General features: G+C 45.6%; 5 protein-coding genes across 5 annotated transcripts; 2 read left to right on the top strand and 3 right to left on the bottom strand.

Annotated features, from left to right (window-relative positions):
- The first annotated feature begins 7,918 nt into the window (after positions 1–7,918).
- LOC143363342 (uncharacterized) lies at positions 7,919–10,610 on the top strand. The gene is made up of 5 exons (XM_076803940.1): positions 7,919–8,049; positions 8,121–8,810; positions 8,877–8,982; positions 9,053–10,468; positions 10,569–10,610. The coding sequence occupies exons 1-5, from the start codon at positions 7,919–7,921 to the stop codon at positions 10,608–10,610; spliced, it is 2,385 nt and encodes a 794-aa protein (XP_076660055.1).
- A 71-nt stretch (positions 10,611–10,681) lies between these two features.
- LOC143363340 (uncharacterized) lies at positions 10,682–11,476 on the top strand. The gene has a single exon (XM_076803939.1). It carries the CDS (start codon positions 10,694–10,696, stop codon positions 11,474–11,476), a length of 783 nt encoding a protein of 260 aa, XP_076660054.1. The 5' UTR covers positions 10,682–10,693.
- Positions 11,477–13,146: 1,670 nt separating this feature from the next.
- On the bottom strand, positions 13,147–14,769 carry LOC143363339 (uncharacterized). The gene is made up of 2 exons (XM_076803938.1): positions 13,712–14,769; positions 13,147–13,153 (listed from the first exon to the last, which is right to left on the bottom strand). Exons 1-2 carry the CDS (start codon positions 14,767–14,769, stop codon positions 13,147–13,149), a joined length of 1,065 nt encoding a protein of 354 aa, XP_076660053.1.
- Positions 14,770–38,223: 23,454 nt separating this feature from the next.
- On the bottom strand, positions 38,224–41,751 carry LOC143363338 (uncharacterized). The gene is made up of 4 exons (XM_076803937.1): positions 40,285–41,751; positions 39,597–39,927; positions 39,054–39,492; positions 38,224–39,001 (listed from the first exon to the last, which is right to left on the bottom strand). The coding sequence occupies exons 1-4, from the start codon at positions 41,749–41,751 to the stop codon at positions 38,224–38,226; spliced, it is 3,015 nt and encodes a 1,004-aa protein (XP_076660052.1).
- An 11,573-nt stretch (positions 41,752–53,324) lies between these two features.
- LOC143363348 (uncharacterized) lies at positions 53,325–54,147 on the bottom strand. Its single transcript, XM_076803949.1, has one exon. It carries the CDS (start codon positions 54,145–54,147, stop codon positions 53,338–53,340), a length of 810 nt encoding a protein of 269 aa, XP_076660064.1. The 3' UTR covers positions 53,325–53,337.
- Between the last annotated feature and the right edge of the window lie 17,666 nt (positions 54,148–71,813).

Here is a 71,813-nt window from a genome sequence, read left to right as displayed (position 1 = left end):
AGGGATCCAACACATATTATCATCGGTTAGACATCCTCAAAGTAACCCTGTCGAGAGAGTGAATCGCGAAATTGGGCGAATATTCCGCACGCTAGCGGCAAAGGCACATACATCGTGGGCCATATGGGTGAAAGTGGTGGAAACCTGCTGTAACGAGGTGATACACGACAGTACGGGTTTCACGCCGATGGAGCTCCTTCTGGGAAAACCGCCCACACGACCATGGACCAAATGGTTTATTCAAGAAGAACTGAGCGACGGAACAGTGGAACAAAAATTGCAACTAGCATTCCGTAATGTGTCACGAAAGGCGCGTAAACGATGCGAACGAGCAAACAAGGGTAGGACGCACGTACAATTTGACATCGGTGACACTGTCCTGCTAAGAACGAATCCCATTTCAAACGCCGTTGAGCGAGAAGTCGCAAAGTTCTTCCACCTATACGAAGGACCGTACGAGGTGAAAGAGAGAAAAGGTCCCGCGACGTACGTTCTGCGACGCCCGCAGACAGGAGCTATCAGAGGCACATTCCACGCGACAAGTCTCCGGCAATATCATCGGCCAGACAAGGAAGCACATAACGTAAACACAACAGGTACGATGCGAACAAAGCCAACGTGCAAAACTAGAGCACCCAGCAGATAAACAGAATTATGTCGAGGCAAGGATTCCAAGAATCCCCAAACCTATGGCCTATAAACACGCGCGGAAACTAACATTGAGACACAGTTCGCAATGGAAAACCAAAACGTAACCGTTGAGAAACGCGAGGTGGGCACGCAGGCCTACGCCTCATGGGCTATGGTATCCAGGCCCACACAAACGGGGATGGATCTCCATTATCACGAAATCCCAGAATTAACGATACCGACAATAGTACCGCGGCCCTGGTCCATCGGTCGTGGATCCCGGTATCGTGGCGGCGTGGCCACGCAAGCCACGCTACGAAAAACTCACGCACGGGTACAAACACCGAAGAAGGGTCCGTTAACTGGGACCACTAGGGTCAGTCACCAGATTAAACCCTCCACAACGGCTGGTCCGTCAACGCCGGTGAAGGAATTAGACCTCTCGTGGGAGGTAATCCCACAGGATAACGACAACCATCGCCAGCCGCATGCAGCGGAACTCAGCCCGGGGCTTCCTCCGGAGTCTTCAAAGGAAAACCTGGATTTCTCCTGGGACCAGGTGGAAGACTACGAGGTGGAGGTAGCCGACCTGGATCCCAACGACCCACTCGGCCTCCTCCCGCTCACGGAAGAGCTCATCCACGAGCTGCTAGAATCACCACGAAACGATAAGCGATAAAAAAAGAAAAATAATTAGTTTTTTTTTTCTTTTCGTTTTACTCTTAGTTATATAAGTTAATATAAATTTTAAGGTACGTGCAAAAGAGCCCGTTTGCTCAAGGCAATATTATAAAGGCAAGCCAAGGTAATATTACTTTTTTTTGTTAAATTTCAAAGCAGTATATTTTCTTTTCTCTCCTTCTGTTGTTACATTAAGCGTAAAGGGATGCGCAAAAGAAATGTCTTTTTTTTGTTTGTTGGTGACACATAGAAATTTTTAGTTATTGTTTTGATTAAGGGTGCGCAAAAGAACGTCAGTATGCTCGTTTACTCAAGTCAATATTATTTTATTAATTCTCAAAACAATATATTTTTTTTTCTCCTTTTTTCCGTTATGTTACATCAAGTTTGAGTGGGAACGCAAAATAAAAATTTTCTTTTAAGAGTCCTCGTTTGGTCAAGTAAATATTATTTAGTTAAATGTCAGAGCAATATATTTTCCTTTCGTTTTCAAGAACTTTGTTTGTTTATACATCGCGACTGCAGTGCATCTAGACTGCGTTCCTGCGACTGCAGTCGCGAATTCAGTGGGGGGGGGGGGGCATATGTAACCGTATCGATTACATATCGATCAAGCAACGCGTTGCCTGAGTGACGCGGGCCCCCACCACAGCGTTCCGCGTCGTCCTGCTGTCCTTTTCGTAACAAAGGATCGCAGGATCTCCCACTAATAAGTATGCGCAAGCATCGATCCCCACTCGATAGCGATCGAAGGAGGTCGATGCGAGCGATAGATCCAGCACTCTACGTCTAGGCGCGATCGGGCGAACACGCGGATCCGGGAAGATCCCATAAACTCGGTACGCGGCGGTGAGAGTCAAACCGACTCGGGAACGATAGTCAAACCGACGACGTTGCCCTCGCCTCGCGCACACCTCAAACCGAGGAGCTGGTCGTGCAAACCGCACGACAGCAAATAAACATCATAGTAATCCAGGTGAGGTGACGAGACGAGGATAACGTGTCAATCCCGAGTGTCTTCCATCTTTGAGAATATCGTGTCGTAGTCCACGTACGGGTTAGTGCAGTAGAAGTTACCTCCCCGATACCGGAAGGCGTCTTAACCCACTGAAAGTGACGATTGATGCAATCCTCAGGGTCGGAAGAGTAACGGACGCTTGGTACTCGTCGCCATACTTGTACTCTTCCTGAGAAATCAGCCGAGTGAGAGTGTGCTGCGACGGCCCTCCGGGAATCGCGAATAACGCGTCGTGATACGCATACGGGTTAGTACAGTGGAAGTTACCTCCCCGATACCGGAAAGCATCATAACCCACTGAAAGTGACGATTGATGCAATCCTCAGGGTCAGAAGAGTAACGGACACTTTGTACTCGTCGCCATACTTGTACTCTTCCTGAGAAATCAGCCGAGTGCGAGTGTGCTGCGACGGCCCTCCGGGAATCACGAACATCGCGTCGTGATACGCGTACGGGTTAGTGCGGTTGAAGTCACCTCCCCGACACCGGAAGGCATCGTAACCCGCTACAAGCGACGATCGATGCAATCCTCAGGGTCGGAAGAGTGACGGACACTTTGTACGCGTCGCCACACTTGTACTCTTCCTGAGAAATCAGCCGAGTGCGGGGGTGCTGCGACGGCCCTCCGGGATCACGAGTATCGCGTTGTGATCCGCGTACGGGTTAGTGCGGTTGAAGTCACCTCCCCGACACCGGAAAGCATCGTAACCCACTACCAGTGACGATCGATGCGATCCTCAGGGTCGGAAGAGTGACGGACACTTTGTACGCGACGCCACACTTGCACTCTTCCTGAGAAATCAGCCGAGTGCAAGTGTGCTGCGGCGGCCCTCCGTCAATCGGGTAAATCGTGACGCGTTCACATCCGTCGAAAGACCGTCACGAAATCATAAAAGAATACCGAACGCGAATCGCGCTATCGAGCCGAAACATCTAGGCGTAGAGGCCATTGAAATCAAACGAGCGCACCACCACGGTGATGATTTATATAATAGAGCTTAATGAAATGGGCGAATATTAAACTAGAATTGTATACTCAATAGAATTTAAAGTCGTACTGCGTCACGCGAACGCATAAACAAATTGTAAAGCATTAAGGACAAAATATACTGTCATTCTACCTCCCACATCATCTCCGATTGATTTAAAAGTAGATAGAACCTCTCCGTCTCACAGACACGAACCGAGCTATCCAAGGGTGGTAACCGTCCCTTGATTCAAGAAGTGTGATCATTGCCGATCACGCACAGGAAGCGTTGAAAGATAAAATAAACGGTTACATATTACATCTTGAAGAGTCGTTTATCTTCCAGCTGATCACTAATTAACAAATTATGAATAATAGTGTTACATGTACGGAGACTTTTTTGACCTCGTTTTCGTTGAGTTTTACTTTTGCCTTTGTTTATTTGTTAACAAATAAATGTAATATAGCTTTTTTTGCACTGTTAATAAATGTTATGTTTGTGAACATAATAACGCAAGAATTATTTATTTATTACCATTTCCTTTAAAATTATGCAACTTTAAATAAATTCTTGTACGGTGTACGGAGACATTTTTGACTGACTGTTAGAGATTTATCGAGGAATCGAGAGGAGGCGGACGGGGTTCGCAAACTTCGAACTCAAATCTAACCTTTTTATATATATCTCTGTATTTTTAACCATGTTCGGTAACGAACAACACTGTACAAAACTGTAAATACACGACTCAGAGGAGTGGATCAACGGCGCGTGCGCGACGTCGTTCCTGCGTCCCCTCCCGCGCCCCGCGAGTCCCGGGTGGATCGAGCAGCTCGGTGGCCCTCGCGGGCCGCGCGGGGGACGGGCGTCAGGAGCGATCGATCTAACGGCCGATCAACGCAGTCTTTCTGTATTATCGACAATCGACAGGTCTCAAGCGTGTTTATCTCTGTATTCCTTGCGATCCTCGTTTCGTCGGACTTTTTCCTGACACTCTGTTTCTGCGAACTGACGGTAATCTTTCAACACCGTGAAAGATCCGAAGAGTTCGTAACACTGACTGTATATAAAAGTCTATAATTTTTAGTAAAGTAAAATTCAGCTGATAATTAAGAAACCAAACCTTCATCATCACTTATGTATTTAAAAAATAAATAGAAAGGTGACTATGTTAGCCATCCGGTCGCTGCTGGTAACGCACGCCGGCCGTCCGAGGCTGTACATATATCGCGGTGCAGCATTTACTTCAAATAATTTTAATTTTGTCAATGTTAAAGTGTTAAAGTGCTTTTTCGACAACTGGACCATGAAAGGGATATTTGGAGCTATCTCCTTATTTTTTCAAATTTCTCTCATTTTCATCAGTTTGTTAGTTGTAGTCTTATAATTTATTATAATGTGTTTATAGTAAATAATTCATTTAAATGTAAATTAGAACAGAACACGACTTCGAAAATAGTTTGTCGCTAAATGATGATTGTTTGGTTTCTTATTTATTTGAAAAGTTCACACGGTATATGGATTGTTTGTCACTTACCTATTCAGCTGTAATCTTCTTCTGTTGTATCTTTTCGTTGAGATGCGAAGCTTTTTGGACGATGCAGTCGCCTTGAATGCTAGCTTGGCCGCCGTTTTTCCCGCGTGCTTAGCAGAAGACGAAATACCAGACTCCATTTTTCCACAGTTTTCACACTTTTTCACAAAAACTCCAAACTATACACACTCCCGCTGACAGGCCAGTTCTGGCATAAAGCGTAATAAATAAAAAAAAAAAACTACACACACTCGCGTCACCACAAGTCCGTACACTTATCTTTCCGCGCTGTGTATAAATTGTTTAACAAATGAAACAGGAGTGATTCGCACGCGATACGAATGCGTTCCTGTCCATCAGTAAACTGAACGAAACAAACAACGCCTCAATTAGCTGTTGCCAGTTGCGTCATCGCCCCCCCCCCCCCCCGCTACCATCAAATGTGACTTGGCGACGCTTGAACCTACCCCACTGATTCCGTTGGTGCACCAACGTTCCGTTGGTCTTTCGCTGTTGATTTGTTTATCTGTGTATACTGAAATATGTGTTGTATTTTTTAAACAATTTTTTTAATTTTTTCGGTATAGCCACCTACGATGTTCAAAAGTAACCCCCGAATCAAATTGATTTGTAGTCACACCGTGCCGAACAAAAAATTACGATAAAATTCATGGATATTCTACTTACTAGCATACATGAGTGAGATTTTTTTCCGAATTTTAGGTGGAAAAATCGATTTTTACACAAATCCGAAAGCATAAAATGCCCGATTTTATATCAAACTTCTCGGTTGACCCCCTTATAAGTTTCAGAGATACCGGTTTTATAAAAATTTAGTAGTTGGATATTATTGAAACAGTTGTTTTTAATTCTTATCAGAATTTTTGTAAATTGCATGAAAATGAATTTTTTCGTTGCCTTCTTTCCTGTTTACAAGCGTATTATGAGATAATAAACGTTTTTATATTCGGAAAAATAATGCACAAACTTAAAAATGCAATATAAAATATTTTATTTGCCCTATGTTTCAATATATCAACATGACTCCCAACAGTTTCGTCATTTTGAAAATAATATCTAACTACTGAATTTTTATAAAACTTGTATTTCTAAAACTTTGTAACAGACCTGGCCGCGCCAGGCCTGTTCCTAGCCGTACGCGCCCCGAACTCGAACCGCCCCGAATACGACCGACGGATACCGAGATCCGTCGGTACCCGCGAGCGCCCCCCCCCCCCCCCCGCGATCCCCGCACCACCGAACCGATCTTGGTGGGAACCGGAACCCGCCATGATGCGATACCGTCGCGCCGGATGCGTGACGACACCGGAAAACCCGGCCGCGAACCGTACCGCACCGCACCCCCTCGCCTAGCAAGACGAGAGATACGAGCCGGAAAACGCTCTCTTTGGCTTTCCGCCACGTTCGCGTACAGACGTGCTTTTCCGATAAGATCGCTAGCCGCCGATACTGATCGCCCGATCACGACCGGAACCGTTCTCCGCGACGCCGAGAAGCCGAACGTTAACCCGAGCCGCTAGCGTATATTCTGTCCGCGGAATTATAACCGCGAGTGATGCCGAAGTATCCGCGCGAGTAGGTAGTCTATGCCGGTTCTAACTCAATAAGCGAGGGTGGTCATTTTCTAGCGGGGTTAGGGGGGGGGTAATCGCGCGGGGCGTGGCGTCATCGCTGCCTTATCGGGCGGGGCGTGACGTTATCGCTGCCTTATCATTTCCGCCGGCGGCCATTATGCCGTCGGCCATTTTTATTATATTTGGCGTTATCGCTGCCTTATCATTTCCGCCGGCGGCCATTATGTCGTCGGCCATTTTTATTATATTTGGCGGGAGATTGTTTAACTCTTGCCGTCGGCCATTTTTATTATATTTGGCGGGAAATTGTTTAGCTCTTGCCGTCGGCCATTTTTATTATATTTGGCGTTATCGCTGCCTTATCATTTCCGCCGGCGGCCATTATGTCGTCGGCCATTTTTATTATATTTGGCGGGAGATTGTTTAGCTCTTGCGGACGGCCATTTTTCCCGACCGCCATTTTTATTATAGTATTTGGACGGGAGATAGAGAGACTGTTTCTCTCGCTCTTACGTCTTCTTACCGCACAGCCATTTATTCGCTCTTGCCGGCGGCCATTTTTGCCGTCGGCCATTTTTATTATATTTGGGCCACCATTTTATTATGTTTGGCGGGAGATGGAGGGACTGTTTTTCCCGCTCTTACGTCTTCTTACCGCACAGCCATTTATTCGCTCTTGCTGCCGGCCACTTTTATTATATTTGGCCGACCATTTTTATTATGCCGGCGACCATTTTTATTATATTTGACCGGTCATTTTTATTATGCCGGCGACCATTTTTATTATATTTGACCGGTCATTTTTATTATATTTGACCGGTCATTTTTATTATATTTGGCGGGAGATAGAGAGACTGTTTCTCTCTCGCTCTTGCATCTTCTTACTAATTTTCGCGAGATGACGTCTCTCGTAGAACCACATCCTTTTGCAATCGCGTCAACGGTTTTTCATTATCACGTGTCAACGGTTTTTTCATTATCACAATGTTTTTAGACCACTTCCTTACGCTATTTATGTTTTGTATGTGTGTATGTGTGTGAATGTATTTTTTCATAATATTACGTATGTGTAAGTGGCAATGAATACGAGACGTAGACGCGAAATTGGAATTGTCTCGGGCGATTCACCATGAAGTTTGCAGAGGTGCCCTCCTTACAAGCTTTAGCCGTGACAAAGTTATTCGAGCGCGATATTCGAAATTACTCCAAGGTGTATCAACGGATTTTCGATCGATATTTTCGCCTTCTATCGTGCAATATTTATTGTGTTTTTCGCGTAAAATTTCCATTCACCGGTGTTCCATACGTAACAGCTTTCGCGTATAAACCGTTGGATTTGTTGCATGAAGTGAGAAACGAGTATATAGATCTTTTACAAGTGTTTGTTTTCTTAAAACCTAAATGGAGATTGAGGGCATACTTGGACAAGGCAGTGCGTCGATATCGTAGAACCGATTACGTTTACGAGGGAACGCTATCATTGAATGAACGATCCATGCCTCTTATCATCTTAACTCCTCCTTTCTTACCGATCAGAAAACGTAAATTATTTTTAACGGATGACGAGGACGAGGACATCGACTACTACCACTATGATAACAACAACAACAACAACAACGACGACGAGTAAAAATGGCAGTTTTATCATTGAAAAACTTGGCTTGGGTTCACGTTTTAAATTTGTATTTGAACGGTAGTTTCTCCGACGAGGAGCCTCGGAAAACGTTGATAGAACGGTTAATGCGAATCGACGCGACGAGTCGCATATGTTTTTTCTACACGAAAAGATTTAGCCAAGTCGTGGCACCATGGCCCGCGATCGATTCACCGTCAAAGATATTGAATATCCTCGAAACGGGCGAACGACGCATCGTGGTGCCGGTTGGATACTGGTCGCTATCGAAGATACTGCATCTAATAGTGAATTGCAACAAGTACCAGCCGTTGCAAGCCGGTTGCAACGTCTCTGTACCTCGAGAGATACAACTGAAGAGAGCGATCGTCAACGTGAAGAGTAACGACGAGGCCTGTTTCTTTTGGGCAGTCGTGGCGGGTCTCTATCCGGTCGAGAAAAACTCGGAGCGTTTCTCTTCTTATCCACATTACCGCACGGTGCTTCGAACCGAAGGATTTCAACTGCCTATGTCGTTTAAGGATATTCGAAAATTTGAACGGGTAAACGACGTTTCCGTGAACGTGTTCGAATGGGTTCGCAAGAAGTGTGGGGCGCTTCATCTGACTGAGAAGAAGCGGAGCAAGCACGCCAATTTGTTGCTTCTACGGGGGAGGAATGATTCGCGCCATCATTACACGTGCATAAGAAATTTGTCGCGATTGGTTTCGTCGCAGCTTAGCAAGGATAGCCATCGCATGTATATTTGCGACCGGTAAGTTGAGAGCATTTTTTTTTCCTTTTCCAGTTAAAGACCATGGTATATTTTTTTCCTTCTCAGATGCTTACAATATTTCCCGTCGCAAGAGAGATTAGACGCTCATACGGTCGATTGCGAACGAATGAACGAATGCGCTCTGACGCTTCCGACCTCGGACCAACTACGCGTACAAAGAACGGGCGCCGTTCGTTATTTACGCCGATTTGGAATGTTTGCTGGAGAAACATGAAGGACAGAGCCGCGGGGCGCGCACGCAGTATCAACATCACCACGCGTTCAGTATTGGTTATTACATGCATTGTGGATACAATGCTTCCCTGTGCGAGTATCGGGCTTGTTCCAGAGAAGAGGGATGCTCGACATGGTTCGCGACAAAGTTGCACGAGTTAAGTTGTAAATTACAGAAGATACTTGATAAAAACGTGTCGATGAGGACATTGACCGAAGCAGAAAAATTAGATTTTCTTACAGCCACGTGTTGCCACGTATGTGAAAAACCGTTCAACGACTGCGACGAAAAAGTGCATGATCATTGTCATATCACGGGCGCGTATCGCGGTCCGGCGCATAACGCTTGTAATTTGAATTATCAATCTTCGTACGTGATACCAGTGGTTTTCCACAATTTGTCCGGTTACGACGCGCATTTTATCATTAAGGAATTGGCAAACGCGTTCAAGGGGAAGATAGACGTGTTACCGCTGACGAAAGAGCGGTACATCTCGTTCACGAAACACGTTGAGAACGACGGGGGGATGGGAAGAGATTACAGGAAGTTGATAAAGTTTCGATTCATCGATTCATTCAAATTCCTGAATTCTAGTCTGGACAAGTTATCCTCGTATTTGGACAAGAGTAAATTGCGCGTCGTACGAGGCGAATTTGCACATCTTTCCGACAGCGATTTCAATCTTTTAACGAGAAAAGGCGTTTTTCCGTACGACTATCTAACGTCGTACGATAAACTAAAAGAGGAGCGATTGCCGCCGCGCGAAGCATTTTACAATCGGTTATGTACCAGCGAGATATCGGACACCGATTATCTTCACGCGATTACGGTTTGGTCTCGTTTCGCTATAAAGACGTTGGGACAGTACAGCGATTTGTATTTAAAATTGGACGTACTGTTGCTGGCAGATGTTTTTGAAAATTTCCGCGAAGACTGTCTCGAGAACTATAAACTCGATCCGGCGCATTATTACACGCTCCCCGGTTTCGCGTGGGACGTGATGTTAAAAATGACAAAGATCGAACTGGATCTGTTCACCGACGTGGACATGCTATTGTTCGTGGAGCGTGGAATACGCGGTGGACTGAGTCAATGTTCTCACAGGTATGCGCGTGCCAATAACAAGTATTTACCGACGTACGATTCGAGCGAGCCGTCCACCTATCTAATGTATTTCGACGTTAATAATTTATACGGTTGGGCCATGTCGCAACCTCTGCCACACAGCGGTTTTCGCTGGGTGGACGAACGGGCGCATATAGATAATTTTAACGTTGAATCTATTCCAATCGACAGTCCCGTAGGATACATTTTGGAGGTGGATTTAGAGTATCCGCGCGAAATTCATGACGCTCACGCGGATCTTCCGTTTTGCCCGAGTCACGACAAGGCGACGGCCGGCTCGAGTCAAAGGAAGTTGCTGGCAACGCTTCGCGATAAGGAGCGATACGTTCTGCATTATCGATATCTGCAGCAAAGTTTGCGACACGGTTTGAAATTAGGGAAAATTTATCGAATTTTAGAGTTTCGACAGTCTCGATGGCTGTACAGCTACATCGATTTGAACACTAAATTACGCACCAACGCGAACAACGATTTTTCAAAAAATTTGTTCAAGCTAATGAATAACGCGGTGTTCGGAAAGACTATGGAGAACGTTCGGAATCACGCGAGCGTGAAATTACTCTCTCGGTGGGACGGTCGACACGGTGTCGAAAGATTGATAGCTAGACCGAATTTTCACAGTTGCACGGTGTTCTCGGAGGATTTCGTTGCGATTCAACTGAAAAAAACGAATATTAAATTTTATAAACCCGTATACATAGGCATGTCCGTATTGGATATATCTAAATGCTGTTTGTACGACTTTCATTATGGCTATATGTATCCAAATTTAAAAGAAAACTGTAAGATTTTATACACGGACACGGACAGCTTGATATACGAGATCGTTTGCGACGACGCGTATGAGCTGTTGAAACGCGATATCAATCGATACGACACGAGCAATTATGCTGAGAACAACGTGTACGGCGTTCCGATCGCGAACAAAAAGATACTGGGTTTGATGAAGGACGAGAACGGTGGCAAAATTATGACGGAATTCGTAGGACTTCGCTCGAAAATGTACGCGACTCGCGTGCGCGACAGCGAGGACGCGTGCTGTGAAACCAAAAAGATAAAAGGCATTAGAACGAATGCCACGGCTAGGGATATAAGTTTCAAAGACTATATCGAGTGCCTTCATAATTATACGGAGAAAAGTGTTAGCAATAATCGTATAATGTCCGTACAGCATCAGGTGTATTCGGTATCCGAAATGAAATTGGCGCTGAGTCCGTACGACGATAAACGATACATTTGCAATAATTTGATCAATACTCTTCCTTGGGGTCATTATAGTATCAACGATGACGTTGATTTCCTATGAAAATAGGAAGTGGTGAAACTATTAGCACGAAGGTCGTTGCAACTGCGTTCTGATTGGAGGAGGGGGACAACTTCCTTTTGAAAAAGGAAGCGGTGAAGCCGTTAGCGAGAAGACCGTTGCAACTGTAGAAATATCAATTATTTTTATCGGTTAAGGAAGTGATAAGGCGATTAAGGTATTGTACAAAACGAGGTGTTTCGAGCGTTACGCTTCAGAAAGTATCACACCCGCGGAGCAGTACATAGTCACGATGCGTCGCAACCAACCGAGCATGGACGAGACGAGAGCCGCCATAGTGGCGAAAAGGCGAAGAAACGTAGTGTAAGTATAGTGAAGATAAAACAGAAAAAAAGTGAATACGTTCAACTTTTTAAAAATATAAAATTGATTGCAGGATTTTTCCACGATCGTCGCGGACACTGCTACCACCACCACCACCACAATCATCACAGTCCTCGTTGGTGACGAGTAGTTCACCAGGTACGAGGATTCTCACCCGAAGATATTCGCTTGCCGGAAATTACTTTAAATGGCTGGAAATTGGCGTGTGCGTCAACGTGGATATTGCTACCGAACTGGTTATTGGAGATAACCGAGGAAACGAAATTGTGATCCCTCAGAACGCATGGATGGAGCTGATGCGTACAAAGGGGTGTTTGAACAACATGCTGTCATCGGCGAAAAACGTGGCACAGCAACAACAACAACAACAAGGAGAACAATATGTAAAGATCGGCGAAAATTTATCATTACGTATAGGGGACCTCGACGGGACGTATCTCATAAAATTATCGAGTCCAACAGTAGCATTGTACGTGACTGAGAACACCATGCAGAATTTGTATAATCTGGAGTTTTGCGTGCAAAATATGTATACGCGGTTATTAGACCAAGTTCCCATGGTCATAGAAAAATTCGTAAATTTTGCTGTTGCGGCGCAAACCGTCCCCGTCCGGAACCTATCTTTCGATCGGAGTTCGCTGATCGAGTGCGAACTGGTGGCTTTTTGCGTGGACGCGATCGAAGCGCATAGGCGGAATTAAATAATTTTAGAAAATATTGTGTGTGTGTGTGCGCGCGCGATGTTTTTTTCCATGCAACGTTTCATCGTGATACGACGAAAAATGGTGGGATGTTTGATTTTCTGGCATAACGCGATGAAATCTATAAACGCATAGCGGTTTACCCGTGTATTCTGGAATAAACTAGAATCAATTCTAGTTTATTCCAGAACACACGGGTAAACCTCTGTGTTAATAGATTCAACGCGTCGTGTTGAGAAAATCGAACATCCTGTCATATTTCGAAAAAGCGAGAGATGTTTTTCCATGCAACGTTTCGGCAACGGACGTTGAAAAGAGGTTATACGTTTAAAAGTGAGTCGGGTCGGCTACGTTAAAAATCACAGTCAGATAAACTTTCGAGGATTTGATTTAAATCGTTGAACACTCCAAATCTCGACTTGAAAGAAATTGCGGATGTCGGTAAATTCCAACATTTTGAAGACGGTATGAACAATATGCAAGTATCAGTCAAAAAATATATTGATATTAGAAACAATAGAAAGCTTGCATATAAAACCATGAGTCTGGTTGGTTATACGGAATGAGTAATGGGGCCCATCAGTAATTTCGCGTAGCCAATCCGACTCACGGCTTTATGCAAGCTTTCTATTGGCTGTAACGTCAATATATTCTTTAACGAATACTCGTATATTGTCCATACTCCTCTTCTAGATGCAGGAATTTGCCGGCATTCGTAAATTCTTACAAGTTGGCTTTGGAGCGTTCAACGATCTAATCCAATCCTCGAAAGTTTCATCCATCTGTGTTTTAACATAACCGATCCAACTCACTTTTTAATATGACCTCTTTTCAACGTCCGTTGTGGAAAAACATCTATGATTTCGCGCGCAACGTGTATTCCTTCAAATTTAAATAATGTATGTGTGAGATGATGTTTTTTCTCATAAATAAAACTATTGTCTTTTTCATATGTCTCAATAATTATTTTTATTCGATAAGATAATTTTTATACAAGCAGTTTCAGACAATTTTTCGAACGATATTCGTCAATGGGTTGTATTCCACGATGCAGTCGTGTATTATCAAACAGTAGGCGGTCGTTGATGGAGGGACATCGGCTCGACATTCGAATTCGATTCGTACATCGATCGTGGCGTTTTTAAGCGCTTCGTTTTGACGGGAACAATGGAGAACGACGAGTGGGGCATACTTTAGAAAATTCGCGACGTCGAGTAGCGCTTCGTCGTTTCCATAGTACGATTCTTGGGATTTCGCATACATATCGTAGAGCAACGCGTATTTACCTTTCTCGAAATCGATGTTTAAATCATCGTACGGATAGGTTTTCGAGTTCAAGTAAAGTCGAATATTGGCTAACTGACAATGATCGAATCGCGTAACCGTTTTCATTAAGCTGTTCCGTCGATCGGTTTGCAAAGCGAATATCACGTATCGCGGTTTTTCCATTTGCGGAGCTGTTTTTATCGCCCATGTATGCTTCGTGGTTGCTTGCAGTAGAGGATACTCGTACAGATCCCACGATCGGAAGCTCATGCCGATCGACCTGTCACTGTCTAGGATACGTAACATTGATAGTTTATGTATTTCGTCCAGCGTGACGTGTGGCATTCGCCATTGAATTTTGTACAGATCTAGAACGGGCTTCGCGTTGTCGGAAGAGCCGCGCAACGCGTTCGCGTCGGTACGCGAGCGTATCAGAATCAACTCGTGTCGAGCATTTATTACGACGCGTTTGTAGTCTTCGCAGAAGCCCAATAACATGCTCATAGGTACGCAAAAATTGAAATTGATCGCCGCCGTGGCCGTGGCCGTTGGCTTCGAATCGTCGTTGCCGTACAACCACCCTGCATTGGACAACGCGTTGCTTCTCGTCTTGGACAGACTCGCATAATTCTTCAGGGTCGTGGTTGTACCAGGATTTCTGGACCGATCGATTTCCACTCCGTTCAATTCGTAGCGTATTTCCTCGAACATGAACGGGACGGCATTGTTGTCGAGACTCGCCGTGTCGATGCGAGATTCTCCGGTCGGTAATTCGAGTTTTCCTGGTAAACTAAGTTTTCCCTCGACGTATAAGAAGCTTCTGCAGGGAAGCGTGTACAGATCTTGCTGTTGAATAGGTATCCTTATCTCATCGTTGTTTCCGAACGTTGTGTTGGCATAGGGATTGTACGTGTGCAGCTCGATCTTCGTTATACGATTGTCAAAGATCGGTGCTTTGGAGATGCCCAAAATGTCCTCGAACATGGTTCTCTCTGCCTCACTCACTGTTTAACGGCGAATCCCAAAGATCGTAGATACCGTGCGTTCTCCGCGGTTAATTTCTTGCGAATCGACGCGTTTTCCTTCACGATTAGTTTCCTACGAATCGATGCGCTCTCGTCCTCGTTCAACGTGTGAAATGCCGTATTGTTATGAATTAGCATTGCTTCGTCGAACGTGTAGTCGCACCGTGATTTCTTCGCCTCGAAAATCAATCAAACGTCCGGATTGGTCAACTATACGAATCGTTAAATCGTCGATTACTCGCGCGACGATCGGAAGGTAAATGACTCGCGCGGGCGTTTCCGATAATTTATACCCCGGCGGTACCTGAGGCGCGAACTCGTGTATCGTGTGAACGAGTTTGCCATTGTCGTACGATCCGGTGGTTACGTTGCATTCCACTCGAATGATATTCACGTTGACAATGTTCACGGGAGCGTCCGACGTGTGCCACGCGTTCGGCGATAGAACGCGGTTCGTGGAAAATCCTAGGATGGATCCTACGTTGCGAGGCTTCTCGAAATTTATCCGATACCTACTAACGATTTCGCTTTTTATGGTATTGTTGTTCGCCCGTAGTATCAGCGGATATTCGTTATCGGGGGACGATTCGCTGACATTTTTGGGAGGACGAGGATATCGCGCGCGTATCTCGCGTCTCAGGTACTCGTTGATCGCCTCTAATTCGTACGAACCGTCCGGAATAACGATCTCCTCGTCCTTCTCGCCAAAGTAGAATCGATTGTTCCCGATGTTGGCGCTGATGTTCGGTATCGTGTAATAAGTTTGCAAGTTGAGCAATCCCAGCTCGTACTCGCCGTTGCTCAGATCTATGGGGGGAAAGTACTTGGACGACAATGTGCTGCTTCTTCCCGACAACGTGAACGTAAGCGACTTTTTCCCATCCATCGGATGTGGCGGCGGCGGCGGCGGAGAGGAGTTCGAGGAAATTTAAGTTTCTCGAAGAAATTTCACGCACAATTGTCCACACCGGCTTTCGACGTAGTTCTGAAAACGTTCGTGATTATACGAGATCGTCGCGTTCGATCCGAAGTAACTAATCAACTCGATCGGCGGACGAAGATTGCCAAAACTATCGAAATAGTCGACGCGCGAGCCGCGTTTCACGTACGCGACCCAATGCGTTCCCGGCCCGCGACTATCGTCAAGATTAACGATACCTCGCTCGTTTATCCAAGGTCGCGTCGGTAAATTGTCGCGCATGAAAACTCCACGAAAATGTGGCAATGCTTTACAGATGGCGGTTAATTCGATATCTGTCGTTGTCGCGTCGTCTTTCTTAGAGTTTTTTTTTTTCTTAGCTCTCCTCAAGCCTTTCCCATGCCTGTACGGTGCGAGACGCACCCCGCGACCCTCCATGGCGCGATTGTGTCGCCGGGCTTCCTCCAATTGTTTCTTCGCGGTTTTCGCGGCGTTTAGCGCTTTGACTACCCCCGCAGCGCCACCTGTTAATGCTCCTATAGCCGACAAAGCGGGCAACAGCAGCGGTAGAAAACCACCGCGTTTGGCGGTCGGGAGAATTCGCATTTTCTTCTTCTGCTTCTGCTTCTTCTCCTGCCGTCGTCTCCGCTGTCCCCTCAGACCCATACCTAATTTCGTTTTAGCTTTCATGGCGGTCAACACGGCGGCCGCGGCGACTTTTTCTCCGAACCTCGCGTCTTTGGTCGCTATACGCTGGAGCGCTCGATCCGCTAAAACGTTATCTGCCGCGTGACGATCGTCGAGATCTTTGCGCCGCGAATACGCTACGTCGTGTTCGCGACAGGCCGCATCCAAAGGATTGACTCCCCTATCGCCGCGGGCTAATCGCTTACGCAGTTTCGTACCAGGACCGCAGAACTGATAACCGGGGATGTGCAATTCGATCGGCAACGCGTCTACAGCTCTGTTGAAGAGTCCCTTGCCCGCAGTAGTAGTACACGGACGACGTTTCGCACGCATAGACTATTTTCCAGTCCCACCTTTAAAAATAGATTTTTTCGCAGGGAGGGAGGGGAACAACGAATGATACCGAAGGCGTTCGTGCTCTGGTATAAATACTACACGCCCCTCCCCTCCATCAAATTGATCGGAGTATGCGTTTCGTGAGACAATCTTTAAATATTCGTGTTGTTCCAACGTGTCACGGCGAGCTTGCCGACGACGACGACGACGACGACGACGACGACGAGACGATGAGAAAACATGGCTCGTTGCTACCTCGCGACGTACGATGCGTGATAAGCGGACCATCGGGATGCGGTAAAACGAACGTTATGATCAGCCTGCTCGAGAGCGCGAACGGACTACGATTCGCGAATGTTTACGTGTACTCGAAATCGTTGAATCAGTCAAAGTATCGATACTTGGACAAACTGTTGTCGTCCATGGGGGAGGACATCGGCTACTTCGCTTTCGCCGACAACGCCGATGTAATCCCTCCCGCGGAAGCGCTGCCCAATTCGATATTCATCTTCGACGACGTGGCGTGCGACGAACAGGATATAATGAGAGAGTATTTCGCGATGGGTAGACATTCTCGCGTCGATTGCTTCTACCTGGGTCAGCCGTACGCGAGAATACCTAAACATTTGATTCGCGACAACGCCAATTTGTTGATTCTGTTCAAACAAGATGTTACGAACCTGCAACACGTTCATCGGGATCACGTAAACACCGATATGTCGTTCGAAACGTTCTGCGCGTTGTGCGCGAATTGCTGGCGAAAAAAGTATGGATTTCTCGTAATAGATAAAGACAGTCCTGTGAACGGTGGTCGTTATAGACGCGGATTTAACGAGTTTGTCGTACTGTAACGCTCACAGTTGCTCGGTAAGAGTCGAGAAAGTTGCATCGTGTGTGCTGATTGTAAATCTCTCTCTGGAGAACGATATGTCCTCGAAGGACGGTGCGAACAAGAAGCAACGAGCTTCGATCGCGAAAGAAATAGCAAAGACCGGTGATATTATACGTAAAAAGTATCGCGCGTTAAAACTTGGAAAAATGGCCACCGAGACGAATTTGCAAACGACTTTACGGCCAATCGTTGAACCGTTGAAACAGCTGGTACAAAATGCTGCTCCTACTACTACAGAATCAACCGATGATGCGCTCTCGAGTATCATGGAAACACCTGCAACCGCGAAAAAACGAGGACATGAATTAAATAAGAAGAAGGGGAAGAAGGGGACGAAGAAGAAGAGAACGAGCGACGAAGCTGATTTAACGCCACTACCACCGAGACATCTGAAGAAAAAAATTAGTTTTTTCGAGGAGGATGATGATGATGATGATGAAGATGTTAACGAAGATGAAGATGAACCGATGGTACAGCAGCAGCAGCAGCATATCTTCGAGTCGCCCGCAACGAGCGCGGTATCTTTGGAATCGTCGATGCGTAATATTTTTGAGGATCCGGAAACTCATCGGGAGGAAAGCGAACATCTGTCCGAGAATCTCGGACCTTTGGCGCGTGAATACTTGCATAAATTTTTTACCGGGCCGACGAAAAATTCCGACAGCGTGTACGGAGTGTATCTCCGAGATGACAAACTGATGCTCGGAAATAGCACGTTCGATGTGAACAGTAATGACGATATCATCGTTAACGGGGTAAAGTATCGAGGAACTCGCGGTCTTTACGAATTGATATTCAATAGAATACCCGACGAGAGGCTGTACACCGAGGACGATAAGAAAGCTTACAAAAGAATTCTCATTATCACGCATGCGCACCGGCGGGGGAATCAGATAATGGGGAACAAAGGCTACAAGTATAAAAAGATTATAGGACCAATGTTTTCGAGGTCGCAAAGCGGAAGGGGAATGAAAGTTCCAACTCGTATGCGTGTGACCAACAATCCGATCGATTACGTGCATTGGGACGATCCGAACGAGCTCGTCGATCGTCTGAAATTGTTAACGTCTTCGACGAGTGCCGGCCATTCCGGTCACAACAACGAAGTAATGTCGATAATCGAAGAACTTCGCGAAGCCGGTATAATTATAAATTAACGCGTAGGCGCGCTCGTCGAATCAGTGGCGAGTGAAATGTCCGCTGCATGGTTACGGCTCGTACGGGAAAAATGTCTATCGACAAATTTGGCATGACGTTTCGCGAAGCGAACAAACGCGACGCGACGAACGTTCATTCGATTTTCTATCCGACGTTTAAAAGTTTCGTGCGCGACAACGCTATATGTTTGAACAACGATGTTGGCGGGGATGGCGTTAAATCGTACGATGCGAAAGGTGGGCGGATCGGACGCGTTGCGGAGCCCCGTGCGAACGACCACGCGACTACCAAATCGTACGTCGACCTCGTTTCGAAACGGGACAACGAAGAAATCGCGTCCTCGCTTAAGAAATATGTAATGAGTCATACGATCTATGACAATGGACATGCAGGAGCATTTAATGCTGAAAAGAAAAGCATTCAGAATGTTGGCCCGCCGGTAAATCTGAACGACGCCGCCAACAAATCGTACGTCAACTCACGCATCCTAAAAACCATGCTGACGGTTCAGAAGGACGCCATATACATAGTGAAAAGATGGAACAAACGTATTGGGAATTATGATAACTACTTCGATGCCAAGCGTTGTCGCATATGCTACTTGAGTGAACCCCTAAACAATGAGGATGCGACTAGCAAAGTATACGTGGATACGCTCAACGCGAGCCTAAAGTCCGAGATCCTTGGAAAAATGGTGGAAGAGCTGAAAACCGTTGAAGAGACAACAAAGTCTGAAATACAGACTGAGATACACGATAGCGTTCAACGCGATATCGAAAAACTGTCGGAAGAGCTGAAAACCGCTGAAGAAACGTTAAAGTCTGAAATACAGACTAAGATACATGGCGTTCGACACGATGTTAACTCGAATATGAGATTATACGATTCCAGCATCGATGAGATCAACGCGAAAATCGATAATTTGGATGCGTTGCAAACGCAAATGAGGGAAACCTTGAAGCAGAAAATAAAAGACGAGGTGAACGACATGGTCGAGGATCGACTGACAAATTTCGGAATAAGCTTACAGGAGAGAATTAAAAAATTAATCCGCGAACACACCGATCAGCTTTGAGAGAGTACCGTACCTGTACCTGTACCTGTACCTGTACCTGTACCTGTACCTGTACCTGTGCTATCCGTATTATCGATACGATAGCATTCGTTGCTAAAATGACATCAATCGTACCAACCTTGAAAATCTGTTTCTAAAAAACGGTGGAATGGTACCGCTGTACCAACCTTGAAAATCTATCTATTTTTAAAAATGATGTCATCTTCTCCCCACCACAACTTTTAAAAATTATGATTTCCGAATATAAAAATCCCGCTTCGCGAGAATCGTGTCATTGCGTGCGCGTTCACGGTCTTTGAAAAGGATCTACTCTCAATCGTTCGAACAGTAACAGTCATCATGGTGAATCCGAAAGCGGCGGGGACAACGGATCGAATTTTTGATCGCGAGAAAGACGATCCTATCGCGGCGACACCGACGCACGAGGATAACAGTGGCAGTGGCGGCGAGCGTAAAGCCATTCAGTTCGACCGAAACTTTGGGGACATCATAAATTCGCTCAGTCGACGCATCCTGAACAGAGAAGACTCGTACTTCGACGCCGAGTCTCGACCCATAGAAAATCTGAAAGCTCCTGCCAAGAGAAACGATGCTGCGACGAAGGGCTATGCGGACGATCTCGTCGACAAGAAAGCGATAACACGTACCGGCGGTATCGATGAATTTTTCGATGCGAAGCATCTGCGTATCGGAAATACCGGAACACCAATCGCCGTCAACGACTCGGCGACGAAACTGTACGTCGACGCGTGCATCGATTTGGTGAAAACCGCGCTCGCGAACGAATTCCGCCAGAACGTCAAGGACGAGATCGATCGTATTCGTAAAAATCTGGCTCTCGATATCGGGAAACGCATCCTCAATGAGTTGAAGGATATCGAGAAACGTGTGAAACAGCATGAAGAGAAGCTGAACAAGCTCGAGGAGGAAGAAGAAGACAAAATGGAGATATCTTTTAATTATCACACGTACTGTCGCGATAAATTCATCGAAATCGAGGACAATTTGGTAGAAATGATGTGTTTGAGATTGGCGCGCGAACGCCATAACGCCTCACCGTGCTCAACCGCGCGGCTGCCAATCACAGAATGTCCCGCAACACGCGCGAGAACACCGACAAACAGCGTCTGTAATCGAGGCTCGCGCGGGCAAAACCCTCAAGCGTGATTCGCGGAAAACAGGCTCGATTCTTCTGGAAGGTTCTCGACGAAAAACCGGAAACATCTGCGCGTGACGAACTTCCCGAAGGATCGAAGTAATAAAACCGAGAGAGAACCGTTACTCGCTCTCTTTCTGAAATCCGAGTCAGCTGTGCGATTACGTAACAAGAACAGAATTCGAAATCAGTGCTTATCAGTCGTTTATTATATAATTTCAATCTTTGTGACAAACTGAAACCCTACAGTGTGAAAATACAGATAATTTATTGCAAATCCGCCTTCCATTCAATTCATTCATACAGTCCGCTTTCTCCACTTTCACTCAGCATACTTTCATACCATTCCACATACACTTTCATACACAATCCGTCAAATTTCCTCGCAAGTTCAGTTGCATTCCTTTTAGTTTCCCGCGAATCTTTCCAAGCAAGGAAAGATACGAAACATGATGAAACGCGATCGGAGATCGGATCGCGACAAAATAAGTGCCATAGGGACTCTTGCCGATAAACTCAGCGAAAGACTTTCGATCGTGGAACACGAAATCCATGAAAACTGGGAAAGAAAATTCCTAAACGCGAAGAATCTGCTGCTCGGTAAAATCGATGACGTGAGGGAAACGGTGAATGCCAACAAGTTGGATCGAGGAAGGTTGTCGCTTCTCGAAGAAACCGTGCGGGATATACGCGAAAAACAATCCGATTTAGTCGACGACTATGAGCAAAGAAGACGTGGTGAAGGAGCTGCACGCTCCGGCGAGACGATTCTTCCCCCGTAGACGGGTGATCGTGCGAGGATTCGACGATCTTTGGCAAGCCGATATCGTCGAAGTTCAACAATATGCGCGAGACAACCGGGGACATCGATACATTCTCACGATAATCGATGTATTCAGCAAATATGCGTGGGCGGTTCCTTTGAAGAGCAAAAACGCGAGCGACGTGTGCAAAGCTTTTGCGGCGGCGTTAAAGAGGGATGGCAGGGTGCCGAACAACTTGCAGACCGATATGGGAAAAGAGTTCTACAACGCAACGTTTCAAGAATATCTGAAGAAACGTAACATCAAGCATTATTCGACGTACAGCACCATGAAGGCTTCCGTCGTGGAACGTTTCAATCGCACGCTGAAGAACCGCATGTGGAAATTCTTCTCGTTGAGCGGAAAATATCGTTGGATCGATACGCTTCCCACGCTGATCGATGACTACAACAATCGAAAACATCGCACCATCCGTATGCGACCCGCGGACGTAAACCGCAAAAATGCCAAGCATCTTTTATCCACCGTGTACAGCAACGTGAAGATCGCTGGTCCTGCCAAGTTCAAGGTTGGCGATCGCGTACGCGTCAGCAAGTTCAAAACGGTATTCGACAAGGGATACACACCGAACTGGTCAACGGAAATATTTAAGATTACCGCGGTGAAACGAACGAATCTCGTAGCGTACCTCTTGGCCGACTCGAAGGACAACCCGATCGCCGGCGGATTTTACGAGCACGAGATACGCGCTGTCAAATATCCTGACATATACTTGGTGGAAAAAATATTACGTAGAAAAGGAAATAAAATATACGTTAAATGGTTAGGGCTGGACGCGTCGCATAACTCATGGATATCGAAAACCGCTATACTTTAATCGTATTTCCACTCTTATTTTATGTAAGGATACAGCTTTCAAAATAAATTTTAAAATACGCATAATCGTTACGTCAAAGGGCCTAGCCGAATAAGATGGTCAAAACTGCCCTTAGACGTTTTTCAATAATTAATGGACCATTCGAAAGCTGACCAAGAAAAACCCCTCTGAGCCAAATTTCAACCCCCTATCTTGCTCGTGAGGGTAGTTACAGGGTAAATTAGATTTTGAGCTTTTCCGTGCATTTTCCGCACTCTGATGCTTCCCAAAATTCTGAAAAAACATGTGACATATTTTGGACTCTAAGGCGGATTTTTGAGAATTTTTTCCGATTTTTTGGATGCAAACTGTGGTCGTAAAAAATGAAAAACCTCAAAAAAATCGGAAAAATGCAGGTTTCTCAAAAATATGAAAACATGCTATTGAGCTGTTTAGTGCCCCCATAAAGTACCATAACAGGCAGTGTCCTCAATTTTTTTTAGATTTTTCTTGTGGGCACTTTTTGTCCAGACAAGAAAAACCGAATTTTTTCGACGTTTCTGCTATTAGGAGGAAAGTTACACTTGTTGATTTTATCGCAAGTATATATTAAGTCATTTTTAACGTTATTACATTGAAACAAGTAAGTGTTTGACCTCAGAAATATGTTTTAAGAGAAAAATGAATTCTATTTCGTGCGATATATACCGGAATGTTCGCAACGTTTACAACATCGCCGGTTGGCCGAGCAGTCAAGGTGTCGGACTACGGAGCGGAAACGCTGGGTTCGTATCCCGTCGAGGGTAAAGTTTTTTTTTTCCATACATCATCTTTATATTTTCAATTTTCTATTACATGGTTTATTCATGTGATTTTAACAATATTTTTTTAATATTTTAAAAATATTTAAGAAACATTTTTGAATAAAATATATGTAAATATAGTTTTAGAGTATCTATCACTTCCTCGATTCTCTAATTGTATATGATCTTCATTACGGTCCTCTCTAACATTCTTAATATTAAAATTCATTAATCTGGTTTCTAAGCCTTGCGTCTTCATAAATTAGGGAGGAAATGAGAAGAATTCTGAATAAATAACACGCAGCAAAGTATTGGTTTTTGTCCAATTGAAAGAAAAGGGCTACATACTACCACTATTTTTAAAGTGGGGTATCAGGTACAAATAAGCCTTAGCCATTCCTCTTTATTGTAACGTACATGAGGATGTATTTCCGTTTATAGTTACTTGATTGAAAACCATCATGAAGAGGGGAGACTTTTGTATTGTCGACAGAGGTTTTCGAGATGTTACATCTCATTTAACAGGTCTTGGATTCAGAGTTCTCATGCCTGCTTTAAAAGGTAATCGTTCTCAACTTTCGACGAAAGTGTCGAATTATTCCCGAAAAGTCACGAAAATTCATTGGGTTGTAGAGGCAATGTATAGTATACAAGGTCAAAAGTACCAGCTTCTACACAAACAAGTAGACAACGAAACCTTTCCAAAAATTGGACATAATTGGAACTGCAAAACGACTCCATTTCAAACAGTATCCTCGGTAGATACTCTGGATTTTCCGGAAATGACAGAAGTAGATTTAAAAATTCTTTTCACGGAATCTTACCAATTTTCGCAAGCAATTTCTATATCTGGCGGAAATCGTGGACGAACACAATAATATAAATATTAATTTATTGCCTAATCCAAGAAAATAATATCATTAAATTCGAAGTCAAATCGGAGTAATATAAATAAAAGTTAGTTAAAAATGTTACCTCAATATTTTTTAAAAACATTTAAAAAATATTGTTAAAATCACATGAATAAACCATGTAATAAAAAATTGAAAAAATAAAGATGATGTATGGAAAAAAAAAACTTTACCCTCGACGGGATTCGAACCCAGCGTTTCCGCTCCGTAGTCCGACACCTTTTTTTTTTTTTTTTTTATTCATTGTTTATTTAGAGAGCTACAACAATATTTATTTCTAAAGGTAGTAATGTATATAGGCACATTACAGTCATACGATTACGGTTTTTGGCCAGAGGGGTGGCGTGAGCCTTCCCCCTCGTAATTTTTGGTTGTATTGCACTGAATACATTTGTGCAGTTCACAGCCGCAAGTATTTGGTTGTTGATTCTTGTTCCCGAAAACGCTCTTAACAAAACAGGAACTCGCATTGTTATTTTAATCCTTAAATTCTAAGACCTACGTGCTAAATATACATATATATGTTAAAGATATCCGAAATCTCGTGAGGAGTCAGGAGATTCTCTTACTACCGAGGTTCTGGGGTAAGTGCTGCGTGGTTCCTCACAGTCCTCATACCAGAAGGCACCCTCGCCTTCCCCACTCCGTGGCCAGATCCTTGGGACACAGGGCCCCACTTTCTAAGTGAAAATTAAGGGGAGTTTAGACTCTCAGCCTCTCTCGACTTTCCCTCATCTGGTTGCAGTTAAACAACCCCTCGACGGTTGACGGCGGAAAGACCCAACGTGGTCGCCTGCCATCGTCCATCGATGGTTCTGTTTTATTTCATTCGTCTTCTTTAAGGGCCTCACGTAGCTCGGGACCCCATCATAAATCCATCCGAGCTTAAGGGTCGGGTCAGCGCGGACCCCTAACTTGGCTCGCACGTGTTGATGCTAACACGGCCAGACTGACCTGCTTCACGCTCTCGGGAAGCAATGTTTCGTAATTTTAGCAGAGTTTCTCCAGTTACCAATAACAGGCAATAACAGGCAATTATAGAAATACTTTTGGACAGCGCCGCACGCCACAATATTCAAAGTGTGTTACAGACGTTGCACGTCTTCACGACTAGCAGTCACCAATAACAGATAGTATTATAAAAATACTTCTCGACAGCGCCACACGCCACAATATTCAAAATGTTTTACAGACGTTGCACGTCTTCATGACTAGCAGTCACCAATAACAGATAGTATTATAAAAATACTTCTCGACAGCGCCACACGCCACAATATTCAAAATGTTTTACAGACGTTGCACGTCTTCATGACTAGCAGTCACCAATAACAGATAGTATTATAAAAATACTTCTCGACAGCGCCACACGCCACAATATTCAAAATGTTTTACAGACGTTGCACGTCTTCATGACTAGCAGTCACCAATAACAGATAGTATTATAAAAATACTTCTCGACAGCGCCACACGCCACAATATTCAAAATGTTTTACAGACGTTGCACGTCTTCATGACTAGCAGTCACCAATAACGGATAGTATTATAAAAATACTTCTCGACAGCGCCACACGCAACAATATTCAAAATGTTTTGTTTTTAGGATGTATTATCAATATCAATCAACTTCCATACCACAACAATTCTTTTATTATATTTTGCAAAAGAGGCTATCTTCCTCTTTCCTTCTCATTGCAATCACAAAATTATAATTTTTATGAACGGAGTAAAACAAACATTATTTCATATTTAACATGTCACATTGCTAACACGGTTCATTCTTGTCTTCGTCGTCGCTTGACATCTCGTCACCAGCCCATTCACCCTTCCATAATCGTAGTCTATCTTTTGGCGCTACTTGGGGTCTGCCGGTTTTTCCTACAATTTCATAACGATCGTTAGGTAAGACTTTTGAAACCGTATAAGGTCCAAGGTATTTTCGATCTAATTTAGCACGGCGCGTTACTGCGGGTTTCAAAAATACCATGTCCTGTTCGTTAAAGTTAATGTTCGTTCTTCTTGTCCTATTAAATCGTTTATTTTGTTTTTGTGCATTATCTAATATTCTATTATGGGCAATCTCTCTATCACTGAAAACGTCGATTTTCTCGTTTAAATTTGGTAAATCGGACTCTATTTGAGTTGCATCACCTGCACTTCGTTCTACGCCGAACAACAAACGACTCGGCGAAAATCCCGTCGTAGCTTGTACTGTGGTATTTAATGTCTCTTGGATTTTAATAAGTTTGCTCGGCCATTCTGTAGTTTTTAATGTTTCTACTGTTAGTAGATTGGTTACAGTCGCAACGTATCGTTCAGCTTGTCCATTTGCTCGAGGGGCGCCCGTGGCAATATAATGTATTTCCACATTTTGTTTTTTAAAAAACTGCTGCAACGGTTTGTATGTGAAATTTGTACCGCGATCTAACACTACTGTTCGTGGTCTTCCAAATAATAATAGGCGTTCCCTAAAAACTTGTAAAGTTTCTTCGCCTGTTAAAGACGTCAACGGCACAAGTTGAACGTATTTAGTAAAGGCGTCTAAAATAATCAAAACGTGCTGATAGCCTGTTTTTGTTCTAACAAACGGACCGACACAGTCGCAATGAATGGTATCGAATGGAATTGGTTTCTTTTCTATTGAATGGAGTAGACCTTGTTTGGGTCCTGTTTGGCGTTTCGCGACGATGCAGGTAAGGCAATGATCGATATACTTTTTGATGAACGCCCTCATTCTAGGGAACCAATATTTACGATTAATGCGATCAAGAACTTTATCTAACCCTATATGACAATTTTCTTCATGATACAGTCGCAACAACCCGATACGACTTCCTTTCGGTACATAGAAACGAGTGATTTCGTTATCGTTATCGTTACGCAATTTTCGACACAGTAGATTATCTTTTATCGTATAGTCACTACTTACGGAATCATTACAACGAATCCTTTCGATTATCGACTTGGTTTCCTCGTCATTCTTTTGTGCAATTTCCAACCATGATCCTTGACAAATGACATTTACGTAGCAGGCTTTATTTTTACTGGGATTTCGACTTAAATAATCTGCATATTCTATATGTTTCCCTTTACGATACTCTATAGTATAGTTGAAATCCTGCAGGTATATCCACCATCGAGCTATGCGCGGTAATAAATCTCGTTTGGTGTTAGTCGCCTTTATCGCATTACAATCGGTTACTAGCTTAAATTCTATACCTAAAAGGTAGACGCGAAAGTATTTCAACGCATTAACCACGGCCAAGGTTTCCAATTCGTAAGAGTGATAACGCGATTCTTCTACTGTCGTTCGGCGACTAAAGTAAGCCACCACTCGCAAATCTCTTTCGAATTTCTGAAACAGAACTGCTCCATAGCCTATCGCGCTCGCGTCTGTATGTAGTTCCGTTTCTTTATTAGGATCGAATGTTACCAGGCATGGTTCCGACGTAAGCTTGTCGATTACATATTTTCGTGCTGTTTCATGTTCGCTTCCCCAATTCCAGGGCTCGTTATTTTTTGTGAGTTTCGTGATACACGCTGTCCGAACAGCAAATTCGGGTATAAATTTACGGAAATACCCAGCTAAACCCATGAATTGTCGCACCTGTTTAACATTTTCGGGTACTGGTGATTCTACAAGAGCTTTAACTTTTCCCCTACCAGGTTTAATTCCTTCTGCCGACACTACTCTTCCTAAATACTCTATTTCCGTTTCAAGGAATTTACATTTTTTAATATTTAAAGAAAACCCAGCTGTGTCCAATGCGTGCAAAACCCTGTCTAATTTTTCTAATCCTTCTTCCTTTGTTATAGATGGTATTAAAATATCGTCGAGATACACTAGAGCAGTATCATATTTAAGGTTTCCTAAGGCGACATTAATTGCCCGTTGAAAGACGGCGGGAGCGTTTGCTAGACCAAACGGCATTCGAAGATATTCGAAATGACCATCAGGTGTAACAAAGGCGGTCTTGGATACGGAGTCTTCCGCGATGGCAATCTGGTGGAAGCCGGATGCCATGTCGAGAACCGTGAAATATTTGTTTTTTCCTAACCGATCTAACTGGTCATCGATTAAAGGAAGAGGGTACCGGTCTTTTACGGTTATCCGATTTAAAGCGCGATAATCTACGCACAAACGATCCTCACCGTTCTTTTTCTTCACTAGTATAATGGGGCTCGCAAAAGACGAAGTGCTTTCGCGTATTATGCCCTTTTCTAATAAGTCGTTAATTATAACGCGTACCTTTTCTCGCTCGCTAAATGACAGCCTATATGGATGGTAATTAACAATTTTACCTTCTTTCAGAGTGATGTCGAGTCGGGCGGTCTTCACCTTGTTATGAATTATATTATCGTTGTTAGACATGTGTCTATACCGGTTGAGTAGACTATTAAGTTGACTCTTTATGGGTTCATCAAGGTCCACAGCTACGCAGGCGAGGGGTTGCATCTCGCTCGTCGGTTCCTGTGGTAGCTTCGACGGGCAGCGTACGAGTCTTGAAGTCCCGTCCTCGTTGATCAGCATCTGCAAGCCTCCTTGGGATAGAATATTTTTGCCGATGATCACATCGTATGGGATGTACGAGTCCGCCACAACTAGAAGGTCCATTTCCAATGAAACATCTTCGGTCTGCACTAACGTGGTGGTCGCTCCCTTGGCCACGAACACAGCGTCTCGCAATCCTCGTACAGTTACCGTGGTTGGTTCGATTTTGCAATTCGCTCGTTTTGCAATAGACTCTTTTATGAGCGAACATGTTGCACCCGAATCGATTAAACAATTTCGAACAACACAGTCTCGGATGATGACAGGTGTCGGCTGATGCGGCATCGAATAACACGCGTTCACTTCGGGTTTTCCCTTTTGGGTCCTGTAGGTCGTTTTCGATATATTTTCGGTCGGGGATTGACCTGCATTGAATCGTTGGGCCCGTTGCTTGAGCCAGCAGGTATCTTCCTCATGTCCGCGTTTTGTGCAATAGGTGCAGGTAGCAGTATGCTTCGATGGTGGTCGAGAACTGCCGGCCGCAATTTTTTGTCTTTTAGGACAATCGCTTTGCACATGGTCCATCGAATCGCAAACAAAACATCGCTTTCCTGGACGAGAGGTGCTGTAAGGACGTTTCGAAGGATTTTTACGATGATCCTGATCCTTCGGGTCCCGGCGTCGCTTAATGTAAAGGGCTATTCCTGTTAACAGATCAGCGGTGGTTGTGTATCGTGCGTTCGTCAGTGATTGCCGAGTAGTGGAGTCCATAACACTCGCGATTACAAGCCGCACTAGTTCCATCGGTGTAAACGAAATTTTCGTCTGTGTGAAATATTTAAGTTTTGTACGGGCGTATTCCGAATAACTAGCGGCATCGTCGCTGGTATAGAGCACCGCGCGACGTAATAACTGACCAAGACGGTCTTCCGTAGTGTAGATCGAGCACAAATCTTGGCGAAAAATCGTCCATGTTCGTGGGTTTCCCCGCCACGTACGGTACCATTCTTTGGCCGAACCCGTTAACGCGTGCGTTGCACTACACAATCGTTGCGTCGATGTAAGGTCCTTCGTGATTTCTTCCACCATATCACACCACGTGTCCGCACTTTCACCAAGTTCTTCACCACTGAATGTCGGTATGGCTTCTATCGGATGTTGCAGAGGTCGACTTAGCACACTTACTTCACTCGCGACGCGTTCTTCCTCTAATTTTTGAATGCGCTTTAGCAAGTATTCGATAGTCGTATCTTCATTCGGATGGTCAGCCATAGCGAATACTATTTAAGAATTCTTCGCATACCGGTTAAAATCAGTGTGCGCGCGTAGTGTTAAGTGAACAACTCGTTCACACGTATCCCGCTTCTGATGTTAAAGATATCCGAAATCTCGTGAGGAGTCAGGAGATTCTCTTACTACCGAGGTTCTGGGGTAAGTGCTGCGTGGTTCCTCACAGTCCTCATACCAGAAGGCACCCTCGCCTTCCCCACTCCGTGGCCAGATCCTTGGGACACAGGGCCCCACTTTCTAAGTGAAAATTAAGGGGAGTTTAGACTCTCAGCCTCTCTCGACTTTCCCTCATCTGGTTGCAGTTAAACAACCCCTCGACGGTTGACGGCGGAAAGACCCAACGTGGTCGCCTGCCATCGTCCATCGATGGTTCTGTTTTATTTCATTCGTCTTCTTTAAGGGCCTCACGTAGCTCGGGACCCCATCATAAATCCATCCGAGCTTAAGGGTCGGGTCAGCGCGGACCCCTAACTTGGCTCGCACGTGTTGATGCTAACATATACATATGAGCGATGGGGGGGGGGGATGAATTGTGATGAGTGATCAGTATTGATGCCGTAAAATGAGGTGGTGATGATGTTATTTACAAATATGGAGTGATGAGAATGAGGTGAGCGGGGAATGTGGGACAGGGGAGGTAATGCTAATTATTTATTGCACGTTGATGCGTAATTGCACGTTTGTCAACTGTTTGAGTTATAGTCTCGGGTCTCTTATTGTTTTAATACTATGCTATACCTAATTTCGCTACTTTCCGTGCGTTATGGCGGCTTAAATCTATCGGCTAACCACCAGTATTTCTTATAGTCTATATCACGAATTTCGAGGAAATCCCTTCGTGGTATCGCTGTGCTGTAACGGTACACTTGCACTGAAGCGGGTTGATCAGGCTCCTGGGGGGGGTGAAGAGTATGCGTTTTCTAGCTCTGTGGCGTGGGATATGGTACAATATTGGGATGGCCTCTTTGTTCTGTATGTATCCGTGTTTATCCAAAAATATGAATGCCTCGGGTGGGATAAAATCGGTTGTTAAAGTTTTCCTGATGTGATTATCGTCTGGGTATGCTATTGGGAAAATTAAGCTATTGTCTGTTACGGTTATTAAGTTGGCAAAGTAGTTACGTATTATTTTAATTATAAAATTATCAATTCTGTTGATGTTGGCTTTGTTGTATATGGTGTCGTTGTTTATGTGTCGTTTGTAATTTGAGTGGGCTGATCTGTACGAGCCCAGGCAAGCCCTGAGGCATCGCCTTTCGAAGACTCGGATTGTTTCCATTATAGACGCACTGATATTGTACCATATCTCGCAACCGTAAGTTAGAATGGGTCTGATTAGTAGCTGGTAACATATTAATTTTGCCTTTCGGCTGAGAGCTCGAGAGTGGAAAAGTCTACCGCATGCCCCGAAAGCTTTTCTCGCTTTTTGTAGCTATACTAGGGGGTGGGTATTTAATAGGAATCTGTTGTCTAATGTTAATCCTAAATATTTAACTGAATCTTTATGTGGGATCTTTGAACCGGATTTCAGGTCGCCAATTAGGTGGAACGATTTAAAATTCTTGAGTTGGTAGCTTTCTCCTGCTTTGAGGGTGGGTCTAAATAAGACGGTTTCGCATTTCTCTGTGTTTACTTTTAATTTCCATGATCTGTAGTATGTGAATATACTATTTATGGCATTTTGAAGGACTTTTTGTACTTGAGCTGGGTTTGCACCTGTATGATTTACTATTAAGTCATCCGCGTAGGCTAATAGGGAGCATTCTGTTCGATCCGGGCCAAATAGGTTTAGTATGTCGCTTGTAAATATATTAAAAAGGATTGGGGAGTTTATTGTGCCTTGTTGGAGACCATTCGATAGTTTGAATGGGTGGGACGTGGCGTCGTTGGTCAGGTAGACTCTAAATGTTCTGTCCTTTATCATGGCGTGGATTAGTTTTATTAAGACTAAAGGGAATTCCTTCCGCTTTAGTTTGCATAGTAGTCCGTCTATCCAAACTGTATCAAAGGCTTTCTCAAGGTCGACCAGACAGGCGCCCACACAGTAGCCACCATTTAGTGCAAAATTGACATCGGAGGCAAGTTTATTAATAGCGTGTATTGTGGAGTGTTGTTTCCTGAATCCATATTGGTTTTCGGGGATGATGTTCTTGCTATTGCAGATGTCAAGGATCCTATCATTGATTACTCGTTCGTAGACTTTTCCGATGTTCGGGAGTAAGCTAATCGGGCGGTAGCTGTCCGGCAAGGAGGGGTCTTTGCCTTTTTTTATAATCGGGATGACCTTGGCTGCTTTCCAGTCTTCCGGAAATATGCAGTAATTTAATAGATTGTTAAATAAAATGGTGTATGCCCGTATGATGTTACCCGGTAGTTTTTTCAATACGAAATTTGGGATTTGGTCATTTCCGGCTGATTTTTTGTTGTTCAGGTATTTAAATTTGTTTTTAATTTCGTAACAGTTTGTGAAATATGTTGACATGGTGTCTGGTTGTTTGGGAGATAAGGAAGAGTTTGTTTCGTCGAAGGTGCAGACGGTGTTTGGCACTGAAGTGGCTATTTCATCGAATAATGTTTCTGTTTCTGATTTGATTAGGTTTCTGAAACTAGGGTGGTTTATATTTTGATTTTTATTGGAAGTTATGGCGTAATGTGCAGCTAGAACGTTTGATTTTTGCTCGTCTTCTTGTATGAGGAAGCGATCATTGTCATCTCTTTCTACAGAATTTGGGTTTATGTTTGCGAGATTTACGAGTTCTATTTTGTCCCGCTGTATTTTGAGTTGTGGTATGGTGTGCTTGTCTCTAATTCTGAAGATTCTGTTTACCTCTGGAAACATTTTGTCTGACTTTTTTGGGTCTATGGCTCTAACGCGGTCAAACCAGTATGAGTTGACTTGCTTTTCGATTTCTAGTTTAAGTTTCCTTCTGGTGGCTGCTATCATCTGTTGCAGATTATGTATAGTGTGCTGTGTGTATGGATTTGTAGTGATTTGTTTGCGCAGTTTTCTTAGTAGTGTAATGTATTTCCGTTCTGTATGTTGTAGACTTTTGATTTTACGGTTTACGTATTTGTCTGTTGAATTTAGAGGTTTGTGTTTTGGGGTTGCGGTTTCGGTTGCTTTGATTATTTCGTTACTGATGTAGTTTAGTTGTGTGTTAATTTGTTCTGTGGTGAGGTTACAGTTTGGATTTATGTCTATTTGGATTTTGCTGAGAAGTTTCTGGAATTTTTCTGTATTAAATTTCGCGTAATTCTTTCTGGAGAGTGTGTCTGTGTCTGTAAGAAACAATTGTGTATTTGTGATTTCGAAGGTCGCCAAGCAGGCTTCGTGATCGCTGGGAAAATTAATAATTTGTAATTGGTCTGTGTAAGAGTCTGTTAGTGTTATTCTAGAGTCAGTCAGCATTAGGTCAATAAATTATTCATATCTTGGGAATGACGGTGTTGTAGTATGGAGTAGTTTTAATCTGTATTCAATGTCGTGGTCGTGAATCCATGTGTTAAGTGCGATCCCTCTCTCGTCATTGAATTTATTGTTCCAAGTTGTGTGTTTGGCATTCCAGTCGCCCGCTATTATGTAATACGTCTCAGGTGAGTCTAATTTCAGATGTGTACAAAGATTGTTAAGTTCATTTATGAATGTTGATGTGTTGCCTTTTCTTCCGTAAATAGCAGCCAGCAGGAGGGTGTTGCCGTTATTTAGGTTTAGTTGGATAGCGGTCCTCTCTATTAATTCAGACTGTCTTTTAAACTCTATTGTTTTGAAACGTATGTTTTTTCTTATTATTATTGCGGTTCCTCCGCACTTGTCAGTCTGTCTATCATTTCTAATTATATGGTAGTCTTTAAGGTAGAATGTGTGTTTTTGTTTCAGGTGAGTTTCGTTTAGAAGTAGAATATCGGGATTATTTTCTTCTATTAGTTTTAGGAGTGCTATTCTTTTAAAATTGCTTATGAGTGAGTTTGTGTTTAAGGAGATAACCTTTATATGGCAGTTGATTGGATTTCTGGCATATGGGTTAAGGGCCATTACTGAGTGCCACAATTATATGGTTCAGTTGTGTGCTGAGAAGCTCAAACTTATTTGTAAGATCCGAGAGTGTGTGTTCAAGGCTCTTTGTTCGGGATTCTAACAGGGAGATTTTCGTGTTGTCTTCGGTGTGGTTGGTGATTTGGGGGTTTGGTGGCGATACTGGAGGGCGTCCATCGCTTAATCGACCTGAGGCCATAGAAGCGTAGGAAATCCCTGGTTGTGTCAAGGACTGCTTAAATTGTCTGACCGGTGTTTTGTTCTGTGGCTCTGCGATCACGTGTTTTCTTTGTCTTATTAATTCTTTAACCTTTGGACAGCCTCTGTACGAGGCTGGGTGTCCGAAGGTCTCACAGTTAACACAGTAAGGGAGGGTACTAGCGGGGTCGGAGGGGTCAGCGGTAGCTTTTTTGACTGCGCATTCCCCAGGAGCGTGATTCACGTAGCATTTGACGCATCTATATTTTAAGTTACAATTTGTTGCGCTGTGATCGAAACGTTGGCAGCGCCTACATTGTTTAATTGAATGGCCTTTTAGCTTGTCCCAAGTGATTTTGTGATGTAATATATATTTTATGTCTTTTAATATTGAAAGATCGCTATTTGCTTCAATTTGTGTTAGGAATAACGGTAATACCCGTTGTTCCCTTACAGATTTGTTTGTAGTAAACCTACTTACTTTAGTGAATTTAATTTTATCACCGGCGGTTCTTTTCAGCTCCTCCATTACTTCCTCTTCCGAGAAAGATGGGGGCAATCCTTTTATTAAGAAATTATGATTTTTTAACCATTTTGGCGTGTACGTATAATATTGCGTACTCGCTTTGTTTAAAATATCTTTAATTCTATCTAGGTGTCCGGAGTTGTCAAGTTGTACTCTGTGTTTGTTATGGTTTATTCGCTTGATATGAAAACGATTTTCGGTACCTGCGATGCCTTTTAATAAATTGATGGTGTCCTTGGGGTCCTGTAGTAGGATGTTTATTGGTGGTGGCCTTTTGTTTGAAGCGTTGTGTTCATTGCCGCGTGGTGTGGGCCTTGGGGGTTGCTGGGTCTTCTGTTCCTGGGTGATGATGGGCGACGGATTCTGTTTATTACCCTGTGTTGTTGGGATGTTTGGGTCTCCTTCTATTGGGCCCGTTGGCCGATTTTCCTGGATTTTCCTTCCGGGCTGCATATTGCTCGCCTTGCTGCGTGACTCGTCGTGGTGGGGGGTCCCTTGCGCTGAGTGACCATTGTTCCTTGTAGGTACGGGCATACCTGGTGTTAGCGTTTTTTCACCGCTGTTGCTTATTTTTGATGCCGAAGCATACGATGAATTTGCTTCTAACGTATCTAGTCTGTTTTGTAGGACCTGTATTTGTAATTTTTGCTGTTCGTTTTGTTGTCGGAGTAGGGCATTTTGTTTTGTAAGCTCAGCTAGTATATCTACATTCCTAGATGTTGTGGCTTGCGTCTCTTTTGCGTGTGGGACGATTAAGTTGATTTTATCCTTCGTTCCGTTGTCATTTCTTGGAATTTTTGATGATACTTTTTGTGGCGTTAGCATCTTTCTTTTGGCGTTTATTAGCCCGGGCTTCTGCAGAAGTGTTTCTACGTCCGTATTACTGAGTTTTCCGTTTTTTTCTTTTTTAATCAGTTTCTGTATGGTATCGGCGAGGTCCATCGCGACTTGGCTGTCTGCGGCGGAGCCGCATGGCTTAGGAGAGGTAGTCTCCTGAATTTTATTTTCGTTGTTAGCAACAATTAATACTTGCAGTTTAATTTTTCCGCACTGAACTGAACTGTAGGTTGTGGAAAAGCACGCACAATGTTCGAATTTGCCTGGGCTGCCGAGCCGATTCGGCTACTTTGACTCTCCGATGTTACCTGCTCGACGGTCACTGTGCGAATGTAGTCCGACACCTTGACTGCTCGGCCAACCGGCGATGTTGTAAACGTTGCGAACATTCCGGTATATATCGCACGAAATAGAATTTATTTTTCTCTTAAAACATATTTCTGAGGTCAAACACTTACTTGTTTCAATGTAATAACGTTAAAAATGCCTTAATATATACTTGCGATAAAATCAACAAGTGTAACTTTCCTCCTAATAGCAGAAACGTCGAAAAAATTCGGTTTTTCTTGTTTTTGACAGAGACTTCCCACAACAAAAAATCTAAAAAAAATTGAGGACACTGCCTGTTATGGTACTTTATTGGGGCACTAAACAGCTCAATAGCATGTTTTCATATTTTTGAGAAACCTGCATTTTTCCGATTTTTTTGAGGTTTTTCATTTTTTACGACCACAGTTTGCATCCAAAAAATCTGAAAAAATTCTCAAAAATCTGTCTTAGGATCCAAAATATGCCACATTTTTTTCAGAATTTTGGGAAGCATCAGAGTGCGGAAAATGCACGGAAAAGCTCAAAATCTAATTTACCCTGTAACTACCCTCATGAGCAAGATAGGGGGTTGAAATTTGGCTCAGAGGGGTTTTTCTTGGTCAGCTTTCGAATGGTTCATTAATTATTGAAAAACGTCTAAGGGCAATTTTGACCATCTTAATCGGCTAGGCCCTTTAGTTTAACATCCATAATGTGCCGTATGAAAAGTTTGAATGTATCGTTGGACCACCGTTTTTCTCGCGTCGGCAGAGGTTTATACGAGAGGAGTCGCGCCGGCGGGAGAGCAACGTCTCTTCGTTGGGAGGACGTCGAGTCGGCGTTTCGAGATCGCATATCGACCGGCCTTGTTATCAACGTCGAGCACATCGATCCTCGCCAATTTTTACAACATGCGAAACGGATGATTACGGCGCTCGTTATGGAATCTCTGAACGAACATTCATCGCTGAAAGTAAACATTACGTTGGAGGCGGAATTTATGTTGCGCGACATGGTTTCGGTGAAAAGTTTCGGTACGCGAAATTTCGAACTGTTTCGAACGAGTGATTTACGTCGCTCGTACCTCAAAGACATTATGCCAACAATTTTGGCATCGATGCAAGAGTTTCAGGAACGGGACAGCGGGTGGGCGCTATCGAAGATATTGCATCTAATAGTGAATTGCAACAAGTACCAGCCGTTGCAAGCCGGTTGCAACGTCTCTGTACCTCGAGAGATACAACTCAAGAGAGCGGTCATCAACGTGAAAAGTAACGACGAGGCATGTTTCTTTTGGGCAGTCGTGGCGGGTCTCTATCCGATTGAGAAAAACTCGGAGCGTTTCTCTTCCTATCCTCATTATCGCACGGTGCTTCAAACCGATTTGAATGGTAAGTTTTTGGTGAAATAAATTTATTTGAATATAAAGTTTTACATGCACATAAGATTTAAAACTAGAAATGTTTTTTTCAGATTGCCGGTATCAACATTTTCTACCGCAGACTGGTGAGCGATAGTGAAGTGTTCGACGTGCTCGCTTTTATGTATTGCTAACAAATAAATAAATATTTTTTGTATTGCTAACAAATAAATATTTTATGAATTGCTAACAAATATATATTTTATGTATTGATAACTGTTTTGGATCTTCGTTGGGTTCTGTAACGTTGGAACCTTTAACTTACGATCGCGAAATGTTCAAGAAATAAAGTCGGAATTTGTGGGAGAGCTAACTGGTTTATTATCACCGTCACTGCGATTCTCGGAAAAGAGACCGAGGGCTCGACGGATTGCCGTGTATATTGACGGGGCTCTCTCCCCTCGCCGCGCACCCCGAACTACTCGGTCCGCCCGAAGTGTGCGGGGAGAGAGAGAGAGACGAACCGCGACGACGGCCGAGTCCTCGATACAAACAAAGTTCGGCAGTCGCTAATTTTCTGTGTGTGCGTGCGGACGCACAGCGGCACCGAACAGCTGTTTGCTCGAACATACCGCCCGCCTCGTTGTCGGGTCGGCAACGAAATAATACAATGGTTTTCGGATATTTTACAAAGAAGTGAACAGAGTGAACGGCGTGAACGAAGTGAGGAAAGTGAACAAAGTGAAGTACAGATATTTACAGTTATTTACAATATATACAATGTGCGTCTAAGCACCGCCCGCCGTGAAAGGAGTCACGTTTCCTCGCTGGTGGAATGCTCTGAGGAAATGAGCGGTACAAGGCGCTGGATGGCTCTGGTGGTGGTACGGGTAGCGGTCTTCACGGCAGCCACACGCACTCGTCCGTCGGATCCCTGATGCACTTCGACGACTCGTCCGAGAGGCCATTTCGTAGGCGGCGCGAGATCGTCCTTCAGGAGCACGACCGCTCCGACAGCAAGATTCTCCCGTGCCCTTTGCCATTTCGGAAGAGTCTGCAACTGGCTCAGGTATTCGGTACGCCACCGCTGCCAGAAACCTTCCAGAAGTCTGGATATAAGGTTCCATCTCCGTCGGCCTGCATCGTACGTGATTTCGTCACCCGGTTCTGGAACTACGCACAATGAAGAAGCGTTAACCAAATGATTCGGCGTGAGGAAGGGAGGATCATTTGGATCGTCGGACAAGGCGGAGAGGGGTCGAGAGTTCATGCAAGCTTCCACTTGACACAGCAAGGTGGAAAGCTCTTCGAAGATGAGCTGTTGTTCCCCTATTGTGCGTCGTAGATGCCTCTTCGCGGATTTCACGGCCGCTTCCCACAGACCGCCGAAATGAGGAGAATACGAATACCCAGACAACCAGAGGTCCTGCAGCAAGATCTTCGCAGCAATGCTGATCGGAGACAACCACCCCAATGGATCGTTTGGTCCATCGTTGACCTGGTGTGGCAGTCCTGAGCTTCGGAGCCGCAAGAGACAGAGTGTCGTTCGCTGTGCTCCATTTGAGTCCCAGTGCTCCTGCCTCTTGGTGACCCTGCAACAATTAAATGAGACCGGAGCTCGACGACAAGTAATTGGTCGCCCACTTATCCAGCGGGAATCCGCCCGCCGTCAGGATGTCCGTGAGTTGACGTCGAGCCTCCTCGGTGTCGTCGATGTCATCTCCTCCGGTCAGAATGTCATCGACATACGAATTCGCTCGGAGAATCGCTGCACCCCTCGGAAATCGAGCCTTCTCGTCGTCGGCAAGTTGAAGCAGTACTCTCGAGGCGAGGTACGGAGCCGACGTCGTGCCGTAGGTCACCGTCGTCAAACGGAAGTCCCGTACTTCCTCGCTTGTATCGTTCCTCCAGACGATCCTCTGCCAGTCTCTGTCCTCTGGGTGCACCTTGATCTGGCGAAACATTTTTACAATGTCCGTCGAAAAGGCATGCCGATGGAATCGCCACCTCGTTATTACGGCCCAGAGGTCAGTTTGGAGCTTCGGTCCGGCAGCCAGGTAATCGTTAATGGTACTGCCTCTGCCTGAAACGTAAGAGCCATTAAAACCTACTCTTATTTTCTTCCCGGGTGGTTTTTCCCGCCACACGGCGTGATGCGGAAGGTAATTCTCCCCCCCCCCCCCTCGCCAGTCGAGTGCCGCGAGACGAACTCCATGTGCCCGAGCCGTTCGTACTCCTCCAGAAATTCGGAGTATTTCTGTCGGAGCGTCTCGTCCTTTTCTCGTCTCCTTTCGGACGATAAGAGCAAGCGAACGGCAGCCGATCGCGGAACTCCGACATCGGTGCCTGGGGTGGCAACGAACGGTAAGCGCACAACGTAGCGTCCTTCCTGATCTCTGCGGTGCGTATCCTGGAAGTGCTTTTCGCATGCTTCGTCCTGAGGCGTGCTTATTGCACTCGTTGGTACTTCCTCCAGTTCCCAGAACCTCTGCCAATCGTCTCGGAGGTCTCGTGCAGGCTGAACTAACAAGGATCGCACCCGAGGTCCAGCGCTGTCGTTCTTCGTGGATGAGGTTGTGCCCATCGGCGCCCAGCCGAAGGGCGTTCGAACAATTGGAGGAGTACCCATTGGTCCGATTCGATTCTCGAGGAGGTGGTGACCACACGCATCTGCCCCGAGAAGTAATTCCACCCTATTCGGAGAGCGGAAGTCCTCGTCGGCCAACGGAAGTCCGTGGAGGTGAGTCCACTTCTCGTCATTAATTTCTACCGCTGGAGTCGGAGCGGTAATTTTTCGCGTCACCAGCGCGTTTAACGCGAGTCGGAACTTGGAGTCGCGACTAGACGCGAGTAACACGGACACTTCGTGACGTACCGTGCCCACGTTTATCTCCTGGTATCTGGTTAAATGAACCTCCACGTTCCGGCGCGGAAGTCGTAACGCTTGCACGACATCGTCCGTCAGGAATGAAATTTCGGACCCGGGATCGAGTAACGCGCGAGCGAAGACACTGCGACCGTTCGGGGACTTCAACTGGACGCGCGCGGTGGCCAGTAAAACAATGCGATTCGACCTGAACGTGTTCACCGAACTTGTGCTTGGCTGCGCGGGAGCTTCACTCTTCCGGAACGCCTCGTGAAGCGAAGTGTGGTGATGACCGCCGCACACCATACACCGATAGGAAGACGTGCACGCCGCGAGCAAGTGGGTTCCCGAGAAACACGAAACGCACAGTTTATTCCGATACACAAATTCCTTGCGTTCCGGCGCGCTAAGGGTTTTAAACTGGCTGCAGTGCCCTAGCTGGTGATTGTCCGAGCACAGCGGGCACTTCCGAATGTTGCTGGCCTTCGCGGATGGCCCTTTGGTCATTTGCACAGTCATGGCCGTCCTCTGCTCGGATTTTCGCGTCTCCTCTCGCTTGGTCGTGGTTGACGAACACGTTGGCTCTTGGGTCGAGGCCAAGGCATGGATTCGTGATTCGAGGAAGTCTCGAATCTCCAAGAAAGACGGCATGATCGTCGGATCCGGGAACATTTTCTCCCAGTCCAGGCGCGTCGTCGAGTCCAGCTTCCTGACGAGGAGTGTTACAAACCAGTCGTCCCATGTGTCGACTGATTTTTTCAGCGCGGCCAGAGCATCTCGAGCTTGACAGAACTCGTCGAGGACTCTGGTCAATTCCTCCTTCGACGCTCGTTTTACTGCCGGGCAGTCCAAAAGTCTTCCGAGGTGAGCGGTGGTCAGTACACGGATGCCTCCATAACGACGTTCGAGTGCCGCCCACGCCGTCGAATAGTTCGCATCTGTCAGGGATGTACGCGCGATAACCTTCGCAGCCGCACCGGTGAGGCTCGCCTTCAAATATTGTATGCGTTGGACGTCCTGCAATCGTTTCGAATTGTGGATCGTAGCGCGAAACGAATCGCGAAACTCCTCCCACCGTAGGAGATCGCCCGAAAACTTCTCGATGGTCAGAGTCGGCAATCTGGGTCCGGCGTTGCACTCGTGAGACTCGGCTTCAGCCGGAATTGCTGAGACGACGGGCTTCAGATTTTCTAGCCTCTCCACCAATTCAGAGGAGTTCTGGATGTAGGCTTCCTCGACTTCGTCGTATAGGCCTCTCTTCCTGTAGTTACTGGCGGCGTAATCTGGCATCGGTCTCATAGCGTTATGATTTGCGGTGAAGTTGCGCCAGTAACTCTCCAGCAACTCGATTCTTTTCTGCAATACGACCGCGGAGAGTTTCGCTGCCCCCAATTTGTCGGTATTGGTGATGCAGTTCTTGATGCGGCCAGCGATCTCCTCCTGAGCGACCACTACATCGCTGAACGTTTGCGGCATTGTTTCGGCAGTTAAAATTCAAACGAAACGTAAAAACAAACTGATCGAGACGCGAAAGACAAGGGACTTTACGCGTATCGCGGTAAACACCTTGCCTCGGTCGGTTCGAGAACGGTTGGTGTCCCGGTGGAAGGTCACGGAATTTTCGAATCCGTAACGGTTCGCCACGCGGTCTAGGTACCGTTTTTCGAGAACGGTTTCACGAATTCTACTCGAAGAATTCACTTTGCTCCTTTCCTTTCAGGTGCTTCCTGATTGTCTGCGACGGAGCCTCGGAAGATGCTCGATGCACTCGCGGATCACTCGAGGAGACAACGGAAGAGCACAACAGAACTCGCGGTGATGCACAGAATTCTTCGTAATTCTGCGGTGGATCGAGTGGAATAGAGAAATCGGCACACTATTCCCGGGTTTCGGCACCAAATGTTTTGGATCTTCGTTGGGTTCCGTAACGTTGGAACCTTTAACTTACGATCGCGAAATGTTCAAGAAATAAAGTCGGAATTTGTGGGAGAGCTAACTGGTTCATTATCACCGTCACTGCGATTCTCGGAAAAGAGAGCGAGGTCTCGACGGATTGCCGTGTATATTGACGGGGCTCTCTCCCCTCGCCGCGCACCCCGAACTACTCAGTCCGCCCGAAGTGTGCGGGGAGAGAGAGAGAGACGAACCGCGACGACGGCCGAGTCCTCGATACAAACAAAGTTCGGCAGTCGCTAATTTGCTGTGTGTGCGTGCGGACGCACAGTGGCACCGAACAGCTGATTGCTCGAACAATAACAAATAAATAAATATTTTATGTATTGGTAACAAATTACAGGTACAGGTACAGGTACGGTAGAGGTACGGTACTCTCTCAAAGCTGATCGACGTGTTCGCGAACTAATTTTTAATTCTGTCCTGTAAGCTTATTCCGAAATTCGCTAGCCGATCTCGACGACGTTGACCGCCTCGTCTTTTATTTTCTGCTTCAAGGTTTCTCCCGTCATTTTGCGTTTGCGACGCATCCAAATTATCGATTTTCGCGTTGATCTCGCCGATGATGGAATCGTATAATCTCATATTCGTGTTAACATCGTGTGGAACGTCATGTATCTTAGTCTCTATTTCAGACTTTAACGTCTCTTCGGTGGTTTTCGGCTCTTCCGTCAGTTTTTCGATATCGCGTCGAACGCCATCGTGTATCATAGTCTGTATTTTAGACTTTAACCATGATTAGTTCCTGTTTCCAATCTTCGATCGTTTCCCTATAACACGCGTATATAATTATTCGCACGTCTACGTCGCGAGGGGGGGGGGGGGCGATGATTTTGCGATAGCAGCGGGATCGACTCCGATCGGTACGTTACCACAATCTAGCCCGCAAACGTGTCGACAGAAGCATGACCAGGTGCGATGCTCCGTCATGGGATCGTCGCCCTGTTCCCATAGATACAGCCCTATGCCACAGTCGAAACATTCGACGCGATCCGTTTCGTTCAAGCAGTAGAATCCTGCGGCCGCGAGATCTTCGGGTTTGACGACGTGAGAAAACTGCCAGTGAAAACTTTTGAAAACTTTTTAGTCTGTCGCGTTCGAGGCGGTAGTCGGGAGAATCAATTTTTTCTTTGCATATTCCTCGAATCATGTTGTTGGAAAGAAAAAAGTTTACGTAAGAATCAATTGCGAAGAAGTGCTTATAAGAGTATTCCGTACGATACCTGTTTCTTAGAATTGATCAGTGTTGAAAATATAGGCAGGAGACTGAGGCACGGAGTGGCTCAGGATCGGTAGGAAAGTGAGATAGGCAGGTGACTGGAGAATGAATGTAAGAAAGATGCGGGTAGAGTAAATTATGAATATAATGGACACTTAAATATATTAAAACAATAGGTGGATACAAAGGCACGTACAATGAGATGAGACGTCGTCACGAAAATACGTACTATATGCGAAGCCCGCGAGTACAGAATTGTACAATACAGCGATCAGTCGATCGTATGATAAGACGCGTGAACTATGGTGATCAGTCGATCAGAAAGTTGCCAAAGGACCCCGCGCTGGGGTTGTCGCGGGTTATTTATACTGTGCGGGGCCACCGACAGCGGACGGAATAAGGAGTGGGGTTTTTGAAAATGACAAAGGATTTGGCAGTGTCGATCGTTAGTTAGCGTACGAGGGCAATGCCCTAACGGCCGCTGCTGCACAGGAAACAAGGACGATGGGTAACGGATTTGATATTTTGGAGTATGGGAATCGGTGGCCCACGCGACAAGTAATCCGTCAGACGTAAACATAAAGTTTACGTCTGCGTGCGTTGACCCGGTTTCGGCGCCGAGCTCGATCGGCTGTCTATTGTCGCCCGAGAACCGAGGCCCCTCGCCTGCGGATTAGCGCAAAAACTTTATGATGGATCTATTTGTGTCGAACTGTTTCTTGCGTTACCGGGGTTCCCGGTAACGCCTGCAATGATTTTGAACAATCAGCCATGCGCGAAATGTTCGAACTTCGTTTAGACAGCAATGATACGTTTTTCCGACAGCGTTTTTCCAACGATGAAGCCGGCAGGATGCGTCGTCGTGGTCAATTTGGTACACGGGATCGCGAATCAGGTTATCATACTTTGGACAACCAAAAGTTTCCAAATTTATCGATGGTATATTCAAATTTTGAAGACAATTTTTCTCGTAATATCCACCTTTGTAGGCTACCACTGGATCCGCGTAGCCGCGAACAAAATTTTTAATAATGTTGGGTATATCTGTTTGTCGGTAAGCTTCATAGCCGAAATCTCTGAATGGGATTCCATGCACCGAATTGCTGACGAACCATGCCGCCCGTTTGTCGACGCTGGATAAACTATAAAATTTTCTGTCTAAACGAAATTCGGCGAATTTGAATGACCCGTCGTGAACGTCGATGATGGATAGTTCTTTGCAAACGAATTTTTTGTCCACGATAAATCCGTCCATGTCAATGATGTGTGTGATATGATTCATCTAAATACACAAGCAAATTCGTCCATGTCAATGATGTGTATGATTCATCTAAATATGCAAACAAATCCGTTCGTGTCAATGATGCGATTCATCTAAATACAAATTCTAAAAGGTTACTACACTTACCGCGAGTTAGAAGGATGCGGCAAAACTGTCGAGAACAAAAAGACTCGCGATGCGCTTCGTACGTGACGTGTTTGCGATGTAACTTGTCACGAACTATCGAGGTTAATTTATAAGAATGCGAGAGAGATGAGACGACGCCCCCCCCCCTCTCGCAAAATGTGGTTCTTCTCACGAAACTTGCGGCGATAATTTATAAGAATGCGGGAGAGGGAGAGAGATGAAACAACGTCTCTCCCCTCTCACGAAAAATGTGGCTCAGGATGAGCGATAAGCATATCGCATAGTTGGGATAAAGAAAAAACGTTGAATTAGAAATGTGGGATTGGATATTAATAAATTTGGTGTAACGATTATGCATATTTAAAAATTTATTTTGAAAGTTGTATCCCTACTTTAAAAATAACATAAATATAAGAGCGGAAATACGATTAAAGTATAGCGGTTTTCGATATCCATGAGTTATGCGACGCGTCCAGCCCTAGCCATTTAACGTATATTTTATTTCCTTTTCTACGCAATATTTTTTCCACCAAGTATATGTCGGGATATTTGACAGCGCGTATCTGATGCTCGTAAAATCCACCGGCGATCGGGTTGTCCTTCGAGTCGGCCAAGAGGTATGCAACAGGATTCGTTCGCTTCACCGCAACAATTTTGAATATTTCCGGTGACCAGTTCGGTGTGTATCCCTTGTCGAATACCGTTTTGAATTTGCTGACGCGTACGCGATCGCCAACCTTGAACTTGGCAGGACCAGCGATCTTCACGTTGTTGTACACAGTGGATAAAAGATGCTTGGCATTTTTGCGATTCACGTCCGTGGGGCGCATACCGATGGTACGATGTTTTCGATTGTTGTAACCATCGATACGCGTGGGAAGCCTCCAGCGATATTTTCCGCTCAACGAGAAGAATTTCCACATGCGGTTCTTCAGCGTGCGATTGAAACGTTCCACGACGGAAGCCTTCATGGTGCTGTACGTCGAATAATGGTTGATGTTACGTTTCTTCAGATATTCTTGAAACGTTGCGTTGTAGAACTCTTTTCCCATGTCGGTCTGCAAGTCGTTCGGCGCCCTGCCATCCTTCTTTAACGCCGACGCGAAAGCTTTGCACACGTCGCTCGCGTTTTTACTCTTCAAAGGAACCGCCCACGCATATTTGCTGAATACTTCGATTATCGTGAGAATGTATCGATGTCTCCGGTTGTCTCGCGCATATTGCTGAACTTCGACGATATCGGCTTGCCAAAGATCGTCGAATCCTCGCACGATCACCCGTCTACGGGAGAAGAATCGTCTCGCCGGGGCATGCAGCTCCTCCACCACATCTTCTTTGCTCATCGTCGTCGTCGACTAAATAGAATTGTTTTGCAAATTTTCAAGCTCGATACAACGATACCATTCCACCGTTTTAAAAACAGATTTTCAAGGTTGGCACGATTGATGTCATTTTAACGACGAATGCCATCGTATCGATAATACGGATAACACAGGTACAGGTACAGGTACAGGTACAGGTACAGGTACAGGTACGGTAGAGGTACGGTACTTTCTCATAGCTGATCGACGTGTTCGCGAATTAATTTTTAATTCTGTCCTGTTAGCTTATTCCGAAATTCGCCAGCCGAACGTCGACGACGTTGTCCGTGTGACGTAAACTGGGTAAAAATACTTGAAAAAAGGAGAGTGGGAGTTACCCAGCTCTTTATCCCGTTCTTTACTGACAAAAAGTATAAGTTTATTTAAGACAGAGTTACAAAACGGAGGTTCAGCCAAGATTGACTGCCCTGGGAATGTTCCCATACTTATAGCTTGGCCTTATTGATTAGTAATGCATTTTTTGGGGGGCTTTCGAAACCAGGCGGATGTGATTTGACTAATGCTGTTGCGTACGCGTGTATCGAGAAATGCTGTGGTGTCGAGGTGAATGCTCGGGGAATGCTGACTTGTGCAAATGACTCGGGAAATGCTGTGGTGTCGAATGGAATATGATCTGGTATAGCTCGGGGACTTTTAGGGCGTTACATCCGCCTCGTCTTTTATTTTCCGCTTTAAGGTTTCCCCCATCATTTTGCGTCAACAGCAAGATCTGTACACGCTCCCCTGCAGAAGCTTTCTATACGTCGAGGGAAAACTTAGTTTACCTGGAAAACTTAAATTATCGACCGAAGAATCTCGCATCGACACGGTGAGTCTCGATAACAATACCGCCCCGTTCATGTTCGGGGAAATACGCTACGAATTGAACGGAGTGGAAATCGATCGGTCCAGAAATCCCGGCACAACGACGACCCTGAAGAATTATGTGAGTCTGTCTAAGACGAAAAGCGTCGCCTTGTCTAATGCGGGGTGACTGTATGTCGATGTTACGTATTTTAGACAGCGGCAGACCGATCAGCATGAGCTTTCGATCGTGGGATCTGTACGAGTATCCTCTACTGCAGGCAACCACGAAACATACATGGGCGACAAAACAGCTCCGCAAATGGAAAAACCGCGATACGTGATATTCGCTTTGCAAACCGATCGGCGGAACAGCAGAACGAAAAAGGCTACGCGATTCGATCATTGCGCGTTAGCCAATATTCGACTTTACTTGAACTCAGAAACCTATCCGTACGACGATATGAACATTGATTTCAAGAACGGTAAGTACGCGTTGCTCTACGATATGTATGCAAAATTCCAAGAATCGTACTATGGAAACGGCGAAGCGCTACTCGACGTTGCGAATTTGCTGCTGTGCGCCCCGCTCGTCGTTCTCGATTGTTCCCGACAAAACGAAGCGCTTAAAAACGCCACGATCGAAGTATGAATCGAATTCGAATGTCGAGCCGATGTCCCTCCATCAACGACCGCATACTGCTTGATAATACATGACAGCATCGTGGAGTACAACCCACTGACGAATATTGTTCGAAAAATCATCTGAAACTACTTATACAGGGTGGCCCACATAACTCTGAACAGCTCAATATCTCGAAAACTATGCCATCGATTTTAAAGTTCTTAGCCTTAAATTGCATGGAATTGAAGGGCCTTTCTGACTACGTAAACGTGAAGTGGCCTCCCTTCCCCTTTAACGGGGGAGGGGAGGTACCTTTGTAATTTTAAATGGAACCCCCTATAAAATGTTACATATTTAGATTCTACAGGAAAGAACAAGTCAATTTTGTCTGAAACATTTTTTTGTCAGATACTTCCATGATGAGATATAACAGTTTGAAGTTTCGAGTTGTAGGTACTTGAAGCGCTCGGAAATAGCGTTATGGAATTATACGCGCTTGAGTCCTTTGCTTATTCGTGAAGAAACACAAACAATAATATTTACAATTCTTGAGTTTGACTCACTTATCTATGAAAACGTTTTCAGTTTAGAGCTGTTATTCAAGCAGTAACATTGTGATTATGGATACTTTTGACACAGAAGTGAATATGTTATTAACGTTAGGTGAATGCCAAAAAAATTATCGGCGTGCAGCAGTGATGTTTTTTGAACGTTATGGGATCAAAAAATGTCATGCAACATTTCATAATTTAGAAAAGCGGCTTAGTAAAGCTGTCACTAATGAAAATAATAGTGCCAGTATTCTTGCTGCAATTACATTAAATCCTCATATTAGTCAACGTACACTTGCACAAACATCACATATTAGTCGTTCATCAATTCAACGAATTTTGAAACGGCAAAAGTATCATCCATATCACATGGTTTTATCACAAGAGCTTTCGATAGCAGATTACGATCACCGCGTAAGATTTTGTGAGTGGCTGCAGGGTGTTGTGAAAACTACTTTTTGTGCAAAATACTTTTTTCCGATGAGGCCACTTTTATGAATTCAGGGCATGTAAATAGACATAATCTGCATTATTGGGCCGTGGAAAACCCAAATTGGATGCGATGTGTTCCCTTTCAACATCGATGGTCTTTAAATGTTTGGTGTGGCCTAATAGGCGATTTTGTGATTGGACCTTATTTTTTTCAAGAAACTGTAACATCTGCAACTTATTGTGATTTCTTAAAAAATCATTTGCCTGCGCTTTTGGAAGATGTGCCACTGCACGTTAGAAGAGAAATGTGGTTCCAACAAGACGGCGCTCCTCCACATTTTGCCATCATCACCAGGCAATTTTTGAACGAAAAATTTGGGAACAAATGGATAAGTCGTGGGGGACCTCGTCAATGGCCTCCTCGATCCCCCGATCTAACACCATTAAATTTTTTCTTATGGGGATATGTAAAGGACAAAGTTATGTTTGAACCACCGACGACAAAAGAGGATACGAAACAAAGAATACGTGACGCTTGCGCTTCAGTGACTCCCGAAATGTTAAAAAATGTTAGAACAACTTTGATGCTTCGAGTAAATAAATGTTTACAAGCCCGTGGTGGACATTTTGAACATTTAATTTAAAGTACATTTTATTTCTTCACGAATAAGCAAAGGACTCAAGCGCGTATAATTCCATAACGCTATTTCCGAGCGCTTCAAGTACCTACAACTCGAAACTTCAAACTGTTATATCTCATCATGGAAGTATCTGACAAAAAAATGTTTCAGACAAAATTGACTTGTTTTTTCCGGTAGAATCTAAATACGTAACATTTTATAGGGGGTTCCATTTAAAATTACAAAGGTACCTCCCCTCCCCCGTTAAAGGGGAAGGGAGGCCACTTCACGTGTATGTAGCAGTAAGGCCCTTCAGTTCCATGCAATTTAAGGCTAAGAACTTTAAAATCGATGGCATAGTTTTCGAGATATTGAGCTTGTAACGTGGACCTCCACTCGCCGCGTGGGAAGGCGGGAGCGGGTTCCACTCCGGGAATTTATGGGCTCAGAGGCCGGGCCGCGTACGGCCGTGAATACGCGGTCCTCCCGGTACTAACAGATTCCCGAAGGTTCTCGGAAATCGAAAAGAGCCTGCTGCTCGGGCGCCAGGCACCGGAAGGGTGCCACGCGAAACGCGGACGAAGTCCGCCCTTAGCCGAAGCTGGGGGCGGGAGGTGAACCTTCGGCAAAAAGGGTCGGGGGTTCGGACACGGAAGGCAGCGAGGACAGCCCTCACGGCAGGACGGATCGCGCAGGTGAAAAGATCGATAGTCGGGCTGGGCTCTACAATTTTATTGGCGTCGGTTCTTACAAAGCCGCGGCCACGTGGCCGCACCCGAGAGCCCGCGCTCTTCGTACAAAGTTTGCGATAAGGTGGAGGGTTCGCAAGGCGCTGTTGTCGATCGGTAAAATACGCCGCGGGGGTGCGGTAGATCGGCACGAGAATTGCCCCTCGCCGAAGCGAGAGGTTCGCGGCACGCAGGTGGTCGCCGCGATTACGGTATGACTGTCGCGGCGCGGTTTCGGTTCCGACGGACGGCGAACGCTCGGCGAATACTTCACGATAGGCTATGCGACAGCTCGATAGGAATAACGCGAGAAGTAACGTAACGGACGGACGGTTGCAAACGTTAACAGCGGCAGCTCCTCCGAGGAAGACTTCCGCACGATATTTTTCCGGGAACCCGATGCCGCGGCTCAAAGTACCGCTGGATACGGTACGAGCAAAAGGCCGAGGCGAGAAGCGCCTCGGCACGCGAAAACTCGGGGAACGAGACGCGATATTATGCGCCCGACGGGCGATCCGCGAGCTCGCGTTGCCGCGAGGGCACGGAATCGTCGTCGGCCGACCTCGTCGGTTCCCCGGTAGAGCCTGGCGAACCAACTCGCGAAAAACGAACGAATACGGTCACTTTGGGGACTCACCGTTCCTCTCGATATAATCCCGCCTTCGGTCGCGGTACTGTCCGTCTCGCACGGGATGGTCTCCGGCTTCCGGCTTTCGGCTCGGGACGGAATCGAGGTCCTGGGACCGCTGCAGCCCAGTAATAGAGTGCACGCACTTCGCGTTTACGGCAATCGGTACTAACGGCGCGGTATCGCAAGCTGCACGACAGTCTGCGCTGGCTCGGTATTTTCGTGTGGCGATTCAGTACGGAAGTCACCGCGACAGTAATTCGTCCTGGTCCGTTCGCGTTACGGCAGGGTCCTCGTATCCCCACTCCGTGCCCTAGTCCGGCTTCCCTCTAATTGGGCGCGCGACTGGCGCGAAACTCGTAACACGCAGGACCGTGCCTACGTCGGGTCCTTGGGCCCCAGACCTTACGCGAAAATCGTCCCAAAATTGGAACACGGGGCAGATCTGCGATCTCCCCTGGTATGGAGGGGCGGCGGAGCGCCTACACCACCCTCGCCGAGGCCCCCTTGCAAGTGGCTAGGTGAGGCGGCGGCAGGACCGCGAAATATGTTGTCAGTTGGTCGACAGGGGCCTTCGTCCTGCTTCGTCACCTCCGGGTTGTCTGGCCCGTGTGTGGCGTCGCCCATTCCTCAACATTACCGGTGCACCGGATTTTCGTACTGGCCATGGTTTGGCGTAGGTGGTCCCGCGAAGCGCTGTGCCCTTTCCTCAGGTCGGCTGGATACAGGGGTGCCGTTCGCCTACCTGAAACTTGCCGGGCTCGGCGCGCGCGAAAGGTGTAAAGATGCGAGTTTCCCGTCGATTCGGGAGTTCCTCGGGGAGCGCTTCCTAACTTATCGAGCCGTTGTTCTATTCGCGATAGCGTTGTTTTCGGGCAGTCCGGTCCCTTCGCTCGGTTGTCTGGGGCGCCAAAGGGGCGACGCGATTTGTGCAACGTCACAAGCTGTTCAGAGTTATGTGGGCCACCCTGTATAAAAAAATGTATATAAGGAGGTTATATCGCCAGTTGATATAAGGAAATAGACCAATATATGTTACTCTGAGAATAGAGTTTTTATTTGATTATTATACCTTATGTTTGCTATTTACAATATTTACAGCATGGTTTTACCTGAAAATAGAGGAACGACAATATGGGTCTATTCTCTCTATTGTATTTTATCTTTTATATTCGCTCCTGTAAAGCAACTTATGCACGTGTTCTCTATCTGTAGAGTCTGGTTCAATAACACGCGGTAGGAAAGTCGCTTGGGATGTATATACGGTGTTTATTATTTCGGTTGTGATACAACGTTTGACAGGAGTGGTCCTGATCGGCAGCGAGCGACCAACTGAACTCGGTAGACTTTTTGGGCGCTATTTATAATAGTCTAACCGCGTAGAGGAAGGTACCAGGTATGTCCATACCGAGGTCACGCCGGTGTCTCGGGAAAAACCCTGGTACCTTTCGGTATACAAAAGGGAGCGGTGTGGCGGCAGCCGGGCCGCTACATATCTCTCTAGTTTTCACTCCTCCTTACAGAGCGCGCTGAGTGATTAGTGCGCGTAATTCGGATTAAAGAGAGTACACTTTCTTTACATGTATTTATCGAATAAAAATAATTGATGAAAAAGCCAATAATTTATTGCCGAAAAAATGTTGTACAGAAAAGACATCCATCTCACACACGCAAACACATGCATTATTTTTAAATTTGAAGGGAATACGTGTCGCGCGCACACACATACGCACACACATTATTTTTAAAATTTTCTAATTTCGTCTATGCGCTTCGATCGCCTCCGCGCACAAAGCCACCAGTTCGCATTCGATCAATGAACTACGATCGAAAGATTGGTTCCGGACGGGGACGGTTTGCGCCGCAACAGCAAAATTTACGAATTTTTGCACGATCATGGGAACTTCATTCGTAAACTGCGAATACATATTGCGCACACAGAACTCTAGATTGTATAAGTTGTACATAGTTTTTTCCATCACGAACAAAGATACCGTCGGTCTCGATAATTTCACGAGACGCATTCCACCCAGGGTCCACTATACGCAGCGTTAAATTGTCCCCAATCTTTCGATATTGGTCTTCTTCTTCCCCGTTCCTCGCGGACAAAAGCAGATTGGACAAACACTCCTTCACGCGCATCAACTCGATCCATGCGTTCGGGGAGATCGTGATCTCGTTGCCAAGGTTATCCCCTATAGCCACTTCCACGGCAATATCCGCGTTGACGCGCACGCCAATTTCCAGCCATTTGAAGTAATTGCCGGCAAGAGAATATCTTCGGCTCAGGATCCGCGTACCGCGCAAACTACTCGACACCGACGGCGGCTGCAGCATTGGCGGCGGTGGTGGCTGCGACGGTGGCTGCGGCGGTGGCTGCGACGATTGTTGAAAAATCCTGCAATCAATTTTATATTTTTAACAGTTGAACGTTTTCATATTTTGTTTTTATCTTTCTTATACTTACGTTGCGTTTCTTTGCCTTTTCGCAGTCGTGGCTGCTCGCGACTCGTCCATGTTCAATCGGTTGTGTCGCATCGTTACTGCTCCGCGTGTGCGATACTTTCTGAAGCGGAACGCTCGAAACACCTTGTTTTGTAGAATGCATTAATCGTCTTATCACTTCGCTTTCGCTGACAACGCTGATGTAACCCCAACCGCGGAGATAATCTGAAGGATCTGATTTCTACAGTTGCAGCGGTCTTTTCGCTAATAACTTTACCGCTTCCTATTTCAACGGAAGTCGTCGCCGTCGGTGATACTATAATGTCCCCAAGGAAGAGTATTGATCAAATTATCGCAAATGTGTCGTTTATCGTCGTACGGACTCGGCGCCAATTTCATTTCGGATACCGAATACACCCGATGCTGTACGGACATTATACGGTTATTGTTAACGTTCTTCTCCGTGTAATTACGAAGGCACTCGATATAGTCTTCGAAACTTATATCCCTAGCCGTGGCATTCGTTCTGATACCTTTTATCTTTTTGAATTCGCAGCACGCGTCCTCGTTATCGTGCACGCGAATCGCATACATTTTCGAGCGGAGCCCTACGAATTCCGGCATAATTTTGCCACCGTTCTCGTCCTTCATCAATCCCAGCATCTTTTTGTTCGCGATCGGAACGCCGTACGCGTTGTTCTCGGCATAATTGCTTGTGTCGTATCGATTGATATCGCGTTTCAACAGCTCGTACGCATCGTCGCAAACGATCTCGTATATCAAACTGTCCGTGTCCGTGTATAAAATCTTGCAGTTTTCTTTTAAATTTGGGTACATATAACCGTAATGAAAGTCGTACAAATGGCATTTAGATATATCCAATACGAACATGCCTATGTAGACAGGTTTATAAAATTTAATAAGCGTTTTTCTCAACTGAATCGCAACGAAATCCTCCGAGAACACCGTGCAACTGTGAAAATTCGACCTAGCTATCAATCGCTCGACACCGTGTCGACCCTCCCATCGAGAGAGTAATTTCACGCTCGCGTGATTTCGAACGTTCTCCATAGTCTTTCCAAACACCGCGATATTCATTAGTTTGAACAAATTTTTCGAAAAATCGTTGCTCGCGTTGGCACGCAATTTTGTGTTCAAATCGATGTAGCTGCACAGCCATCGCGACTGCCGAAACTCTAGAATTCGGTAAATTTTCCTCAATTTCAAACCGTGTTTCAAACTTTGTTGCAGATATCGATAATGCAGAACATATCGCTCCTTATCGCGAAGCGTTGCCAACAACTTCCTTTGGCTCGAGCCGGCCGTCGCTGTGTCATGACTCGGACAAAACGTAAGATCCACGTGAGCGTCATGAATTTCGCGCGGATACTCCAAAACCACCTCCAAAATGTAGCCTACGGGACTGTCGATTGGAATAGATTCGATGCTACAATTATCTATACGCGTCTGATCGTCCACCCAGCGAAAACCGCTGTGCGGTAGAGGTTGTGACATGGCCCAACCATACAAATTATTAACGTCGAAATACATTAGATAGGTGGACGGTTCGCTCGAATCGTACGTTGTTGGTAAATACTTGTTATTGGTGCCCGCATACCTGTGAGAACATTGACTCAGTCCGCCGCATATTCCACGCTCCACGAACAATAGCATGTCCACGTCGGTGAACAGCTCCAGTTCGATCTTTGTCATTTTTAGAATCACGTCCCACGCGAAACCGGGGAGCGTGTAATAATGCGCCGGATCGAGTTTATAGTTCTCGAGACAGTCTTCGCGGAAATTTTCAAAAACATTCGCCAGCAACAGTACGTCCAATTTCAAATACAAATCGCTGTACTGTCCTAACGTCTTTATAGCGAAACGCGACCAAACCGTATTCGCGTGAAGATAATCGGTGTCGGATATCTCGCTGGCGCATAACCGATTATAAAATGCTTCGCGCGGAGGCAATCGCTCCTCTTTTAGTTTATCGTACGACGTTAAATAGTCGTACGAAAAAACACCTTTTCTGGTTAAAAGATACGACGCGCAATTTACTCTTGCCCAAATACGATGATAACTTGTCCAGACTAGAATTCAGGAATTTGAATGAATCGATGAATCGAAACTTTATCAACTTCCTGTAATCTCTTTTTATCCCCTCCTCCTTCTCGACGTGAACGTGTTTCGTGAACGAGATGTACCGCTCTTTCGTCAACGGTTACACGCCCATCTTCCCCTTAAACGCGTTTGCCAAATCTTTGATGATAAAATGCGCGTCGTAACCAGACAAATTGTGAAAAACCACCGGTATCACGTACGAAGATTGGTAATTCAAATTGCAAACATTATGCGCCGGACCGCGATACGCGCCCGTGATATGACAATGATCGCGCACTTTTTCGTCGCAGTCGTTGGACGGACTTTCGCACACGTGGCAGCGCATGGCCGTAAGAAAATCTAATTTTTCTGCTTCGGTTAACGCATTCATCGGCACGTTTTTATCGAGTATCGGCTGTAATTTACAACTTAACTCGTACAACTTTGTCGCGAACCATGTCGAGCATCCCTCTTCTCTGGAACAAGCCTGATACTCGCACAAAGAAGCATCGTCTCGGCAATGCACGCAATAACCTATGCTGAACGCATGGTGATGTTGATACTGCGTGCGCGCCCCGCGGCTCTGTCCTTCCTGTTTCTCCAGCAGACATTCCAAATCGGCGTAGATGACGAATGGTGCCCGTTCTTTTCATACGGCACATTATCGATGTTAAACTAAATTTTACACCCACCGGCAGGTCGTCCTTCGCGCAAGCCAAATATCTCGTACAGTATTGCAAACATTCCATATACGATCCACACCATTCGCGATACTCGTTGATAGTTTTAATAGCCATTGACATGCGTGTCAGGCACTTTAATGTATTTTTTTAAATCCGAATCATCTTGTTCCCCTCCATTTTTGTTGTAACGAAACAATTTTTCAAGCTTTAATTTTACCTCATCCGCTAAATTTGCAGTTCTCAGAAATATGATTATACTTCGCATCCAACCGGCATCACGATGCGCTGTTCGTCCGTTTCGAGGATATCCAATATCTTGGCTGAATCTTTTCGTGTAGAAAAAACATATGCGACTCGTCGTGTCGATTCACATTAAATGTTCTATCAACGTTTTCTGATGCTCGTCGTCGGAGAAACTACCGTTCAAATACAAATTTAAAACGTGAACCCAAGCCAAGCTTTTTAAGGATAAAACTAGCATTTTTCCTCGTCGTTGTTGTTACCGTAGTAGTAGTCGATCTCGGAGTAATTTCGAATATCACGTTCGAATAACTTTGAACGGTAAAGGCTTGTAAGGAGGGTACCTTCGCAAACTGCATATCAATTCGCCCGAGACAACTCCTATTTCGCGTCTACGTCCCGTATTCAGAAATGCGCGTAGCGGCGAATCGCCTCCTATTTAAAGGCGTCTCGAACGATAAAATTTATCGAAGGATGTGGAATAAAAAACCTTTGACGTGATGTAGACGCGATAATGAAAAACTGCATGCCAACTCGCCCAAGAGAATTCATATTTCGCGAATACAAGGTGTAGACGTGATAATGAAAAAACCGTTGACGCGATCGCAACTGACAAAAGTATACGGTTCTATGAGAAAAGACGCCGTCTCGCCAAAATGCAGCGATCTCGCGACATGAAACCGCGAGAGCGAGAGAGAAACAGCCTTCTCCCGCGAAATATAATAAAAAGATGGCCGCGCGGCAAGAGCGAATAAATGGCCGCACGGCGAGAAGACGCAAGAGCGAGAGAGAGAGAGAAACAACCTCTCTCTCTATCTCCCGCGAAATATATCGCAACCTTCAAGGCCAAATCACATTGCAGAATACGACTGCAACGATAATGAGCTACTTCAGCAGAAATCCGAAATCCCGATGCAGCGATAAGAAACGCCATCCTGGTAACAAAGACCGCAAGGTGACACTTCGGCGGCGGCCGGGCGATCCCTCCCATCGCCCCGCAAGAGAATGACCCCTCTCGCATATTGAGTTAGAACCCGCCTATGCTACCTACTAGTATATTCTAGCATATCCGTGAATTTCTGGTCTATTCTAGAATATTCTGGTATAGTCTCGTATATTCTCTTATATTCTGTAGTATTCTAGTATATTTTGTTATATACCGGTATTTGAAGGTGTATTCAAGTATAGAGTGGTATATTCTGTTCTAGTCTGGTATATGTTAGCTGGCTCGCTGTGCTAGTGATACCGAAATATCGCGACTCCTTGGAATTTAACCGGGTTGTAAGGCTGGTTACGCGTTGACGATATTAGGGTACCGCTGTGCGTCAAATTAATGAAGGACAGCTATTTTTTATTTGAAACGTTTATTTCACACTAATCACGAAAATACATGGCAATTGATTCAGTGTATCTCGCAAATTGTTTTAAGCGGCGGATCGATACGAAAGTCGAAAGGCCGAGACAGAAAGATGGAGTTGACGAGCGGAGAGTTACCTGTCGATAGGACTGAGCTAACTGACCAAATTATATGATGTCTGACCTTTATATACTTTTGGACATGAATGATTAGGGGCTGATTGGCTAGTGGGCAGATGGTGCGAGAGATGCGAAAAAAAACAAATGTTGGTACAACAGGTACCCCGAGCTGGCGACCGAAGTGGACGTGAATAGGCGGTCCGTCATAAACCTTGGGTCGCAGAGCAGAGGCCCGGTGTCCCATTGAGCGCACGAGTACTATTTGTATTATTACCGGTCGGTTCGACGGCATTGACTTGGATAATTTAATTTTCTGCATAATAAAACCTGATGTTATTAAGGGGGCAACATCCATTTGAAGAATGGGGCGTAATGCTGAACTAAAACGATTATTCGAAATTGTAGCTAGGTTTTATTGAAAGAGTCTACCTAAGCTGTTTCGATGAATGCTAGAAAAGGGCATTTTTGAAATTCCGTTCAGAACGGAACGGTATATATAGTATATTCTGTTATTTTCTAATATATTCTGTTATATTCTAGTATGTTCTGCCAACCGTTACGGCAACCGTCGAGTGTTCGCTCGTTATCGATGGGCGAGGTCGCATAATATTTGTCAGAGCTCATTGCCGGTAAACCTCCTCTATTCTAATTTCGACCAAGTTGTTTACCGGTATCATACGATCGATCAAAACTGATAGCGTACACGTCTGCCGGTCGAAGAACATTTAAGGCTCTCCCCTGGCGGAGGAGCTCTCTTCTTTCTCAGTTCTCGCTCGAGTCAAATTCAGTATCTATCAGCTTCATTCAAATTCTATCCTCTCGCGACTTTAATATTTTGTTCTTCGGCCAGCCGATATTTCCGCTTCGCGTTGCGCGACTCTGCTCGCGACAAGATTTTCCGACGCTCGCGTTGAAGATTTTCCGATCGCGGCGGCCCTCGTCAAGGTGCCGCTCAAGATTTCCGGCGCGATTTATAGCAGAGACTCCGGTGAAGAGAGAGACTCCTATCGAGTGAATAAAGTGCATTTTAACCGAAAGGACCAGAGTTCGACTCTCCCGTTTTCTCCGTGCCTCCTCGCGCGCTCATTTCTGAGTGGTCCCGGCCCCCAGGCATTCCGACCGTCGGTCGACGCCAAACATAGTATGTTCATGTTTATTCAAGTATAGTCTGGTACATTCTAGTACATTCCTGTATATTCTAGTATATGCTGGTATATTCTGGTATATTCTGGTATATTCTGTTATAGTATGGTATATTCTGGTATATTCTAGTATATTGTGGTATATTATTCTATATTCTAGTATACTCTGGTATATTTTAGTATATTCCGGTATATTCTGATATTTTCGTGTATTTTCGTGTATATTCTCGTATATTCTTGTATATTCTGTTGCATTCTGGAATATGCTTCTATATTATGTTATATTCTTGTTTGGTAGTTTAGGTGTTCGTGTATTAAGTAAGATTCACCCTTTTACTACAATAACAATTTATTAACAAAACAAACTCAACAACGTAACAATAACAAAAGAAACGAAATAACGATGAAACAAATTGCCGACGATACGGAACGTGCTATGCGCGGACAGATGACTACCAACAACAGACAACAACTGATCCTGTCATCCGTCAGAATCCGCGCTTATATCTATCCCCCGTGCCTCCAGAAATTTCCTTCAAACAAGGAAACTTCTGGAGTGGGGATGTCGCTTTCCTGTACGTGCCCCTTGGAGAAAGTTCGTGTCCTTGGACCGGCCACCCGTGTCCTGGCGAAAGTCAAGATATAGGTATAGACTGGTGTTGTTGTCTCAAGTATCTCTCTTGTTGTCTCTCCATCTCCTCCCTTTCTTTCCAACTCCATATCTCCGCGCCATACAGTGGTATTCCTTTTACCACTACTTCGAATAGCTTCAACCTCCACGTCACATCTGCTTTGAATTTCCAATCTCCTATCCCCCATAATCCTAACATTACTTTCCTGGCCTTTCCTACGCATTCTTTTATATGTGCCGTTTCACTATTTTTCTCCTCTATACCTCCTTACCTCACACCCTTACCTCCCCATTTTCAGATCTCACTCTTCCTTCTTCCTTTTTCGTTGTTACATATCATTATTTTTGTTTTCTCACTATTCACCTGTAATTTTTTCTTCTCGAAGTACCTGCTTGTCCTCTTTATCATCTCTTCCAACCCCTCTCGTCCTCCGCCAGCAGCACTATGTCATCTGCATATCCTAGTGACCAGATTATCTCTCTCCCTATTACCACACCTCCGTCTTGCCTTTCGGGCTCATCGGGCACCCCTGTCTCACTCCTTTCTCCACCAGAATGCCGCCGACACTTCTGCCCCTATCCTCACTCTGTATCTCGTCTCCTTCTATATTTCTTTTACCTTTTCTACGATCTTCTCTTCTATATCTCTTTTTCCATTGCTTTCCAAAGTACACCTGTATCCATGAAGGCAAAAGTAGCTCTTAGATCGACGCAAGCCATGCATACGTTTCCTCTCTTTTCCTTGAGCCTTTTCCACGTTATCCATTCTGTCTCTCCTTTTCCTGAATCCCGATTGTGTCTCATCCAGTCCTTTTCTTTCTTCTAAGCTTTTTATCAGCCTATCATTCAGCACCATGGCGTAAATTTTGTACGTTGTTATCGTCAGGATCGCTCCTCTGTAGTTCTCCACTGTGTCTGTGTCACCTTTTTTGTGGATGGGAACTACTATCCCCTCCCTCCAATCATCTATGTATCCCTCTCCTTTCCATATCTTCCATATAATCTCACCTAGTTTTTTTTCCTGCCCTTCTTCTCCCTGCTATCCATGCCTCATTCTTTATCTGGTCTACACCCTCCGATTTTCCTTTCTTCAAACTCTTTATTTTCTCCAGCACTTCCGCCTTTGTACGTATTTCTTCGTCTTCCTGTGTAACGTTTTCTCTAATCCTGCCTTTCTCCGCTCCCCCAGGGCCTTCATGAAATGTTTCCTCCATTGTTCCATGGTTATTTTATCGCTCACCCTCACTTTTTTCCTTTTTTTCTCTATTTATGTATTTCCATGGCTCTCCCTGTTCTCAGATTTCTTGTATCCATTTTTCTTCTTCCTCTGTCCGCTCTCTTTTCTTTCGTTTGCACATTTCCTTGTACTGTTTCCTCTCTTCTTTGAATCTTTCCACACCATCTTCCACTCTTCCTTTTCCCTTTGCGATTTTTCTCCATGCCTTTTGTAATTTCTTTTTCCACTCTGTGCATTATCCGTCCCACCATTTTGCGTTCCGCGACCGTTCCGCGGCCGTTCCGCGTCTGTTCCGCATCCGTTCCGCGCCAGCTCTGCGCCCGCGCACCGCGAGGTTAGTTATAAGCTCTAGGTATAAGAATCGCGCTAGTTGTAAGTTTTTTCTGCCGTCGCTCTGTTCATAATACCACGTCGTCCACCGACGTTTTGTCTTCAGCCGCCAGCGAAACCCGCGTCCACCAACAGGGACAACCCGGGGACCACCGCAAGTCCAGCTGGCAATCCACGTTTAAATAAATAGTATTATCAACAGACCCTGGCATTCCGCCCATTTCTACCTCTCTGCCCTCTCAAAGAACACTGGTATGGTCGAGCATACAGCGAGAGCGCCTCCACAACGAAACGCAACGTTACATATTCTTGTATATTCTAGTATTTTCTGTTATGTTTTGGTATTGTAACGTTGGCCCTTATCGCCGCATAGGAAGACGGGAACGGGTCCAACTCCGGGAATCTACGGGGCCTGAGGCCAGACCTTGTATGGCCGTGAATACGCGATCCTCCCGGTACAAACGAGTTCTCGAAAGTCAGAATCGAAAAAGAGAGCCTAATTGCTCGATCGCAAGGCACCGGAAAAGTTCCACGCAAAACGAAAAGACTTCTCGCCCTCGCGCGAAGCGGACGGCCGGAAGTCGTGCCTTCCAGAACCGCGAAACGGAAGGGAGACGCGGATGGGTCCAATGTTCGGACACGGGAATAACGGAGACAGCTCTCACGGCATGCCGCATCTCGCAAGACGAAATAACTGTGGTTGTGTTACCACAAAAACTGCGTTAGTTTAATAGGAACTTTGTTTTATTAGCGTGTTCAAAATACAACGGGCGGTCGCAAACTTATAATTGGAGACAGAGAGACCGACAGACAAAATACCCAGACCGATAGGCAAGGAGAGCAAGAAGGGGTTTTGTGGATTTCCTCCCTTTATATACTGATCTTCGGAAAGGCATTACCTTTCGCATCTATTGTTTATGGTCACCGGCAAAGGTGGTCGCCAAATGTTGGAAAAAGGGCTTGTCGGGACCGCGCGTGCCGCGCGGTCGGACAGGCCTCAGCGGTACCGGTCTGGCCACGTTTATGATGGGGTAGTTAAATTTTCTACACCCGTAAAGTCATTTGGCAAATAAAATAATTTTGCCATCCTGCAAACGTCAGGATAGGTTCTATTACCTTACACCCTAACATCTGCAGGCGGTCAACTCTAACATCTTGCGATGCGAATCGCGTACCGCTACATAACGAATTACGGAATTGGCTCCAGTTGTTTATTACAAGTCAGGGTGTACAAAATGCGCGGCCACGTGGCCGCACCTGTGAGCCCGCGCTCTTCATACGAAGTTAGCGAATAGGTGGGTTTCGCAGCGCGTAGTGGTCGCTAGTCTAAAAGATACTATAAAAGATCGCCGCGCTCATGGGGTACTTGGGCACGAGGTAAACATTCGCCGAGGCGGAACTTCGCGGAACGCAGATGTACGGCGCAATTACAAACACACTGCCGCGATAGTTCCCGAAACGATATGGAGGTTAACGCTTTCGATTAACGATACGCGAGCTCGCGGGACCGTGAGGGCGCGAGATCGACGTCGAACGCACGTGATATGATATTTTCTGCACGGCTGAATTCGCTTTGAGAAACGCGAAAAAGACGCGATCGACTACAATTCCCTACGCCCGCGACTCCTCCGAGGAAGACTTCCGAATTCTATTCCGACTGGAAACTGCGGAAAAGCTCAAAACGCCGACTGTTCAGGCGTGAGCGATTGTACGCGGCGTTGAACGCCTCGTGTTGGGTTCTCGAAAAGAACTATGTCTTCGTATTTACTCGCGGAAATAAATATACTTTTATTCAAATAAATACAAAGCGGTTGCCGGCGGAGTTTGTCTTTGGGCAACTATTTCCAGGAATCGAATGGACGGTGTTTGTAGGTACAAGTGTAGGTTTGTAATTGAAATAGACTTGTCTCCGACACGAGACGTGCTGTTCGCGAGAACGATAGCGATTTCTCGAACGACTTGTAAATGACTAGTCTAGCCGCAGTCTCGATGTACTCTCGGAGAGATCTAAGGACTATCTGCTGCCCCGAGGTCCGCTGTTCTTTTTCGTCACCTCGGTGGTGACGCTGTTTTGTGGCCATGGGCCCGTTTTCGGGGGAAGAACCATCCCTATTCGTTAATTTGACTTGAGGGCGGAGGATCTTCTGGAACAGCCCTCACCGGTGGAGGAGGAAATCCCACCTCAAGTCAAATAAGGAAGAGTTCCCAAAATGCGATTTATGGGACCCCGGAGCAGCGCGACGAAGGCCTAAGTGGCCCACGTAAGCCGTGCTAGCCAAGTGGCTAGCAGCTAATTTATTGCCCCTTGGCCGAGGTCCGGTGACGAAGACCAAGGGCTGGAAAAACGTGCGTTTACTGTCTCTGGTTTTCGTCCGTTTGACGAAAACCAGAGACACGGTTATTGGGGTTGTAGCGAAACCCGAGCGTACCTCGCGTCGTGCGGAAGAGGATTTACGACCCCTTGGCCGCCGCGTGTAGTGGGCCATAAGGCCCGCTGTGTCCGAATCCGGAACCCTCAAGTACCTCGCGGACGGTACACGGTGTGAGGGTCGCACGGATTGACTTATGGCCACTTTTCCAATGCCATCAGCTCGAATCCTCAAGCGCCTCGCGTGCGGCAACTCAAGGATTAGCATTCTTCGTGATTAGTCGAAGGACGGACAAAAATCGGAAAAGGGCCTTTACGTGTGTATAACAATGCGCTCGAAAGTTGCGCTCCTCGCTCTTTAAGTTAACACGAAACCAACACGGACCGGGTAGGAGATTTCGTTGTTACGGGTGGCCGATGATTTTACAACGATGTAAAATCCGAAGCGGAAGACCCGGAACAATTCGATTTTAGCGCGGAATCGTACACCTCGGCACGCGAAGTCTGGAGAACGAGACAGGATGTTGACGCGTACGACGAATGATACGCTAGCTCGCGAGACCGCGAGGGCGCGAGGTCGACGTCGGACGCACGCGTCGTTCTCCCTCGAAAATCTCTCGCGAACCAACTCGCTAAAACAATTAACCAAGAGAGAGCGACGAGAGCGTCCTCGTTACCCTTACTCGAAGCCTTAGTTCCAACTATTCATAATGGGGCGCGCTACGTACGCGAAATCCTGGAATGCAGAACCGTGTCCTCAATTGGTCCTCGGGCCCCGGACCATACGCGAAATATTATCACGACCGCGTTTCGCGGCCGGGGGAGGTCCGATATCTCCCCATGGTACGAGTGCACCACCATCGCCGAGGCCCCACTTCAAGTGGCTGGATGAGACGGCAGGGCAGGGCCGCGAAAGGGGATGTGTGGTGTGCGACAGAGGCCTTCGTCTCGCGTCGTCGCCTCCGGGTTGTCTGACCCGTATGCAGTGGGTCCATTTTCCAAATGCATGTGCACATAACTTTTCTCGTAATGGCCATGGGTTTGTCGACGGGCGGTCCCACGAAGCGAGGCGCCCTTCGATGTAGTCGGGAAACTTGTTGGGTGCGTCCACCACGTCCCTGAAACTCGTCCATGCTCGGCGCGCGCGAAATTCGTCGGAAGTCGATCTACGATCGATACGGAAGTTCCTCGGGGAGCGCTTCCTAACCTTTGGAGCATCCGTTTAGCGCGATAATCGGCAGTCCGGTCCTTGCGATAGATTGCATTGGGCCGAGAAGAGACGTCGCAAAATTTGCAACGTCACAGTATATTCAGATGTATTCAAGTATAGTCCAGTATACTTTAGTAAATTCTGGTATATTCTTGTATATCGTTGTATATACTCGTATATTGTAGTATATTCTTATATCTTCCAGTATATACTGTTATATTCTTATATATTCTGGTATATTCTGGTATATTCTTGTATATTGTAGTATATTCTGTTATATTTTTGTATATTCATATGTATTCAAGTATGGTCTGGTATATTCTAGTATATTCTAGTTCATTCTGTTATATTCTGGTATTCTCATGTATTGTAACCGCACATTCTCTATGCTCGTTTATTTAAATTAATTCTATCTCTGTCTCGGCTACTCAAGAGTAATCTATACGATCTCGCGGGGGCCGGTTACTACCCCGATTCCCTACGCGTGTCAATTCGTGAAGGAGATGGGTTTGTACCTCCAGGCACTGGAAAGCGGCGAGGTTTGGACGAGACGAATAAAGCTTTGTAGACAAATTTCTGGTAAAAGGACAGTATATTCTTGGAAGAACTATTTATATAATGTGCTCGCAGGAGAGCTGTTTGTATACAGGACGGCCCGTGATCTTTCCCGACGTTCAGGGCAATAAATTCAGTTGTGATGACGCGTGGAATACCGAGTATCAGTAATCCGTACCGAATTCTCGTAACACGTAAACACACAGCGTATACCGTGTTACGACGCACGCGGCTCCCTCGCTTTGTCGCTACTCCTGGTTTTCAAGAACCGATTTAAACGATTTTCAATCTGATCGCGCTCCGCGATATGCGAGTTCGTGACCTGTCTAACCAACCGTGCACTCGGCCGCAAAAACGTACGAGTGGTCCGGTTGGAGACACACAATAAAAACCACTGGCACTCCACGCAACCAAGAAGTTTACTCTTCGGCACGATACGAGGCCTCCGAGCAATCTCCGTATAGGTAGCGGCAGAACGACAATGATCGTGCACAGTCCGATCGCTCTAATCCGACCCGTGTGCCCGACGTAGTGACGATTGAACAACTCGTTTCGACTTCGTAATCGATCGAAGTCGAACCTGTCAGACCACTCAGGTACTTGGCCGAATTCTCGTACAAATAGCCCAGGTGGAGACACACACTAAAAACCCCTGGCACTCCACGCAACCAAGAAGTTTACTCTTCGGCACGGTACGTGGCCTCCGAGCAATCTCCGTGGAGGTAGCGGCAGAATATCAGCGATCGTGCAGAGTTCGGTCGTATCGATTCGACCCGAAGGGACATCGTGAGTTCGTTTGAACACAATCCGTCCGCGTATTACGCACTTCACGGTTGTGGACTTGTCAGACCATCCATGCACGGAAAGGAAGGGTCGGGGCGTGCCGGATCACGCCTCCGACGGCCCTTCCTTCCGGTGGCGGCGTCTTCTTGTCTCGGCCAGGGCTGGTTCCTTCGGGACACCGGCCCCGAACGGGACACGAAGACTCCGGGAGCTGTGGGTGGACCGAGCTGGGGCTCGGGAAGCCCAATCCGAAGGCTCCAGGGATGGGGACACCGGGCGGGTCCCTCCGCCCGGGGTCTTATAGCGTAGGCAGTGGGGGAGGTTAACCCCTCCCCCGGGGCATGATGATAGCTGGGAGGTGTCCTGTTGAGTACTCGCGTGATCCAGGCACCTCCCCTTTAGCTTAGGTGGGCGTGAGGTTTTAGTGGGTAGTCTCCGGGGGCTCCGCCCCCCGGGGAGAGTCCCACATAACCCCGGCTTCCCCCAGGGAGTCGGGGTATGTATAAAACATTTCCTCACGATAAAAAAAAAAAAAAAAAAAAAAAAGACCATCCATGCACTCGTCCGAATACTCGTATAAGTGATATGGATGGAGACGCACACTAAGCCGTCGGTCACGCCACGCTACCAAGGACTATGCTCTTCGGCACGATACGTGGCCTCTGAACACATTCTTTACAGATAGCGGCAGAATGATCGCGACTGTGCAAATCCTACCGGAGCAGTCATAGGCATTTCGAACGAGAATCACGAATTTAACTATAACGAAGTGTCCGCTCGGTACCACGATTTCGAAAAACGATTTATAATTTTGCGATAGTTTACGACAATTATGCGATCGCGTCCGCAGAGCACAAACTGCGTCTTAACTGTCGGCAACGCCACGGCGCAGTTTGCACCTGTGACTCCTCGGTTTGAGGCGCTTACGCGTCGAGGATAGAACAGCCGGTTTGTCTGTTCTATCGGGTCGGTTTGACCCCTCGATCGCGTACCGTGTTTCGCCGACCGAACACTTCGCGAACGCGTGCGGGTAGACCCGCTTCTAGACGTAGAGTGATCTTGGAGAAGGAGGAGGGGGACGAGGTAGAGGGAGAGGCGCAAAAGAAAAAGAAAAGGGAAGCGGGAACGAGAAGCCTGAGGAGAAGCAGATTCTGCAGGGCCGGACTAGGCTGTTGAACGAGAGGAGTGAGACGAGAGGATCGAACCCGAAAAAGATCATTCCCGGGAGGACAGCGGAATCCAGGAATGCCACTCCGAGATGCCGTATAAACTCCCCCGGCACACAGCGGCCGCCCCTCCCCTCACCGAAGCTTCCTTCCTTCCCCCAGAACCGGGGAAGACTGACATGAATAGAACAAAGAAGAAGGAAGAAAAAAGAGAGAAGAATTTAGACAGAGCACGAAGAAGCGGCGACATATAGAAATAAAGTAGGATTAAGCGAAAGAAAACAGGTCGAGTAGTAGAAAAGAAAAGGGGGTTAGAAGCAAAGAGAATAGGAAGTCAGCATAAAGTAGTTGAAAGCGAGTAATATAAAAATTAAAAGTAAGAGAATAATAGAAAGAAAATCAATTAGAATGATAGAAGAAAAACAAAAATGTTATGAACTGGGAATATAAGGAGGTATAACTAGGGATATATGCAGGTATGCGTATAGTTATATAGGTATTTACTAGTATTTACTGGTATTAATAGTCGCTAGTAAAGTAACAAATGTAGTAAAAAGAAAGTAACTCTCACGAGACACGAGAATAGAAGAGGTAGAAAGAAGAGAGAGTAGACAGAATAAAAAAGTAACAAAGATTAGATTGAGTGAATACAACGAGAAAACTGTAATAAAGTAACTTAGAATCTGAAGAATGTTAAAAGATCTAAAATAGCAGTTAGATAAGAGCAAAGGAAAGTACAGAGTATGGAAGGTTGCATATAGGTAGGGGCTCCCAGCAAGACTAGAGAAACTGGCGTAAGGAAATTAGCGTAAGACAGGTTGCGGGAGAAGTAGGGGCTAGCGAACGCCCGAACGAGGAAGCAGCACAAAATGGCGGAACGAAATCGAGCCGAGAGAGCAAATAGATTGTTATAATTTTAACAACTATTGCGGGCACGAAAAGGCACCAAAATCGGTACAGGGGATTACTTCTAACTAAAAATATTGATGAAACAATAGATAAATTTTTAAAGGTGCAATAGGTAGAGAAGAAAAGAATAAAGGGGTATGCAAAAAACAGTAAGGAAAAATATCAGTAATTAAGGAGGAAAAGAGGGAAAACGGGAGCGCGAGGTACTAGTTAGAGCGTAGGGAACGCCACGAGAGAGTACAAAGCTAGTCGCCTTCCCGAGAGAAATTCAGCTAGAAAAGAAAAATTAAAGAATGATACAGAAAAAGGCGAAGTAAGCAGAAACAGAAACAAAGGGTAAAAAGAATAGAAAGTATAACTAGTGCAAGCAAATAGTAAGAATAGAAAGATAAGAAAAAGCGGAATAAGAGATAAGTAATATTTTAAAAGAAATATGTAAAAGACCTCTTCCCAATGTTAAAGGCAGGAGCAATAAAAATTAAAGCAAAAATAAAGAGAAGTACAGAACGAAATGGTACAAGGAACAGTAAATGTACAAAACGGTAAATTAATTTAGTTTAGTAAAAGAATTAAAAGAAAAAAGAATAACAGTAAAATAAAATAACAACTTAGGGGAAGTAGTAAAGGTAATTTACTAGACAAAATTAGTTAAGAATTAAAGTACTAGGTGAGATATACGGTACGGAACATCAGTAGGCGAAACAGTGATAAGCCTTTAACAATGGGGAATTGCCTTAGAAGCACACGTAATGCAAAAAGAAAAGATAGAAGGGTAAGAAAAGGAGAAAGAGGTGAAATTAGAAGTAAAATAATAATAAAAGAAAAAGAATGTAAAGATATACTCATAGCGGAAGCTGAGAGGATGTAAGGAAAGAAGAAGAAATAAGACCAAAGATAAAGAAGGGACAAGTAAAATTAAAATCCGGAGAAAGCTTGTAACTAAAGAGAATATCTTTACATCTAGGCAAAGGAGACTAGGGGACACAGTGCAAAAGGTAGACTTATGGATAAAAGGGAATCGGAGGGCACCAGAAAGGGAAACATAGAAAAAGGTAAAACGTAAAAAGAAACAGAGAATAAAAAGAAAAGAAAAAGAAAAAGAAAAGGAGATAGGAGAATTACCTTTTAAGATAAGCGGAACCATTTGCACTGTGTCAGTAGATAGTTTAAACAAACTGATAGGAATAAATAGAAATAAGAAATAAGACGCAGCTAAGAACTGTCATGGAAAAGGGTTCGAAATCCGAGAGAGAAGTAAATGTTTAAATACTTATATACAAGAAAGAAAAAGAATCGGCGAAGAGAGGAAATAAAAAAAAGGCAATTAAGATTGTAAGTTAGATAATAAACGCGATAGAATCCAGTTCAAAAATAAAACGATAGAGATTAATCTGAGAGATTAGGAAATGAATAATCAAATAATAAGGGGTACGGCACGTACGCACAGACTATGTACGTGTGTAAGTGCATTAAAGAGATATAGCAGAATAAGAACCGTTTCCCATGACAAGGAGCTTGGCTAACGAACAAAGTTTAAAAAGGGGGGAATAACCTCTATATAAACACGAAAGTAATAAAAAGACCGGGAGCAACGGCAACCCCGAGGTCGCCGGGAACGCCCCAAGGGTAAGACAGTCGACTAAAGGTAGTGTAACCGTTCTTTCCTACCTTTTCTTTCTATCCGAATACGTTGTTACCAGTATCTCTACTTCGCGTCTCGAGACTATCCCTTACCGTCTCGCAGGGCCGGTTACTACCCTAATTTCTCGAAGCTCGCAAGTTCGCGAGATGGGATGGATTCGTGCCTCCAGGCACTGGAAAGCGGCGAGGTATGGACGAGTTAAATGAGATATTCGAAGCCCAGATAAAGTAACAAAAGATGATGTATTCTCGTAAGAACCGTTATGTGTGTGTTTGTATACAGTTAATTACCGTTATAATTGTATTAATAAATATTAATTGTACCGTGTGGAACAATAGGTCGGCCTCCCGTGCCGACGGCTCGCGACGCGTACACAAAGTATAATGAACGCGTGAAAAACGCTCGCCCGACTCTACGTCCGGTTTTCAGAATCGGTTTGGAAAATTCACTCAGCACGGATCGCGCCCCGCGATGAGCAGTTCGTGACCCGTCTGACCGTCCCTACTCTCGGCCGGATAATCGTACGAGTGATCAGGATGGAGACAAACACGAAATCGCAGTCACTCCACGCTTCCAATGAGTCTGCCCTTCGGCACGTAATCGTGGCCTCTAAGCAATCTCGGACGAGGCGGCGGCAGAGTGTCAGTGACCGTGCAAAGTCCGATCGCTCCTATCTGACCCGAAATCCGCGATCAAACGACGTCGTACCCGTCAGACCATCCAGGCACCTGGACGATGTTCGTAGAAGTGGCCTGGGTGGAGACGCACACTAAACCTTGGTCACTCCACGGAACGCACGAGTCTACCCTTTGGCATGATACATGGCCTCGGAGTATTCTCGGGTATTGGTCACGGCAGAGTGTCCACGATCGTGCAAGGCACGATCGTCTCGATTCAGTAGAGCCGTACACTAAACCTCGATTATTCCACGGGACCTATAAGTGCACCCTTTGGCACGATACGTGGCCTAGGAGTGATCTCGGACAAAGGTCACGACAGAATACTCGGGATCGTGCGATGCTCTTTCGTACCGTCTCGGGGGATACTCGCACTAAACCTTGATCGCTCGACGGGACCCAGGAGTCTACCCTTCGGCACGATACGTGGCCTCGGAGCAATCTCTGATAAGGTCACGGCAGAGTATCCGCGATCGTACGAAGTACAATCGCCTCGAATCTGGTCGAGGCCCACACCAAGACCTCGGTAATTCCACGGGACCCAGAAGTGTACCCTCTGGCACGGTGCGTGGCCTCGGAGTACCCTCGATTAAGGTCACGGCAGAAAAACCATGATTGTGTGAAATGAAATAGTCCCGATCCAGACGAGACTCACAGAAAACCTCGGCAGTTCCTCGGAACCCAGGAGTTTACCCGTTGGTACGTTTCGTAGCCTCAGAGTACGCTCTGTCGAGGTTTCGGAAGAACCACCGCGATCATGCGATGATTGACTGTCTCGCTTCGACCCGTATAGTACGTACAGTATCTTTGAAACGATACTTCTACGTACCCTATAATAATATTTATACTTTGAAAGACGAAGCGAACCTACTGTGTCTGTTCGACGCGATTCTCGCACGCTTCGCGACGCGTTTCTATCTCTGCGCGACGCAGTTCTCTAAATTTTACAAATTTGTGTCATGCGGACACACGGCGCTTTCCACTCGCCGTCGCTCCTAGTACTCGTGACTTGCTCGCTGCAAGTGATCTACACTGACAATAGTAACACTTTACTTCGTAATTGATAGTTAAACATTTCCCGATCAATCTTTGAGCGAGTGAAAATTCTATGATTTCGTTTGACTACTACGCGGTCACGTCCGAGAGTCACGGAGCTTTATATAAAATGTTACGACAGTGCCACGGCGCGGTTTGTGCTCGTGACTCCTCGGTTTGAGGCGCGTACGTGTTGAGAGCAGGAAGGACGGTTTGCCTTGCTCTGCCGAGTCGGTTTGACTCCTCTAACGCGTACCGTGTTTCGTCGAACAGACACTCTTCCTAAACGCGTTTATCCACCGGATTCGCCCTCGAAATAACGGAAAATTTTGTAATAAAATAATTTCACGGGGAAATTCTGAAAAGGGTAGAAAACTGCATGTAGCGGCCAGCCTGGGACATCTGGTTATTTCATGGGTACTGCTTTATGCTCTTGGAACGTGACTTTGGGGATTTTTAGAAATTAGGTACGGAGTGGCCTTGTCACCGTTTTAGCTAATGTCCCATTCGTGTCCGTTCCCAGGGCGCAGCACTTGTATATAGTTTTCTAGGCCCATGCCATAAATCTGCCGGAGGTCCC

Source organism: Halictus rubicundus, unplaced genomic scaffold (assembly GCF_050948215.1).
Source record: "Halictus rubicundus isolate RS-2024b unplaced genomic scaffold, iyHalRubi1_principal scaffold0035, whole genome shotgun sequence".
Lineage (NCBI taxonomy): Eukaryota > Metazoa > Arthropoda > Insecta > Hymenoptera > Halictidae > Halictus > Halictus rubicundus.
This window is presented reverse-complemented; position numbering and strand designations above follow the sequence as displayed.

Excerpts from the sequence above, each read along its gene's own strand:
- LOC143363342 (XM_076803940.1), top strand. The coding sequence starts at position 7,919 with ATGCCTCTTATCATCTTAACTCCTCCTTTCTTACCGATCAGAAAACGT. Across the intron at positions 8,983-9,052 it reads CGACCTCGGACCAACTACGC|AGCCGCGGGGCGCGCACGCA; the intron begins GTACAAAGAACG and ends CATGAAGGACAG. Across the intron at positions 10,469-10,568 it reads CGAGTCAAAGGAAGTTGCTG|AGTTTCGACAGTCTCGATGG; the intron begins GCAACGCTTCGC and ends ATCGAATTTTAG.
- LOC143363340 (XM_076803939.1), top strand. The coding sequence starts at position 10,694 with ATGGAGAACGTTCGGAATCACGCGAGCGTGAAATTACTCTCTCGGTGG.
- LOC143363339 (XM_076803938.1), bottom strand. The coding sequence starts at position 14,769 with ATGTTCGAGGACATTTTGGGCATCTCCAAAGCACCGATCTTTGACAAT.
- LOC143363338 (XM_076803937.1), bottom strand. The coding sequence starts at position 41,751 with ATGCCGCAAACGTTCAGCGATGTAGTGGTCGCTCAGGAGGAGATCGCT. Across the intron at positions 39,928-40,284 it reads AGGAGATAAACGTGGGCACG|CCTGCACGAGACCTCCGAGA; the intron begins GTACGTCACGAA and ends TTGTTAGTTCAG. Across the intron at positions 39,002-39,053 it reads GGCGGATTCCCGCTGGATAA|GGTCACCAAGAGGCAGGAGC; the intron begins GTGGGCGACCAA and ends TAATTGTTGCAG.
- LOC143363348 (XM_076803949.1), bottom strand. The coding sequence starts at position 54,147 with ATGAATATCGCGGTGTTTGGAAAGACTATGGAGAACGTTCGAAATCAC.